Genomic DNA, 72,089 nt, shown 5'->3' on the forward strand with positions numbered 1-72,089 from the left:
GCTGTTCTAAAAGCATGATTGTGGTGATTTTTAAGTGCGACAAATATTAGAAATTCTTGTATTGTACTGTCTACTTTTTCTGCACTAGACTTCCTGACAAATCTAAAAATATAAAGAAAGATTGGGTTAAATAGTTTAAATAATAATAATTCTTTAAAGATAGATACCTATAACATTTCATTGGGTACCTATTTATGTATTACCTAAGGATCTATTATGCCTATGTATATACATATATGTATGTATGGTTTCTTTACATTATGTAACGACAAGAGAAATAAAACCCACCGATCCTTTCAAAGGATATTTTTATTCTCCCAACACAAAATATTTTACCATAGTCACAAAGAATTTATCTGGCCGGCCCCTTTTCTTATCGCACAACAAACAAAGTAGGTAAAAATACCCAAGAAACGAAGAACATGTGGCTCGACCCTTTTCTATGGAAAACTAAATAAACGTATTTACAAGAAATATTTAATATGATACAAGTGGTATGATTATTTTAAATTAGGTAGGTACTTAATTATTAATGTACTAATTAAACTTAAGCTGGAGGATGAATTGTGAAACTTCATCACATTCGGCCATCCTGATAATGCTTTGACGTCCTCGTCTTCTTGTCTCCTCCCTTTCGAACCCAAGACCTATATAAAAAAAACGAAAAACCAAGTAATTGCAATTTAATTGCTAAGATACTTATTGATATTTTATTGATGTTCTTTTTATTTTAATTTACCTATTTCTATGTACACATTATTTGATTATGTATTTTTATTTTTGTTTGTTTTTATTTTATTATTTTTTTTTATTATGTATTACTATTTTATGTGCATATTATTTATATACATATATTTTTTTTATTTTATCTTAAATTAAACTTACAATATAATACACACCCATTTCCATTTTATTTTATGCTCTTTAGAGCTCTTCCATGGTATAGAATATAGGTTTTTATATTATGCTCACAAAGATTTTTTTCTTTTATTTTATTTAATGCTCCAGGGCTTCTTTATTTTAAACTAACTTTCCAATAAATCTAATAGTTCGTCAGTACTATCGATATCACTATCAGATTCATCTTCAGTTATTGCACATGCATAAAACCTTCTCAATTGGTCGACGGGTACCGTAGCGTTATATTTTTTATAACCCTTCATACCTTTTAATGAAGAAATTTCATATCGGTCATTAGCCTTAACTTTAGATATTTTATACGGACCTCCAAATTTAATTGGCGTCTTTTTTGTAACTTCTTTTGTTGACGTGAAGCTACCACTCCACAATACCAAGTCACCAACTGAATAAGAATGTGCAATCTTTCTTTTTTTATCAAATGTTTTTTTCATTTTTTTGGTTTGTTTATCCATGTTTGCTTTTGCTGTTTTATGATCATTCAATCTATTTATTGAGCTACTACCACATTTATTTTCCAAATCGACATGTTTTGGAGATTCAAAACCAAACATAAGTTTGCAGGGAGTAAATCCTGTGCTCACATTTACAGTATTGTTTATACCCCACACTGCATCTGGAAGCACAGAATACCACTCATTCTCCTCATTAATACTAGCATTTATCGCAGATTTCAATGTCAAATTATATCTTTCCACCTGACCGTTGGATCGTGGTGAAGAGATACTATTTAATATATGTTTAAATTGATATTTGAGCGAAAAATCTTTAAAATCTTTACTAGTAAAAGCTTTTCCACGATCCGAAATGATCCTTTTAGGTACTGTAAACATACTAAAAAGATCCTTTAAAATATGAATAGCTTCTCTAGAGTTAGTAGTTTTTGTTGGACGAGCAAATAAAAATTTGGAAAAAGAATCCACTATCATTAATATATAACAAAAACCACCAGAACTTTTAACATACGGACCTAAATGATCGATATGCCATGTATGCAAAGGTTCAGTAGGCTTATCAATGGGATGGAGAAAACCCTGTTTTCTTCCATATTGATCTTTTTTATATTCACAATCTATACAAGAATATATATATTTTTTTATAAAACGGGTCATGCCTTTAAACCAAAATTTACTTTTAATTAAGGACTCACACTTTCGATATCCCATGTGCCCAATTTCATCATGATACTTTCGTAATAAATTAAACCTTGCAAATTTAGGTATTACCAATTTTTCCTTTTTATCCGCTGTTACTCTATATAATCTATTATTTTTAATAGTATATATATTTTTTAATTGCTTATCACAATCTTTTTGAGCTAACTTATTAAATATTGTTTTTAGAGTGTCATCTTGATACTGAATACACATGAACCAATCATCAGAACTAATAACACTAGATATGTTACGACTAAGTGCGTCGACGTGTTTCATTTTATTTCCAGGTCTGTGCTTAATTTCAAAATCAAAGTCCTGAATAGTTAGCCACCAACGTGCCACACGTGGTAGCATGTCACGTTTGGTGAATGTAGAACGAACAGCAGCACAGTCTGTTACAATTGTGAAATGCATTCCTACCAAATAAACTCTAAATCTTTTAATGGATTCCACTATCGCAAGTGTTTCTAATTCATAGAAGTGATAATGCATTTCGTCTTGAGATGTCATTCGACTATAATACATGACAGGTTTAAAATTGTCTGCATGTTTTTGTAATAAAATAGCAGCTATACCCCTACTACTAGCATCCGTATGCAATTCAGTTTCTAAATTTGGGTCATAGATACAAAGAAGAGGTGTTGAGGTGAGTCGAGTTTTAATATCATTAAATGCTTTATCCTCAATAGATGACCACTGCCATTGACTGGATTTTTTTAAAAGATTAGTCAATGGTGCTACAATAAGTGCATGGTTTTTAACAAATTTGCGGAAATATGAACTCAAACCCAGAAACTGTCTTAATTCGTGCAAATTTTTAGGTTTCGGAAAATTTGATACCGCTGAAATTTTATGTGAACCTGGACGTATACCATTTTCGTCTATTTCATATCCAAGATAGTCGATGCTAGTTTCAAAGAAAAAACATTTTTCTATGTTTAGTTTTAAATTTGCAGATTCTAATAATTTCAAAACTGTTTCCAGCATCTTAAGGCCTTCCTCAATCGTTTTGCAGGAAATCAAAATATCATCTAAATACACACTAATATTTCTGTGATACAGTAGGTCAGAAAATAGATTATTCAATAGTCTTTGGAAAGTTGCTGGCGCATTTGACAATCCAAATGGCATACGTAAGAATTCATATTGCCCGTCCTGTGTCACAAAAGCTGTTTTACTTATGGAATTTGATGAAATCGGTATTTGGTAATAACCCTGTGTCATATCTAAACTTATAAAATATTTTTGACCTGCAAGACGACCGATTTGGTCCTCTATATGTGGAAGAGGATACCGATCCTTCACAGTAATAGAATTTAATTTTCTGTAATCAATGCATAATCTATGATCACCATTTTTCTTTTTTACCAAAATGGCTGGACTCGAATAGTTGGACCAAGATTTTCGTACAATTCCATTTTCTAGCATTTCTTTAACTTTTTCACGAATAATATTTTTTTCATTTTCTGAATAGCGATATGGACGATAAAATATGGGTTCTTTTTTTTCTAAATTTATTTCAAATTCTATTAAATGTGTCACACCTAATTCAGAACTGTTTTTAGCAAAACAATCTTGAAATAAACTCAACATTTCATAAAATGTTGTTAAATTTGGTTCTTTTAAGACTTCTAGATTTACTTTGACATCCGATAAATTTAAAGACCACAAAAATTGCATTTTACTTTTAAAAATATCGTTTAAATCTAAAAGTTCAATGTTATTAGCTCTACCTAAAATTTTACCTTTATACAAATTAAGTTTGTTTGTACCTGTATTAGTAACATTAATAAAATTATTTGAATTGTTTATGAAACAGGTAGGAATGGAATAGTGCTCCAAATAAAAATCTTGATTTTTTGCTGAAATAGATAAACATTTAAGGCTATTATGTACATTAACTGGAACTAAAGAGGTACAAAATGGTTCTATAGAAATATCTTTTTCTAAAATGAGTGGATACCTAACATTTAAATTAGGATTTATTTTATTTAAAATAATTTTTTCTCCTTGAATGTTTAACATTACCCCCTTATTATTAATTATAGGTTGACCAATTATTACCTCAATATTACCCATATCAATATCTACAAAATGTAAATCTGAGCTAATAGTAAAAGTACTAAATTTAAATTGCACAGAACTCATCCCCTTTGGAAAAATTATATTATTACCAAACCCTTTAATAAATATTTTAGAAGGTTTTAATTTTATATCCAGTTTTTCTACAAGAGAAAAATTAGCTACGTTTACCTGACTGCCTGTATCTAAATAACCTTGGCAACTAATATTGTTTATGCAAACATTAATATTATAGCTATTATTTGGTACTTGCCTCTGCAAAAGCTGTACTTTGGCTGGATTTAAATGCCAACAATCCTCCTTAATGTGTCCTTTTCTGCCACAGTGCGTACATTCTTTTGGCTTAGATTTAACATTGGTACAACTCGATATTTTGAAATCCTTGTTATTTTTGTTTGACTCGCCACTTTTATGTAATCCCGAGGGTCCTGCATTAGCATCCCGAAAAAAACAGTTTCGCGACAAGTGCCCACTTTTTTTACAAACGAAACATTTGATATCCGTGTGACCGTGTGACCGTATTTCACGTTTTAAAATTGGCGGCGGCGTATTGTCCAATTTGCAAAGAAATCCCGAGTTTTAAAATTGGCCGATTTTGCTGTAGCTTGATGTTCAATAGGAAGCCCATCAATAACACATAAAGTGGCATTTAAATCTGAAATATCGCATTTTCTTGTTAACACACACTTTGAATAAAAATAGTGAAGCATCGTCTCATTCGGTCGTTTTTTTCTTTCAATCATTTTTTTCAAGTTTTAAATTATCCATATAATTTTCGTTTGATGGAAATGCCTTTAATAATTCAGTTTTCCAATCCGCCCATGATTTATCATAATCTCGTAGACCATTATACCATATTTTGGCTATACCTGCTAATTTAGATTGCATAAAAAACGACTTTGTGACGTCATTCCATTGGTATATCTGGCCAAGTTGCTCAATTTTATTTAACCAATTTTGGGAACTCATATCACCAATTTCAGGATCAAAAATCGGAACAATATCACTTTTTGTTAAATTAATATTGTTATTTGATGTTGCGTTACTTAAACCACCAGGATGAGGATAATTTAAAGGTTGCTGCAACGGCTGCATTTGACTCATGATTTTACCCACCTTTGTTGCAATTAATTCTTCAATCCTGCGTTTTTTTGCTTCTTTTCTATTTTGTCGGCTAGATTTAGCATCCTCGCACTCGCTACCCGAAGAACAATCATTTTCTTGGTCACTGTTAGTGTTCCGATTAGCTGACACAGCCCTTTCCAACTGTATGTGGCTAAATCTTTTGCGTCTCCGCGATTGTGACGATGCACTACGATTATCACTCTCGCGTTCATCACTTAAATTTTCGCGGTCACTCATAGTCACTGCTAAATTAGTCTATTATTTATCGCGTGGTAAATAACTGTCTAAAACGACAAAAATAAAAAAAAAAATCCATCCCACTTCTGAATTGTAACGACAAGAGAAATAAAACCCACCGATCCTCTCAAAGGATATTTTTATTCTCCCAACACAAAATATTTTACCATATTTACAAAGAATTTATCTGGCCGGCCCCTTTTCTTATCGCACAACAAACAAAGTAGGTAAAAATACCCAAGAAACGAAGAACATGTGGCTCGACCCTTTTCTAAGGAAAACTAAATAAACGTATTTACAAGAAATATTTAATATAATACAAGTGGTATGATTATTTTAAATTAGGTAGGTACTTAATTATTAATGTACTAATTAAACTTAAGCTGGAGGATGAATTGTGAAACTTCATCACAATTACCTTTGCACAGTTAGAGATAGTTCAGCTGAACAATTTGTGTTCTTGGTGGTTCTTACATGCTTTGCCCTTCTGTCAGTGGAATGTTGACACCTTAGAGCTATTCTGAATATATTGACTTTACCTGAATTGGGATATGTTCTTAAAATACGCCATGAAACATCATTGGCATCTGAAAATTCTTTTAGCCACACCTAAAAATATCAGGTTTTGATTAATTAATGAAATATGTCCAAGCCAATAATCCTAAACTAGACCTACCTCTGCAGAATCTTATCAATAACTTCTTTAATATAAAAAGTAGTAGTATTCATTGTAGTTACTTTTGCCTTATAACTATAACTAGCTGGAAGAATTTCTGCTACATCCATAGTAATTTATTTAAAATCACCCTTTCTTTTTTTTTTAGTGTCTTCAATCTGGTCTGCACAAATAATTATAACTTATTAATAGGTACCTACCTAGGTACCTAACTACTTTATTATTCAGCAACAAAAATTATAAAAAGAATATTTTTTTAATGATTCAAACATAAACACAACAACACAACTCCAACGAAACATATAACCATAGCATATAACACAACAATAACCTCAATTTTCTAGGCCAATGAAATCGCACATTAATGTCCTATGTTGAACTCGGTGGGATTGGTAAATATGCGGCCGGGAATGCCGGGATAAAATACTAAGGGGCCCATTCACTATAGTCGGATTACCGAACAGATGGAGTAAATGATGTGCGCGAAATATAGGCCCGCCCGCGTAATTACTATCTATACTATTGTGCAGAGCCTGTCAGCTCTGTAAAAGAGTAGACTTAGTAATAGCGAAGAACGCAGTTTTAAGGATTTCTAACCATACTAGAGTGCAACGCGAGCCAGCTCTGGGCCATAGTACAGATAGTAAATGTGTAATTGGCATTATGTATTAGTTTCATACTCTTAAATATACTCGACCACAGATCCCGATTATTATTTTCCAATTATTGCAAGGCGACAAGACGTGTACTTACAAGATGAAGATGTGTACTTAAAGACATAATTATAAAAAGTATATGAAAAAATCTAAACATATTATGTATAAAACACTTAAATGTTTTTTATAATAGGTATGTCTTTGTGTGTATGTACTTAATAACAATTCTTAAAACATTTTAAAATCTTTATTTACATTTTTACATCATATGTATAATATATAAGTACAGGGTGTCTCGAAAACATACCGACAAATTTTAAAGGTGACTTTACATTTAACACTTATTGCATGATATTTATGTCAGACACTAGTTCTGAATAATGAAACGGTGTTGGAAGAAATTAAAGCAAACTTTTTTTTAGTAAACATATTAAGTACGTATATCCTTTAACATATTTTAAAGTTTATCGGTATACTTTCGTGACATCCTGTGGCCGCATTTTACATTAAATTACATTTATATTAATGTGATTTTGCATTTTGTCTATTTTCAGATATAGCATCCTTTAATGATCGAAGATGTTTGCATTTTCTTACAGTAATTTCATTTTTAGCAGGCCTCCCAGCTTGTATTCTTCTAGATCCAGATGCCAGTCCTGGTCTTTGAGTCGACGAATATTCTTCATTTTTGAAAATAAAGTCATTACCTCTGCAGGCGCTTTAATCCTCTCCAATGACTTGTTCAAACGTATTATCATATTTGTTGCTTCAGGGGTATTTTCGCTTTTCATTATTTGAACAATATTCAGGAGATTATCACTCAACGTTTGCATAGCAATTTCACGTTTCATATCAATACTCTGAGATTCAATCACTGAAGATGTTTGTAAAGCAATAGCACTTGATGGAAGGTCCTCTATTTCATCATGTAAACTGTTACCTTGAGTGAAACATGATATTTCATTGTCAGTAAAAGAGGTTGCCATCATGTTTTCAAAAAAAGTTGTATCAATATTCTCTCCCATAGCCAATTTAGCAAAGTCTTTCCGGTCATCTGATGATAGTCTTGGAATAATATAGTAACTTAAAACATGAAAAGCTTCTTCCACAGTGCAAATGTGTTGTGTAAATGTGTACAAAATTTTCCGCCTACGCCTGACGGGCAATCACACATCCCAAAACATTCATGAACGCTGACAGTATACAATAATTTATCATCGCAGCTTGAAGAAACTAAATATTGACTATTTGATATGTTTTTGACCAGAAGATCTTTCGCTTTCTGCTTTAATTTGGAGTAAACCAAATCATTTTTATTTTTCCTATAATTTGCAAAAAATAAGAGTCGTTTCCTGTGATTAGTTTCAAAAACTTTTCAAACAAAATCGAGTAATGCGCAAGCGTTAAATGCTTTGCATCTTTGTAATACTAAATCCTTGAAGATCTTTATAGACGCTTCACAATAGTTATTAGTATTATTACTCCTTGTGATTTTATCCGTTCTAAAAGCATATGCCCATTCATGTTTCCTTTTATATAAATCATCTATGTGCTTTTTAAGATTTTCGTATTTTGTCATAAAGTCACTGTTTATGAAACTGTGATAGTCATACTCAAATTCTTCTATACAATTTAAGTAAATAATTTTTTGAAAACATTTCATAATTTCTTTTCTATCATTTTTGTCAATTTTATGATTGCTATCCCAAAGCCAACGCCAGAACGCTTGGCAAAAATGAAAAGTGCAAAGTAGCAGTATGGAATTGGGAAATACAGCGCAAAGAGCATTTCTCTCCGCAGACGAATCATCAGTCATAATTATGACAGGAAAACCTTTTTTACCAAAGCCTGCATTACCCAAATTTTTCTGCAGTAACGAAAAGATCATGGTATAATTTGCTTCGCTTTGTTCTATGTGTATTATGCACGCTAAAGGTATTGCCCCAATTTTATGTGCAGCGAAGACAAAGGTCACGCAGGAATTCATTTGATCGCAAGAACCGCTACTATCAATAAAAACCATTTCACTTGTAAATTCTCTCTCATGAGCTCTGGCCATTATAGGGGTCAGTAACACAATTATCAATGGTTCTTCATTTATATAGACTTTTATTCCCAAATCTTCATAGGCTTTTAATTATTTTTTTTATAATTGTCAATATACTTTGGTTATCTCGTTGACCAAAATTTGTTTTCCTAAAATAAAACATATTAATAAAAAGCAATTGATTATATTATGTATTTTCTTTCACTTTCTGCTTTTTAAATCTCACTTTTTACATGTCTATTATTTACAAACAATTTGAAAAAAGTTGGAGTGGTTTTTAGGCAACGAATTTGTCAGGAGTAGGTTTTTAAAAATTATTTTGGGTAGTAGTCTCATGACTATTAAAAACCCATTTTTTTAAAATTTTTATCTCTACAAAAATAAAAACGTTATAGCCTGTGATGTTAATAATTGTGGGACACCCAGTATACATAATATAGGAAGCAACTTACCGTCATTCTTCATGCAAGTTATAAATTTGCCGTTCATTAGGATTGATTTGAGGGTTTGAAATAACCTTCACAAATTTTTCCTCATTTTCAGTTTCTTGAAGTGTTAATTCATGGTACGATTTTGGACAAGATGGTGTCATGCCTTCGTTGAAATATATCCAGAATATTTGTTTTATTTCATTTGTTAGGCGCAAACTTGTATCTGATGAGTGTGTTTATATTTGATCTGAAATAATAATTAACTCATCTTATTTATCAATAAAATGTTTTCGGAAGCACGGTTTTGGAATTTTTAAGGCTGCAATTTTGTTAAAGAAATATTTGAAAAAAAAATGACATGACGTCACGTCAAAAATTACTATTGAAAATGCCTTGTTCCTATGGCAACAAAGAAAAATATTTTATTCCAGGGCCTATGGTTGTAAATTTATTGTTTAAAATTAGGAAGAAACTTTACTTATTATTTTACTTGTTGTCAAAAATAGGTCAGATTTACGCACTGTATTTAAAAAGGTCAACTTTACGAAATAAAAAGCGTTCGTAAAGTGAATACTTTATGCGCGGTAGAAGAAAAAAAATTAAAAAACACCTACACTTATAACGATATTTAATCCCTTCCTTAGCAAATCGTCATTTTTTATGGTATTTTTGTTAATTTTTTTAAATAAAAATGAAATAGTTGCCTCACAATTCTCAGTTTCTAACTCTGCTCTCACTTCTTTTATTGCACTTCACCTTATTGAAACTGCTATGGTGACATTTAAATACCTTCTTATACTGGTATTTTTGAAGGGTAGGAAATGTATATCTCACAATCCAGTTCGTGCTAGTTATGGTACTAAATTTATTAATCCAGTTATTACACCACTCACTGTCAAGTAATTCCCCTTCATCACTTTTTTTTTTGCTTCTTATAGTTAAGGAATAATTATTTTCATTTTCATAACTGTTATTGAGAACCACATCCTCTCAGTCTATGATTTTTAGAATATTATTTGGATATTTATCCATTTTAATAACTTGATTCATCAACACAAATAAACAAGAGCACTCACAGCTGCACTAGTCGGTATAAAAAAAATTAGATTAATAAGAGATTATGTTTACGTTTATAATACGAAGTAACTAAAGGCACGCTAGCGTGCCGCATTCTAATTTGGTCCAGGTACGCAAACACGTCACTCATTACGTCACGCACATGTTTATGATTTGAAACGCGCTTCGGCAAATGTTATCACAAGTCCGTCTGGCCTAGTGGTAAAGCCCCCTGACAAAAACAAAAATTCCCCGATAAACATGTGTACAATCCTGCCACCAAATATGCACCTAAAGAATAATATAAATCACGCCAAGTCTTCGCGCGTGAAAAAATAAATCGTGATCTGTAGTCGAGTATCCTTAGGGGTACACACACCATGCGTATTATAATTACTACCTATACTACGGCCCAGAGCTGGCTCGTGCTGCACTCTAGTAAGGTTAGAAATACTTAAAACTGCGTTCTTCCCTATTACTAAGTCTACTGTTTTACAGAGCTAACTGGCTCTGCACAATAGTAATACGCTAGATAGTAATTACGCGGCCCGCCCATCGATGCAACCTTGGCAGATTTAGACGAGGATAATTATGCCTCTTTATTTTAAATTATTTTACCGTACAGCTTTGCTTTGAAAGCAGCTTTTTTTAAGATATAATACGGTCGCCTGTAAAATGGGTCCAAACCGATTTGGGGTTGTGCCAGGTAATGATATAATAATCCCTTTTAAGTATTTTGTTATATTAATATATTGGGGTTTACCGAAAAGGGATAGGTAATCATTTTAAGTAATCGTGCCAGGTCAAACATTTAAGGTACGGTCTGTTTTGGGCGAGTAATGGAGGCGATTAAACGATGCGTTTAATCACTTACGTCTAATCGCCTCTGGTGGTCTGTATTCGTTGATAGCGTCAGTATTCGGTTAGTCTCCAATCAATCAGTAGTTTTTTAAAAACCGTCTTAAAATGAGTACACGTGAACTTGTGATGGCAGCACAGTTGCTTATGGAAGAAGAAGCGGATGATGACATTTTGGTATTATCATTATTGCATAAAAGGTGTAGAAAGGTTCATAACATGTTTGTTCAAAGAAGAAAGGAGGGATGTTTTAGTACTCTGATAATGAGACATTTAATTGATGACGAAACCAAATTCAGAGAATACTTTAGGCTTACTAGATATCAGTTTAATGAACTTTTTAACCTTGTATCCGCTGACATAAAAAAATCTCCTACTAAATTTGTTAGAAGACCAATTACAGCTAAAGAAAAGCTTGCTTCGGTGCTAAGGTATTTCATGGTGAGAATCTGTTGTAATAGATTAAACCGAATTTTCTTTTAGGTTCTTGGCTACAGGAGAATCCTATCGTTCCATGGCATTTAATTATAGAATTTCCCATAATTACATTAGTGTTTTGGTACGAGATGTTTTGAAAGTGCTATATAACAAGTTAGTGCCCGTGTTCTTGAAACAGCCCTCGAAAGAAGATTATCTTAGAATAGCTGGGCAGTTTGACGAGAAATGGAATTTCCCAAATTGCTGCGGAGCTATTGACGGAAAACACGTGCGTATTATTTGCCCACAGAACTCGGGCAGCTTGTTTTTTAACTACAAGTCATTCTTTTCTATTGTGTTGCTGGCGATTGTTGACGCTGAATATAAATTTGTATGTATTGATGTTGGTTCATATGGAAAGGAAGGGGACAGTAATATCTTTAATAAGTCGTCTATGTTTCATCTTGTCAATAACGATAAATATATGCCAGAGGACAAACCTTTACCAAATTCAGATATACGATTACCCTATGTTATTCCTGGAGATGAAGCATTTAAACTCTCAAAACATCTTCTTCGTCCATATCCGCGAGATCAGGCTAACATTAATATACAAAAGCGTGTCTTTAATTACGGCCTGTGTCGAGCACGAAGAACTTCAGAAAATGCATTTGGATTACTGTGTCAAACATTCAGGATTTTTTACACGCCAATTGCTGTACAATCTTCCACAGTAGATCTTATAATAACCATTGCATGTTGCTTACACAATATGATAAGAACTTCTAGTCAAAGTTCTATAGAAGATATTGACTATGACATGCCCAAGGACAACATGATTAGATTAAATCCCTCGGGCGGAAGTTCAACTGTTGAAGCATTTCAAATTAGAAATAGGTTTACAGAATTTTTCAATAGTCAAGAAGGCTCGGTGACCTGGCAGCTAAAGCACGTAACGGCAACAGATAATTAGATTTAGTTACTCTACAATCTTGAGTTAAATATCTTGTAATATTTTATTATGAAAATAAACAAATAAAACTATTACCTATCTAGACACACGTTTTTTATAACTCAGTTAAATTATAATTACTAAAAAGATCTGCGCAATCGGTAAATGCTTGAGAGTCCTGGATATCACATGAAGATTCTGTTGTACTATCGTAATTGTAATGAGCTGATGTAAGAGAGGCACGTGAAGTGGAGGGAGTGGGACGGGATCCTGTTTGCGACATTTCCAATTCCATTCGAGAAATCAAGTCCAGTGTTTCTTTCTTTGCTTTGACTTGTAAATGAGGTGGAAAGGTGATAACTGTTTCAGCCATGCTCGCAAAAAAAGTTTTGATTGGATGGTTTTTGCCTGAAGAGGCAAATGATTCTTTTATTTCCTTAAACACGAGCTGTCTCTCGTTTTCTCTCTTGTTTCCAAGTGTTTCCAAAAGCTGCTCATTACCAATATGTTTCTTCTTTCTTTGGGGGCCTTCATTTATCTTTGTATCTATTTTTCCTGCACAATATGTCTCTTCTTTCTTGGTGCACCTTCATTTATACTTGTATCCAAATCTTGTGATTGTGGAGAATTAATTTCTGCCGTTGTATCGTCCTCTGCAATATCTTCCTTTTCTTCACCTGAAAAAACTTCTTGTGATTGTTCGGTTAATGTTTGCTTAGTTTCTGAATCACTTGATGCGCCTGCTTCTTCTTCTACTGACACATTGCATAAAGTTCTAAAAAACCATATATGACATGAGCTATAATAAAGTAGGTAGGTATATAAAAATGCTTTACTTTATATTGGATCTGGTTTGCTCTAAAAAGTTAAGAGCATTCATGTGCACCCATGTAATTGTAGCCTTCGCTGAGGAACCAGTGCTTTGTTTCATATCCTTCTTCTTTTTCCAATAAACATCTTTTAAACTTTTCCACCGAGTCTTGCATTCAGTGACTGGAAATAATGTACGACATGAAAAAGTTCGAATTATATTAGTAGTTAATAGCTTAGTTTACACCAAAAAAAAACTATACTTGGGTTTTAAATTTGTTGTTTCGGAAAAAAAAACACAATTATATATATTGAAAGAAGTGTATAAAAATGATACGCAGTTTAAGATTTTAATAAAATTCCCTAATTGAAATGTAATTTGTTTTGACACAAAAGCATATCCTATATATACAGGCAGTACTTTTGTTGTTTATTAAATTTAGTATTCCGAAGAAAAATGTAATGCCACAAATATGTATGTAAATATTTTATGGGAAAAAAAAGTAAACAAAAGGAAAATAATGTTATACATTAAATAAACTTACCGCTTTTGTCTATGTTTTTTGATATTATTTTCCAAATATTATCCCGTACATTTTGATCCTTATATAATTTATGATTTAAATTATACAATGTTGGATGAGTTGACACTTCGTAAATCAATTTTTCATCTTCCGCTTTGGAGAATCGAAGTCTGTTACCTTTGTTGGAGCTCATTTTGCAGCCACACTCACGAGCGATTTAACAAACGCGCGCGAAATACGAACGTTGAACGACACGGAGACTTTTTAAAAACAATTTATTTCTAAAAGTACAAACTGACAGTATAACATGCAGCAACAGAAACAATGAGATGAAGCGACTTAAAATCTAAGGTTTATATAATGCAAAAAGTACTGATGTAGCCAACCACGCAAGTGGGTAGATTTACAGTGGAGAGTCAGCTCTTCTTAGGCATATAACTCCTCCCTCCTTAAGAGGCAAACATAATGGAGTGTGTTTGCTCTCCTGGCTCTTCAGGGTTGGAAGTGGCAGGTCCAGGTTTTGGCTTCTGGCATCTTGGAAGCAGCTTCTTCTGGGCAACCACTAGTAAAGTTATGATTATAATAATGACAATAATCAGGGTACTGTTGATTATTGTTGAAGTCTGGATCGGTGAAACGTCGTCAATGGGATGTAGCTGGTTCGCTAGGCTCCTAAGTTCATATAAGTCTTGTATGTTGACTTGACTTATATTGGGTAACTTGTAAGGTCTGGATACTTGGGGTTTGTAGTCCTGGATTTCTGGTAGTACCAAAGGTTTCCCTTTTACTAGTTTGATATCGTTGGAATATGTTTTTCCATCAAGCTTTATTCCGCAGTTTGCAGGAACTTGGATAAGGGTAGGTTCTTCCAGAGTTACATATTGGTCCGTCGTACATTTGGTAAGGACTTGTGTGTTTTTGGTTGGGATGATTAAGAATTGTCCTTGAGTAACTTGTTCAGCTAGGGGTTGAACAAGATGGGTTTGCAGGGGTGTGCAACTTGTTGGTGGACGTTTTTCCAACAACTCAATAGTGCAACTATCCTGAGGGTAAAAGTTCTCTAGGCAGTAGAATGTTTTCTCGATTTCTGGGCATAAGCTGTCTTCGAATTGGATGTCGACTTCTTCTTGTGCCAGGTAGGGGTATTTTGGAATAATGACGGAATTGTTTTGTATGATAGGAAGTAGGTGGTGGAAAGTGGCTTGTTTAAGTTTTAATATAGGGACATGAATTGCGAAAATTATTTTATTACTTGAAAAACTTACTTGTGTTCCAAGGAATTGATAGTACGAAAGAATGTTCTTAAAATTTGGCAAAGCTCTAGGATCGTAAATAGTTTCCAAGCATTCCATCATTTCTCTGATTTCGTTTACCGAAATTACAGAATTGTGTACAGCATTAAGCTTTGCGAAGGTGATGGCGTTTTCTAGGTTATCCAAAAAGTTTATTAAGTTTTGGCAATCTAAATTGATTTGAGAAATTACACCTTCGAAAGAAATATAAAGATATGTATTATTTATTTCATTTTCTATATACATTTGTAGCATGTTGATCCCTTTTTCTAACTTAATTTGGTTATTTATAAGACTAGATATTGTGGAGTTATAGTTATCAATAAGTTTCTTTGACAATGACATTTGCGAGTTTACCGTCTTGAAAAAATTGTCTTTATCTTTTTGCAAACTTATTATCGCGTCAGTATAGTATTTTTCATCGTCGGCATCAAGGGTGCCAAATAACCATTTGTTTATTTTCCCTACTATGTTGAGCAGACCTCTTTTAGTCCTGCCTGTGGGTTCAAGATTTAGCAATTTACTTTGAGTAATATTAATTAAATACTCGGTTCTGAGTATTAAGCCATGGGTTAGGCCAATAAAATTTAAGGGATGATTCGATTTTCCTTTAGAGGTTTGAGCCTTTAATTTGTTAAAATATACTTGTATATTATTTAGTTGTTGTTTTAGCAAGTGTGTGTCAATAAAATGGAGAAAGGTGTGTTTAGTGTAAATTATCTTAGATGGTCCTAATGAAATAGGGAGAATGGGGTTTTTGATAGGGGTTAATTTAACGTCGTCGCTGTGTGTCAGTTGAAGTACCTGCGTTATCAGTAGTGTCAGTATTGGAAAGATCTTCAGGTCCATTTCTGTCCTGTAAAGATTGATTTTGTTTAATTTTTGGTCTTCGTGCGAAGTTTTTATGATAAGTTCCCGAGTTAGTTTTTAACTTTATAGAGGACTGATCTTTTATTATAGTTTTCCTGAATTTAGGAAGGGCTTTACTTCGTAACTTAGTTCTAATGTAAGCGGGCTTAGACGCGTCGAATTTAGGGGTTTCTTCACGACTTTCATTTCTTTTAGATATGATCCTTTCTTTAATAGCTTGGTTGTTTTCTGCTATTTTATCGTAAATCTTTTAACATTTTTCTTTATGATTTTGAACATAGTCGGAGACAATTATGTGGTCGTTAAGATCGAAAGGATTAGTATCATTTATGTGACCTTTGATAATTTCGAAAGGAGTAAATTTGGTTACGCTATGAATGGAATTATTGTAACCTAGGATAGCACGTTTCATAAGTTGCTCAGTTGTGAGGCGATTTTGTTCCTCTTTAAGACAACGATAACCTTCGATTATGGAAGAATGGAATCGTTCCACAGGAGAGTTAGAGTTGCTATTTTTAGCAGTAGTGTAATGCAATTCTATTTTATATAATTGACAAAAGTCTTCGAAATCCTTGTTTTTGCATTCGGTTCCACGATCACATGTGATTTTAAGAGGTAAACCATGATGGGGGATGAAGTTTAGGAAACACTCTATGATGCTTGGGCCTGTTAGGCTTTTAAGATGATAAGCTTGTCCATATCTAGAAAAAGCGTCGATTATTGTCAAGAATGATTCATTATTGATTTTGAACGAGTCGATATGAATTTGTTGGAACGGTTTCGAGGTAGAAGGGGTCAGATTGAATTTTATGGCGGGTGGATTCCTGTCATATTTATTCTTTTGACATATCTCGCAAAGATTAACATATTGTTCGATATCTTCAACCATTTTGGACCAATAAAATCTAGCAGTTAGAGCACATTTCATTTCTGAAATTCCTCTATGGCAAGTCTTAGTAGTGTGATAGAGTCTAAGTTTGTCTTGCTGATCGTCCTGAGTTTCGATATCTTCTAGGAATATCGTACTTTGAACAAACTTAAAGGAGGAGTTTACAAAAAGTTCTTGTATGGTTCTTGTAAAGGTTTGAGCTAGAGTTTCCGTTCGAAAATAAAATGCGTATAAACGTTTTGGCTCGATAAATTCTTTCAAGAATCGAATTATATTAGGAATTAGGTTATTTCTAGGGATGACTACTAGAATCCTGGTATTTTGAAATACCTGTGAAATTTGGCATTTGAGTGATTCTATATCACCTTCGGTAAGGAGAACTTGGTTTTTATACCCGTTGAGTATTCTTTCGGTAAGTGGAAAATTAAAAATTGGGTTTTCAAGAGATGTATGTACAGTCTCTAAGTCTGAATTGTCTAATTCGGGATTTGGGGAGAATTGTCGTGATTGGGTCAAATCTTCAATAGTTCCTCTTGGTGAAACTCGAATGTCTTGTAATATTTTTATTTTACTCGACTTTTTAGTGCCAAGGATGGATGCTAGTTCATCGTCGTCAAGTACAGGTAGATCGTTTGATGCTCGTAAAAATCGGTTTATTGTTTCGTCTATATCGCTATGTTCGTTTGCAATAGAGGAGGTATCTAGGGCATTTAAATCTATGGGTTTTTTAGTTTCTGGATTCCTTGAAAGAGCGTCGGCAGCTTGGTTTTGTTTGCCTTTTTGATATTTAATGAAATAATCAAACTCTTCGAGTTTGAGTCGCCATCGAACTAATCGACTATTTGGTTCTTTAAGGGAGTAAACCCACACTAGGGGTTTATGATCACATAGTATGGTGAATTTATGACCGAATAAATATGGTCGAAAGTATTTACAACCAAAGACTATGGCTAAAAGCTCTTTCTCGATGGTGGAATAATTTGTTTCCGCTGGGTTTAAAGTGCGGGAAGCATAACTAATTGGGTGTCCATTTTGAGACAATATGGCACCAATGGCGTAATTCGAAGCATCTGTTGTAAGTTCGAATGGTTTTGTAAAGTCAGGGTAGGCTAATACCGGCTCTGAAATTAAAAGGGATTTGCAAAGTTTGAAACAATCAATAAATTCTTTATTGTGGATTACTTTTTCGTTTTTCTTCAAGCATTGGGTAAGGGGTTTTGTAATTTTTGCAAAGTTTTTAATAAACTTGCGGTAATACCCAAGTAGGCCTAGAAATTGTTTAATTTCTCTTGGAGTTCGAGGGATTGGAAAGTTTTGGATTGCTGAAATCTTTCTGGGGTTAGGTTTAATTCCTTGAGGTGTCACAACATGACCTAGGAATTCAACTTCTTTTTTGAGGAACTCACATTTATCGATTTGGATTTTTAATTTGGCTTCTCTTAATTTAGAAAACACAAGTTTGAGGTTTTGAAGATGCTCTTGGAGGCTTGTACTGAAAATGATGATGTCGTCCATGTATACCATGCATACTTTATTTTGAAGATCTTTTAGAACTTCGTCCATTACACGTTGGAAAGTACTAGGGGCATTTTTAAGGCCGAAGGGCATCCTAAGATATTCATAGTGCCCGTTATCTACAGAAAAAGCGGTTTTTTGGATTGAATTCTGTGCCATTTCAATCTGATGAAACCCGCTGGCTAAATCAAGGGTGGAAAAGTATTGTGAACGTCCTAGTTTGTCAAGTATGTCAGTGATATTAGGGATTGGATAACGGTCGTCTATTGTCTTTTCATTGATTTTACGGTAATCAATGACAACACGCCATTTTTGTTGATTGGATGCGTCTAATTTCTTAGGCACGATCCATATAGGGGAACTCCATGGACTAGTAGAAGGTCGAATTATTCTTTTCTCGAGCATATCATTTATTTGGGATTTTATTTCATCCTTGTGGACATAGGGGTATCTGTATGACTTAGTGTGTACAGGGACCTCATCGCTAGTTTTTATTTCATGCTTTACTTTGGACGTAAAGGAAAGTTCGTCTCCTGGTTTATAAAATATATCTTTGAATTCGGTGCATTAATTAATTATAGCAAGCGATTCTTCAGAGTTCATATGCATTGAACGAATAAGATTTTTTATATCGTTATTACATGGTGAATTTTGAAAATATTTGTTTTTTGAAATTTGCTTAATACATTCGTATGAGAAAAATTCAAAAGTGTCTGATTCAAAAGGTTCGACATTAATTGGTCTGTTTAAAGTTGCATTAATAATCTTATCAGTATTGTTTATTATTTCAAGGGTTGCATGACCATTTTTTGCACAGCTAAGTGTCTGTGGGATAAAGAGCTGATCAAAGTACATGGAAGGTACTAATATTTCGCCTTCGTATACAGAAACAGGTAGACTTTTTAATGTGCGTTCGTGAGGGTTCAAAGATAAGGTGATGTTAACGTCCTCGGGTCGTCGAAACTTAAATGGTATTGTTGTTTCGCTGTTACAAAGTATTTGATTATTAAAGTCAATGTTTAGGTTTGTTTTTAGTAAATCGGTGAGCCCGATTACTCCGTCAAAATAATCATGGAAATCAAAAAGTATAAAATTTATTTTATGGTCGATTCCATATTCTGACAGTAAAGGGATTGTAGCTTGATACTGAGTATTTTTGCTACCTACAGCTGTCTTTATTATGTTTTTAGAGTTATATATACAATTCGGGAAATATTTTTCTGCAATATATGGTTTTAGTATTGATCGACTACTACCAGTGTCGATCAACAATTTTGTTTTGGGGGAACTAACTACAAGATAGGGTAGCGAGTTATAAGAAGAAATATTTATTTCTACTATGTTATTGGGTCTGTTATGGATAGGTTTTGAAAATTTAGAGAGTCAGTATTATAAATTTCATTTGAATGTTGGGGATTTTTCTCTTGTTTGTTTAATTCGAAATTTTGATCAATTTCATCAAAATAGTCTTGAGCATATTCTGTTTCCCAATTATCAGCATAATTGGTGCAGTATGCGCCTTCATAATTATCAGAATATTCTCCAGAGGATTCATCAGGATATTCCTGGTGATTTAATTCCTGGAATGTGAAGTTGGGCTTTACATTTGGATTTTTTTGGAAATAGTTGCGATTTCCATACTGTGGGGGTGGTCTGAAACTTCTCATAGAAGGATTTCTAGAAGTGGTGGACATTGGTTCTGGTTTTGGTAAGTCCCGCGGATTTATTTGACCGGGTTTGAAAACATTCTTTGGTTTTCCAAAAACTTGACTGTTTGTGAAGTATTTTTGGGGTGGTAACTGTCTTGGGGGTGGCATGTTAACAGGGCCAGTTGGAAATTGGGACGTTTGCATTTGTGGAGTGAAAGAGTTATGTTGATTAGCGAACTGTGGTGTTTGATAGTACTGTTGTTGATTGGGTTGTGAATTAAAGGAGTTATTGTAATTTTGCCTATTATATGACTGAGGGTTACTCGGGGGATTACTATTCCTAAAGTTATTATATGCATTATTATTAGCATTGTGAATAGATTTTTGAAACTTATTTGTTTCGAAACTGCCATAAAGGCTTTCGAAATTTTCGAGCTCTTTAATATAGGCCATTGCGTCTTCAAGACTGGCGGGTCTTTTTAATATAGTATTTTTTGTCTGTACAGCCTGCAATAAAAGTGTTTAGGGCAGTTTTTTCATAATGTTTAATGTGGCAAAGTTTTTCATTAGTACTATAGCTAGAATCATTACCTATTTTTTGAGCAATATCGCTTCTTAAAAGTTGAACCCTATTACCAAAACTTAATAAATGTTCATTTTTGTAAGGTCTGGTTCTAACTAACTCTTGAGTTAGACAATCCAGATCTCTACGGTCTGAAAAGCATTGTATTAAAGCATCACGTAAAGTAAACCAATCAGTTATTTCGGCGCGGTTACCGACTAAACTTTCAGCTTTATTAATTAATTTTTCTTGGATACATTCGAATATATGTTTATTTAATTCCTCGTCGTTGAGGTTCCTATACCTATCAATAAAGCTTTCGCACCTACTAATAAATTTATTAAGCTTATTGCAATCACCATCGTAAGGCTTAATATTGCTTAATTTAGATCTGAAAAGATCCCAATTTACTTTGGGGGTAGTGGATGGTGGAGTCATTTCTATAAGTTTTTCTATTAAAGATAAATCACTGAGTGAAGTACTTAGTTCTTCTATATCGTTCATAAAAATGATAAAATGTTCTAAAAACTAAATGCGATCCATGCGCTTGAGATTAAAATTAAATACGATCAATTCGTTGAAACTATCGACTAAAATTGCATTCAATATGCTGGAAATAAAATCTATATGCGTTTAATTCGCGAAAATCCCTAAATATCCCTATAAATTCCTTAAACAGAGGGTTTATAGAGGTGAAAGGAAAAGGCACTTACTGCGTGACTTCTTCTTCCCGTGATCTCTTGAATCTGCCTACAGAGGTGTCAGGTGTCGCTGGTTCTTCTGGATTGCACTATTAGTGTTGGAAAACACTCCTAGAAGTCTTTGTTTTCCGGCACGATTTCCGTACGGTACGAAAATTTTGTAGACCGACTTTCCGGACGACTAGGGCACAATCCTACCGACTGCGCCAAATAAGAACGTTGAACGACACGGAGACTTTTTAAAAACAATTTATTTCTAAAAGTACAAACTGACAGTATAACATGCAGCAACAGAAACAATGAGATGAAGCGACTTAAAATCTAAGGTTTATATAATGCAAAAAGTACTGATGTAGCCAACCACGCAAGTGGGTAGATTTACAGTGGAGAGTCAGCTCTTCTTAGGCATATAACTCGCGTTTACTTTGCCTGACGACCAATTTTGCTTAAAGACGCGTCGTCTTGTGGCGACTTGTTTCGACTTGTCGCCTAAACCAGACCATTTCTATGATATGGCTATTTAACCTAATGACACGATTAAACGTCTCGTCTAATCGCCCCGACTACTCGCTCAAAACCACCGAACATAAACTAGAATAGAAGGATCACTCTAAGCGCCGTCCAAAATGTTGCCTTTCTCACTCGCTTTCTGATGCTACTCTTTTTTGCTGCCCGGTGGCGACTGCGTTATACAGGGGCGTCTTCAATATTAGAACTATAATAGCGTTGTGCGGAAGTTTTGTACTTTAAAAATGCCGGCGATATGTTGCGTAGATGGCTGCAGGAGTAAAAGGGGATATACATTTTTTTTTAAATAAAAATGGATTAGTTTACAGAAAAAAATACACGCTTTTCTTCAGTATTTCTGAAATATCTCGGAAAATTGAGATCCTACAAAAAAATCTAATAAACAAAAGTTGGTTTAAAAACAAAAGATTGGCTTTTGTTTGATTTATCTAGATGCTATAGGCGCTAAGATACAACTGTATAAACATAACCCCTTTTTTTAGATAACAAAATATAATGACAAAAAAATAATAACGTGAAATAATAAAAAAAAAAAACGTTTTTTAGACAAATATCTAGCACATTTTTTCAAGTATGTGCTATCGAAAACTTTAAAAATAAACTTGATTGTAAGTCATTAGCATAAAAATTAAAAAAGTTAGGAATAAAATAAAAATAATTGCAGTTTTAAAAAAATTTATCATAAAAAATTATGTATTTATTTCAAAAATTAAAGGGTAGCCTTCTACAATGGACTATATATAGGTACCAATAATATGTTCAAAAAGTGTCAGCGATTTAGAGTACATATTTTTTTTAAATCGTGATTTTAATCTAAAAAAATGCAAAATTTTTGGTAATTTTCTGTTTGTTTGGTAATATTCTTTTGGTAATTATTAGTGGTGGTTTTTAATAGTGAAAGCTATCCGATTTATTATTAGTTGCATTGCAATCATTTGAATGATATAAATTTTAGCCACTTATACCGTCTAACCATACTTAGAACTGCATTTTTTTCGTCATTTCGTTTTTAAGGGTTTAAGTTTCAAAATATTGATGTGTACTATAATCCCCAATGTAAAACTATATTCATTTTGCATATTTATATGAATTCTAGGTTGTAAAACACCTATTTTCGTTTTATTTGAATTTTAGTGGTTTGTTCTTTCATCCCCTATTTAAAAAGCAAATAATTAGGCATTTAATAAGTTTTTTTTATTTAACTGCCTTTTTATATTTCACTGTTACCGAGTTCCATATGCTGAGTGTTGTTATCACATTATTATGTAAATTTTATTAAATATTTGAAAAATGGGTATATTAACGAAGTTATTATTAATTAAGTGTATGTAATATTAGGTAGGTAGTTTCTTGGTCAGTTAAGAAAAGAGCATGAAAGGAACGTAAAGCTAAGATTTATTTGTGTACATTCTAATAAACTTAATTTTAAAGCTATCTACCAAGTGTTTTTCTTACAGTTATTTCTTCAAAAGAGATACTTAATAATATTTTTTCAATTTCATTTTAACAATAATACAAAGTGCCTTTAATTTCAAAAAATTCCATATATTACACGCTGCCCGCCGCGATGTACGAAAATATTCCTTATTAAAAATGTTTCAAACACCCCCCGTATCGTAAAGGATTGCCGTCGAAACTAAATAATGATTTACGACCGCGTAAAAAAAGTCGGCACTGTTTAGAAGTCCCTACTTCAAACGGCCGCAAGAGAGTGAACCTACTGTCTTGTTCTTTATACTGTGCTCAAAACAGACCGTACCTTTAGGGTGTAATTGGCCAGGTTCATCAGAACCGAGCGCTACCTGAGCGCTGGAAGTTTTGCCTATAATAGTAAGGACCAAAAAAAATTGTCATACCTGAGCAACAATCGAGCGCTCAGGGAGCGCTTTTTTCTGATGACCCGGCCATTATAAAATTTAATTTTATGATCATAATCTGGTTTTGAGAATTACTTAACACATTCACTGCCCAAAAAAATCCTAGCGGTCACATGTGTGCCGCCTATTTTTTTAAAATAATTTTTTAATTTAAGGCTAGTGTTAGGTTTAGGTTAGTGCCCTTAGCTGATATTGGCCATTTTTTTGTAAAAAAAACAAGGCCGCCCTAGGGGCGGGCAAGGCACAGGGCAAGCCAACTACTTAGCTTGTGCCCGATGCCGCCTCTGCGGCGTTCAATTGACATATAATATATCCTTTTTCGAAAAAGTCGAAGTAAATAATAAGACGATACACATACATATTTTAATTTATGATAAATATTAAAGTTAAACAATAAAACACAGAAAATAAAAGAAAAATAAAACAAATATGGCAACAAAAAAACTGAAACTAAACTTTATTCAAATCCAACATAATAAAATTCTATGTTGAAAAATATGAAAACTCAAAAACAAAATACAAAATCACTCTATCAAATAAACGAACATAGTCAAATAGAGACAAACACGAACAAAATTTATTTTGTGGAATGAAATACTCGAAAACATGGAGTCAAGCAAAGCCCAGGTTGGTTAGGACACAAAGGACAATAATAAATTGAATCCTTCCTTTGTTTTTTTTGTTCCCAGCACACAGCGCACCTTCTCCGTTTGACTCTAGTATTCTCTCCATCAGGTTTAGGGCATAATTCAGGAAGATGTGTTATTCTAATTTTTGGCAACGGCTCTGTTGGAAGGGGTCCTAGTAGTTTTTCAATTATAGATAATCTAAAGTCATAGAGGTTTTTCTTATTGTTAGGATGTCCTTGCTTGTAAAGGTAAAATGAAGTGAGCAACATCATTTGAAATATATGTATGGCTAATTTTTTGTACCATATGAGGGTTTTATGCTCACAAGAATAATAAGAAAGCATTTGGTCACAATGGTCCACTCCTGCCATGAATTGATTATACTTATTTATCATTGCAGGTTTTAATTTTTCTTGACCACGCTGAGTTGTCACTTTTTCAAGTTGCCCACCATATTGGCTGGATATAGCCAGAATTTCACGACGGTCCTTCCATTTCACCACGCAAATCCCTTGCGAATTGTGCTGAACAACTAACTCGCCCTTTTTTAGTTTTTTTTTAATTATTTCTTGAGGATTCCCTTTTCTGTTAGACCGGAGTGTTCCAGTTACATATGTTTTTCGGGTAAGCAACTCCTCGGCAAGTTTTACACTATTGTAGAAATTGTCCATATATAGCGAGTGACCGTTGTCCAATTTCTCCGCCATTAAAGCTAACACAACTTTTTCTGTATGCCGTTCACCAGATAACTCTGTATCTGCTGAACCAGCATATACCAGCATCTTCAGTGGGATGCCTTTAGGTTCGCATAAAACATAAAGTTTTATGCCAAATTTATGCCTTTTTCCTTTGACGTATTGGCGAAATTTTAAACGGCCTCGCCACAGCACCATAGATTCATCAATGGACAGTTCGTTAGTTGGGTAATAAATCTCTACCATTTTATTATTATAATAATTTATTAACGGCATAATTTTACCCAATTGCGTTCGAGGTTCGTTGCTGTCTGTGTTTTCAAACTGCAAGCTTCTTAAAATCAGCAAAAATCGATTGCGACTCATAAATGATGAAAAACATGTCAGGTTAAATAAATAGTTTTTCTTCCAGTAGTCATTCATTCTATTAATTTTAATTGTGCCCATATGAAAAAGTAAACCCAAAAATGTTCTCATTTCTTTTGGAGTAACATCAACCCATCTAGTAATTCGCGCTTCATCACCTCTGCCCAGTGAAATTAGGTCGATAGCATGATTATTGGCTCGACTACATAACATGTCAAAAAAAACGTCTGGGGCCATAATGTTGAAATAGTCTATTGGCTCGTTGGAATTAACATTGACTAGTAATCCTGGTGTCTTTGTAAAAGAAAACTTTTGACTAGGAACCTCAGCAAAAGTCCAAAAATCCATAGATTTTCCTTGAATATTTGGTAAAGAGGGTGGAGGAGAATTCACAGGGGCAGGAGGAGGGGGAAGGACTTTTGGAAAAGAAGGAAGATCTTCATCTTCGGACTCACTAACCTCGTTTTCGGTTGAGTAATCAGGGTCCTCGTCGGAGCTATTTTCAAATGGATCGTTTTCACTTTCCGACTCTTCTAAAAGAGCTAACAACTCTTCATCAGTTAGTCTTTCTTCCCTTTTATTATACTTCACCCTCTTTGACGGTCCAGGCTCGTCTGCCATAATAATCTGTAAGAAAATTCATTAAAACTATCATAAATTTGCCTGTGCCCTTGAACGCCTCTCGGGCGGTCATTATTTAATTTTCGTGTTTATATATTCATATATCTAACAAAAAATTACTAGAATAACATGATTTTGGTATTTTTCTATGATTTGCACTAATAAAATAATAAAAAAACTAGAAGAATATTAAAAACCTACCTTTTACAAAAAACTGATAAAAAAAACACACAGAATTAACACTTTCAGAAACCAAAGCCGTCACGTAGTAAAAATAAGGTACACAAAACATCCGATCATAATAGTGAACGAATTCAAACTGACCGTGCTTATTTATCTCCCTATGAATAAGCGTTAGACGAGAACGCCGCTCGGGCGGTCCCGGCATTTTTACGAAGTGCGCATGAACGCCTCTGAGGCGTTGCTGGCAGTGAATGTGTTAAGTAGCTTTTATCTTTTTTTAAATATGTTTTTTAAAGTGAAAGAAGGAATAACAAGTTAGGGGCTGCGCTGGTAGGCCTATGAGATTTAAATTTATAGATCGAATATAAGTATATATTTGTTCCTTATTTAAAAAAGGAACAAATACTACATTTATTTTAATACATTTTTTACACATTATGTTTATAATTATGTAAAAAATTAAAATAATTTCATCATCTTATCCTGGAACACACTGTATATACTTTTATTTTATTAATTGAAACTTCCTTTTTTAAAAACAATTCGTTTAATTAAATAGAAGAATACAATTAAAGCAACTTACAAACTAACATGAAGTTTGCTTAAAGACTACCGTTTAATGACTAATTTGCGCCTGCAAAGCAACTGGTATATATATAAAATAAATGCTGAACAAGCTGGATGAAGCGAAAGAGAATGAATAAAAATATACATAGGCATAAATGGCCATATAACTCCTCCCCTCTTTAGGTCTCAGAAAACCGGGGTTGGTTTTCGAGGGATGTTAATTCTATGTCCATTTTTACATTATTCCTATGTTTCCTACAATAGTAATAATACATACATGCTACAAGAATAATTATAATTATCAATAATGTGATTGATAGTCCTGAATTTACAATATCGAAATCTCTCAGAGGGTGTACAGATAATCGCTGAGCGTTCTCTAAATCTTCTTTTATGTTTTCAAGACTGATTTCTGTAAGTTCCAGAGGTTCAATATTTTGTACTAATTGATCGTTAATAGTTATTGAAGACAATTTAAGTCTTAGACTAATAGTTTCTGGTTCTTGTGAATCATAAACTTGGTCTTTAATTTTTACATTGCATTCCGAAGGAATAATAAGGGATGGTTTACTAAGTGTTTCAATGCTGTGTTGATTTGGACATGTAAAGTAAATGTTTTGTTCTAGAGCTGGAATTACTATGATAGAATTATCACTTAATTGTGTAGCAGATGTATCTGTATACTTAACAGGTATCATAGGGCAATGGCTTGTCAAGTTGATAGTTTGAATAATACAAGGTTCATTCTGGCTCAATAGGTAGTTTTGGCATAAAAACATGTCTTCTATTTTATAACAACTTTCTTTCACGTTGTAAAAATCAATACTTGATCTTACTAGATAGGGGTTGTTAATTTTTACTATTTGTCTATTAATGGGGATTGAATAAATGTGATAAAACATATAGGGATTATTAGATATCAAAGGGATCCCTACATAAAATATGATTAGGTCGTTTTTTATGGTTACATCCGCATGTGCGACTTCATAATATTTGATAATATTATCAAAAGGAATTCTGGTTTTTGGGTCAAGTTTCATAATGATGTCATTTAACTGCTGATATTTAAAAATGCTATGGTGCATGATGTTAATTTCGGCGAAGGTTATCGCGGTTTGTACATTGTTGTACGTCTCATATAATATGCGAATATTATTTTCTACATTGTCGAGTAAGAGAATAAAATAAGATGCTATGGTAGCGGATTGTGTTAACTGTTTGAAATCATTGACCTGGGTCATTAACTTTTGTTGATTGTTTTTAATATTACTCAGCTGTAAGTCTATATCTTTGGTTAAATTTTTAACAATGGTCTGGGTTAAAGAAGTATCATGGTGTAAGATATTTTGATTGTCTTGCAGGGTTTTAATATATTTATTATAACGTTCTGCATCATCATCGTCTAGGGTTCCAAACAAGAACTTTTGAGCTTTACCAATAATATTAAATAATCCTCTTTTAAATCTCGTTTGGGGTGTGGTATAATGTTCAATAAATAATTCAATCGATTTTATTTGATCGAATAAGTTATTTGTTCTGGTTAAGAGTAATTTATATAGGGAATAATAGGGTGATGTTACGCTAATATTGCCAAGGGTCTTATTGATTTGTAATAGGGTGGATTTTGTTATATCTAGGCAATCCTTCATATTAGTTAAATTTACATGATAGTATACATGATGGTAATTGGTAACTATATAACTATTTCCTTGATAGACTGGCAGCAAGGGATTGGTTAATTCTTCTATTTTATATTGAGCGTCTATTCCTATTAGTAGTGGAAGTAATAAGATTATTACAATCCTCATTTCCGTTCCAGAAAAATAATTACGAACGTCGTTTAATATTTTTAGGATGTCTTTGACCTTTGAATTTGGTTATTTTATATTTTGGTTGTAACTTCTGAGGTAATTTCCGCGGAGTACCTACTAATTGATTAATAGCTTCGGGATTTTTTCTGGGTCATTTTCGCGTTTCTTGTTTAGTTTAGATAGAACATTTGCCTTTTTAGCATTTAATTTTGAATTAAGGTTTTCATTTAATTCTTTGAAAATTTCGGCAAGTTCATATACGTAATCAGTTTGCATTTGGTTAATATCTTTTTCGAAATTTAACTGATAGTTCAAGTTTCCTTTAAGAATTTGAAACGGAGTATATTCGTGTGAAGAGTGGATGCTATTATTATAATTTAATATTGCTATATCTACTAATTCTTGTATAGTTTTACTTCTATGATCATTTCTAAGAGCAATAAGGCTTTCCTGAAGGGTTGAGTGGAATCTTTCAACAGGTGAATTCGAGTTGGGGTTATAAGGGGTGGTGAAATGTAGTTCAATTCAATAAGTTTTACATAAATCTTGAATTAGATTACTCTTAAAAGATGTTCCGTTATCTGTTGTTATTTTACAGGGCGTTCCGTGATGTGAAAAGTATTTTATTAAACTTTGATATATCTCTATAGAGGTTTCGTTTATAGGATATGCTGTTGCGAATTTAGAGAAATTATCGATTAGGGTTAAATATTTTTGTCCAGATATGGAATCTGGTCTTAATAAAACATTAGAGATTATATTTATTTTCTTTCTTTTTCTTCGGTCTTTCAAATAAGTTTTCTTGTGTATCAAAGAAATGTTTTATCTTATCGTGCCATGTATATTGGTCGTAATCTTCGTTATCTTCACAAGTTGCTGACATATGCGTGGGTGATGGTTTTCTTATTTCCATAGAATGAATTTCTCTTGGTGGTCTAGAAAGTGCATCGGCATTGACGTTGTGTTTTCCTATTTTATATTGAATGGTATATTCGTATTCTTGGAGTTTTAATCGCCATCTTACCAATTTTGAATTTGGTTCCTTAATCGAAAATAGCCACTGCAGTGGTTTATGATCTGTCACGATGGTAAATTTTCGACCAAATAAATATGGACGGAAGTATTTGGTTGCCCATACAATTGCCAATAATTCTTTCTCTATTGTGCTATAATTACATTCTGCTGTGTTTAGCGTTCTACTTGCATAAGAGATAGGTAAATCTGATCCGATGGATCCTTGAGATAAAATTGCTCCTATTGCATATTCTGATGCATCGGTTGTCAAGATGAAGGGTTTACTGAAATCTGGGTACTGCAATATTGGATCGTTTGTTAAAATGTTTTTGCATAATTAAAAAGATGTACGAAATGCCTTATCGTGGACTATTTTTAGCAGGTGCATTACTTAATCCAAATGGCATGCGTGTGTACTCATAATGTCCATGTTCGCCATTGAATGCAGTTTTTGGGATGCTTTTAGGGTCCATTTCTATTTGATGGAAGCCGCTAGCAAGGTCTAATGTGGTAAAGTAGTTGCATTTTCCTAATTTGTCCAAGATATCAGTGTTGTTAGGTATTGGATATCTGTCACTGATCGTCTTCTCATTCACTTTTCTATAGTCAATCACCATTCTCCATTTCTTTTGTCCGGTTGCATCTAACTTCTTCAGTACTATCCATACTGGTGAACTCCATGGCGAATTAGATGGTTGAATTATTCCGCTGTCTAACATTTGTTCTATTTATTTGTTTATTTCCTCTTTATGAATATAGGGATACCTGTAATTTTTTGTATATACTGGAATTTCATCTTTGGTATTTATAACGTATTTAACTTGACTAGAGAATTTTAGTATGTCTCCAGGTTTATGTAAAATACTATTATATTTATTAATTAATTTAAAGAGTTGTTCTCGTTCCTCTTTATTTAGGTGTTCATGACGTAACAAGGTTTTTAAATCTAATGGTTCTGTACATTTAGATTGACTAGAATTTTCGCCTATTTGTATATTAAAGATTTCAAAGTTGTTAAGTTCGATTGGTTCAATTGGAAATCCATTATCTAAATTTCCTTCTAAAGCTATGTACCTGTTCGAACGATTATAAATATCTACAATATAGGAACTTTCTTTAATTGTAACAAGAGTGGGTTGAATTTCAATTTCACCGTCAAAGTAATATGGAACAAACCATGTTGTATCTTCGGGTAAATTTGTCTTAATCGGGGTTTTTTGTATAGTCTCTGGTGGTATTTCGACAATAAATTTTTCAAAATCCTGTCTATACTTAAATGGAATAGTTAAATAATCATTGTATAGGGTTTGATTTTGTAGATCGATATTTAGATTTAATTTACGAAGATCTTTTATACCTAAAATTTCATCAAAGTAATCATGAAAAGAGTATAGAATAAATTCGATGGGTTCTGAAATAGCAAAGCTTGCGAATAAGGGTATAAGAGCTTTATATTTAGCTTTTTGCGAACCTGGTGCTAATATAAGGTCTTATGGTTTCTGGGAAAAACATTTCTACTATGGAGGGTCTAAGTAATGAAGCATGTGAGCCTGTATCTATTAATAAACGAATCTTAAAATCAGGGCTCTTGATTTCTATAAAGGGTAGTTTATTTACCTGAAAGCTATTTAATGTTAAGCATGGTTTTGTTTCTCCGAGGCTTGGATATGAAAATTTTCGAATTGATCTGTTAAATCTTCTTCATAAGATTGTAATTGATTATTATCGAGGTTTCCATATTCTTGCTCATAGTCACAAAAATCAGAAAAATTAGGGTTATCATGATTAATAGAGTAATCATCTTGAGGGTAATGGAAGTTTAAATCAGTATTTTCAAGATGAGCTAAATCGTGTCTCATTTGAGGTTGAGGGATTTTTCTTGGTTGAACACTCACTCCGGACATAGGTTTTGGAAATTGAGATTTAGCTGAGGTATATTGTATATCTGACATTGGTTGTGGAAATTGATTTTTATTTTGTTGAGGGTTTCTTTGAGAGAAATCTTGATTTTATGGACCTTGGGGTCTGACAAAGTTTTGATTCTGTTGTCTATAATTGGGATTAAATGGTCTATAACTACTATATTGATTCTGAGGTTTTGGAATCTGACTCGGGTAATGTTTATTTTGATTGTGATTGTTTTGTGTTCTTTGCATATTATTTTGAGGTTGATTTAAAGGTTTTTGTGTATTTTGTTTGTGTGGGTTGTGATTTTGTAAATAGTTATTTTTAAAATGGTTCTGACTGCTTAATATTTCATAATTAGTAATTATGTCAATTGCCTGATCTAGAGTTTGAGGGTTTTGCACTATCAATAATGTTCTCAATTCACTAGAGATATTAGCAAGAAGATTTTGAGTTGCTGTTAGCTCGTTTTGATTTATAAGTATAGTTCTGGCTTCTATATTATTTATTTCTGAACAAATTTTATTATTAATTTGATTTACTAAAGCTTTTAATCTTTGAATGTAGTCATTTGTTGACTCATTCTTTCTAGTAAGGAAAATCAATTGTTGTTGTAGATTTGCTCTAGTTATAGGGTCACTGAATTTTTGCTGTAAGGCTAATTTAATTTCATTCCATGAATTCAAATCGCTTCTGGTAAGTAAAAAGTCTTCCGCTTCTCCTATAATTTTACTCTTAATGGCTAAAATAACATATTCCTGTTGCGATGGATCTGCATTGTAATATCTTGTATGAAATAAGTTAATTTGGTTAATGAAAGTATCTAACCGTGATGGCGTACCGTCAAACGTTTTCAAAAGGGTTACAGTGGATCGCAAAGCATCAGCCATATTGTTATTATCTGATTTCGAATTAAAATCTAAATTATTTACAGTGGAACTTTCTGCAAAATTTTCGTTATTTACAAGACCTAGGGTTACTAAGCTATTCGCAGAAATTTCAGCGTATTGTTGTTCTAGACCTAAGTTGCTAGAATCGTTTTCAAAAATTGTAGTTTCAGTACTACGACGACGTTTCAGTACTCTTGGATAAGTTATATCACTTAACCGATCATTACATTTTTTCATTTATAGAATATGTGTTTCAATCTTAATTAACAAGATGTACAACTATAAGAAACAATTCTGTAAACACTTACAATTGAAAGTTTCTCAGTTTCGTTCTTGTATCAACTATCTGCCGCTACTGCCGTAGATGGTTGTAGTGGACACTAGCATACGCCAAATTGTCCTACTGGCCTCTCACAATGGCGAACCAATAATTGAGATGATCTGCCAGGAGCCAAAAAATGTAGTCTTGTTGCCTGAGATGTTCTAAATCCTTCTTTAACTGTTGAAACAGATGAGCGTTGAACTCAATCGATTGGATGCTATCACATACACTAAGTATCTAGTACTACTGACTATAAGATACAGGTAAGCACTGATAACTATCACTTAGCACTGACACTAGCACTCACGTACTCACTGAGTATTCGCGTACTCAATTTTCGTGTTACTCAAAATGGATCAACTTTTCGCTCTTAAAGGATCCTACCGACTGCGCCACTTTTATTTTATTAATTGAAACTTCCTTTTTTAAAAACAATTCGTTTAATTAAAAAGAAGAATACAATTAAAGCAACTTACAAACTAACATGAAGTTTGCTTAAAGACTACCGTTTAATGACTAATTTGCGCCTGCAAAGCAACTGGTATATATATAAAATAAATGCTGAACAAGCTGGATGAAGCGAAAGAGAATGAATAAAAATATACATAGGCATAAATGGCCATATAACTATATTAAAAATATTTATTACCTGCTTCTTCTGCTGTAAACTAGACTTTTGCACTTTGTTGTATGCTGGATGCTCGTTATCACATGTTTTATATATGTTCATAATCACTTTCTTTTCAGCAATGGTTAAATGTTTTCGTACTCTTTTCTTGGGGGGTGACAATGGGGTTGTACGTGGAGCGTCAGCCATTATTTGTTAACAAACAAATTAACAAATTAACAAAAAAATAAACACAATTCCAACTTTTCAATATTGCGAAGATTCAAATATTCGAATAGCAGAAAATTCAACCAAAACGATCTAAGGTTAAGTTATTAAGCCGCTCGACTAATAAAATTAAATAAAACCCCAAGTCATGAACCCTATCGAGGCTCTAGGTCACACCACAAGGATCTACGGAACCTACTAAATTTTCGATGCAAAGGCTTCGGACTTGCGCGTGACAGGGATACAATAAGAAGTTATGCAACGCATAACATAGCATAATGCATAGCATAAATAAGTTATTAGCGATATTTTAACAACGTAGAATCGTTGTAGAATGTTTTTTTTTACTTTTAATAAATCTTGTAGGTATATATTATGGTCCAAATCTGAAATAATTTTATTATAAGCAGTGGCCGGCTAATTCTATAGTAATTATTAACCAAACTTGCATTTGTCCAAAAGTAGAAAAAAATAGCAGAGTTACAGGGTGTTAAACGTAGGTATACGTTGAGGTACATATTTTTGCCTAGGTATAACTTTATAAATATAAATTGTATGTTTTATTATTTCAATTAATAGGTAAAAGTCGCATATCAACTTTTATTAAAATCTGACAAGTCATTAAAAAGTTGTAAGCAAAAAAGAGTACTTCGACGAGCACATTAAACACCGTGTATCTCTGCTATCTAGTATCTAGCAATTTTTAGACTAAAGCAAGTGATACCTCCGTTAAATTAATTTATTTTGTACTATATCAGATCAAGTGTAAACACCTGTATAGTATGTAGGTATAGTGAAACATTTTTGGTGCTGTAGGAGTTATAAATTAATATAATAAGGATGGATTTTCACAAACTCCTATTTTAAGAGGTTGGAAGTTGAAACAGCAAGAGAATGAAAGTAAATTATATTATAATATCTAAAGTACTCTATCTAATATCTCCCGTACACTGGCAACTACAATAAATTGTATCCTAAGTAATAATGTTTTATTTATGCAATTAAAAAGTTGTTTGGAAATAGTTTGCCAGTTTACAGGAGGCTTTAACGTTAAATAACGGTTTTCCTTGTTCAACGTTTTGACCTAAACTTACTACATTATAATACGTAGATATAGGTCTATTATTTTTAATCTACCTATTTAAAATTTATAATGATTCTTTCAAGATCTTTGATTGACATAAAGTAAAGAATTTCGAAGAATTTGAGCAAGAATACCTAAAATATAAATAGGCTTTAACGTAAAAAAAACATAAACTTAAAAGCTTTAGGCAAAAATTGTGCTATTTATAATATGTTATCTAGTCAGATATTAGCTGAAATGATAATAATTAATGATTTAATATTGGCAGCAAATAAAAAACGAACTTTCTTAAATGATTTGCTGACTTTATTTTACAAACTAATCAACTCTGCTTAGTCACCAAGCTATTCTGCTCGCCATACATTGATACATTATAAGTCTTAAAAAAATGCCCTCTAACAAACAAAAATTACTGACTATTATTATTATATAACATTTGTAATGCTAAAGTATCTGACTCTTCAGACAATGGCTTTGTTAATTCATGCTTTTTCTTGGCAACTTTTTTTTTTTGTTGAGAACAGGCGTCTTTGTGCAACAATTTTTTTATTAGCAGGAAAATTTTTTTGCCGTGTGAACCACTAGGAGCCGGAGTAATTGTCTCAGAAAACTGCTTGCTTTTCATGGCTTCTAGGGTAGGTATTATTGGATTAGTTAACTTCCTCGTTGCTTCTAGCTCCTCAAATGTGCAAATCTTTTCATTTAACTGGCTCAATAATTGTTCCAAATATTTCTTTTTTCTTCTTCAAAGTTTTTTTGTTCTTGCCTTTGTGAAGTGATTGTACTTACAAGGACTGACGATTCGTTCTCGGTATCGATATACAGGTCTTCTACAAAATAATATATTTTTCGTTTTTTATACTTTCTTGAAAACTCTGTATATTTAATAATATATTGTGCAGAAACTATAGGTCAAACCCTACAAGTTTTAAATTTACCATTTTCTTCTACAGGGTGGCCCAAAAAAATTAAAGGGAGAGGAAAAATATAAATAAAATAATCACCTTTTATAAAGCACCATTCACCAAGTTCATGTAATAAACCAAACCCAAAAATATTGTGTAATTAGTATTACCTTCATTAAAACGCTATAATTTGACAGCATATTTTCTGTTATAAAATAAAAATGTTTATTTAAATATGTAGATATTTAAAAAAATGTTCTACCATACTAACCTACTGGTGGTGCTTCCATTCGTGTTGATATAGATTGCGGTTGTTCTTTCAAATACCTGCATACCAAGTGTATATGTTTACACATGTTCCATTTGATAGTTGAATCAAGGCAGGTGCAGGAATACTGATGCAAGCAGCTGGAACACTCACTGCATGTTAATTTGCATGAACAGTCCGATTTTAATTTCACAATAAAATAGATTTCATTTGATGAAGACCATGGGATCATCCATCATCCTTCACTTGGTTTCACATTATTTTGGTCTAGTGATTCACTATTTTTGTGCTCAGATCATTTAATTTTGTAGAGACTTTACCTTTGTGAATGATAATTAAACGCTCAAAGATTTTGTCTCTTACAAATTTCATGACAGCTCTTATTGCTTTATCTAATCTTTTAACAAATTTTCCATTTAAATAAATGTGTTTTATTGTACTGTGCATCCGCTCTAAGTCCTGAATTAATTCTGTAACAATATGCCCACTGTTCCACTTTTGGGAGATAATGTAACTCAAAATATTTTGCAAATTCTAAAATACCTAGATACTTTTTGCAATATGTCAGAAAGTCATTTACTAATTTAGTAAATGCATTGACATCCCGTTCTTGTAGCAATACCCGTAGCATTTGATAAACTTAAACCTGAGAAATAAAATATTTGTATATTATTTTTTTCAAGATAAATTACACATCTACCTACTTTTTTCTCTTTGCCATTTACTTTTTCTATGTGCTTCCTCCAGGCGCTGTCAACATGCCATGTGCAATATAATCTAAAACAAAAGTATAATTATATATAACATTATAGGCTCTTCCTAAGGACTTACCTATATTGAGCTGGCAGCATTACTCGTACCCAAGCAGTATAATAGCTTTCTGCCATATCGGACATGAATGTTTTTGGTTTCAGTTTTTTAAAAATCCTCTCTCCCACACATGAAAAAAATACTTGCATAACCTCTGAATCACTGCGATTCGAAATTAAAAAAGCACATGGGTACCCTTCTCGCAAGTCATCAATGACAAGGGTAGTATGTAATTCAAAACCATATCCGTTCATTCCATAAGTGCCATCAATACAGATACAATCTTCACGAAATCTTAACAACAGTTCCTTTTGACCCTCAGTCATTATGATTAACATGAAGTCCTCCTTCTTTAGTATGGGGCATTCATTACACAAAGTTTCCTGGGGCCGTATTTTTGAAACCATTCGACTTCGATTCGCATACGAAATTAGAGGATTTCGCACGAAAAATCGATATTCGTATTTTCCACCGCTACGTATTCGAACTTTTTCGCATGCAGTGTCTCGAATGGGTATATACCATTCGAATATCAAAGTTCGTGTGCGATTTTTAAGTTGATTCTGCCACTTCTTTTAATGTAAACTAGCCTTGTTTTTTTTTTAATTTGTGTGAGTTGGTTAAGTATTTTCGTAGTGTTTTTTTTGTTGTTATTTAAAAAAAATAACAATAATCAAATGGCTATTACTAAAGATTAAACAATCTTGTGCAAAGAAAGGTTGTCGATGCACACGAAGAGACTGAAACTCAAGCAGATAGAAGGAATAGGATGTACCATTCATTTCTTGACACATTTGAATTGTATTCAGATGCTCAATTTAATAAATTATATAGATTAAGCAAGCCCATTACGATGAAATTGATATGCTCTTTATGTGTTTCGGAGACTGTGTAATCTGTCCTCTCTCAAAATCCACAAGGCTTGTGCAGTTTTAGCTGAAAAATCTTGGGTGAATTTGCCCGACTGCTTTTCCATAAATGAAATTAGTTCTTTCTTTTGCTCACTCGACACAAAACTGCAATATTTTTTATTTTTTAAATCCATCTTAAAAAAATCAATTCGAAAAACCCAAGAAACGCCATGAAAAAAACCTTAAAATTTCCTGATGTTTTTCAACCTAAATTTTCGGTTAGGTTAAAAAATCTTTATCGTCTTCATTCCGTTTGACATGGCGTCCAATAGCACTCGACTTTGCTACGTTGCCACTACATTTCATGTTCGTATGCGAATGAAATTTCGAATGCCGTTCAAAAATGCACTTTTTAATTCGTGTGCGAATTTTGCCACTCGACTTTGTTCGCATTCGAAGATATTCGCATGGTTTCGAAAATACGACTCCTGGGGTTTATAAAATAAAACAGTATTGGTATCCTCCATTTCTTTTACCCATGCTTCAACACTGATAGCATCATTTGTATGTCGGACTGCTGAACTGTTCAGGTTAAAACATTGTTCTATGTTAAACAAGTGTTTTTTTGTTAGTAAATGAAGCCTTTCTAGATGAGAATCAGTGACTGAATCCCTTACATCATCCAAAATAGTTTGGAAAGGGATTTTTGCAGCAATCTTGGTAGCTATGTTTTGCCTTTGACACTCAGACAAAAAAGATACCCTAAATCTTGACCATGCCCAATGTGAGTTTTGCAGTATCGTACAACACATCCATTATTTTTTAAAACTGTGCTTATCAAAGCAGGACAGTAGCCTCCTATTTTATTGCTGCCTTGTATTTTTAACTTTCGACTCTTTGTTCCTCTTGACCTAAATTCTCCTTTTCTATGGCACTTGTAAATTATTTTTGTTTTAGTCACTCCATATCTCTTGATAAAAGAAGAACATGTACTTTTTTCAATCTCATATTTCCATGACTGAAAATCAGCCATTGATTAAAAGTTCAAAATTTCACACTCAATATGTATAAAATGTTGGGTTCTATAGTGTCCAATAATATTTTGCCTTTGTGGGCCTGTGTAATCACATAAAACACATTTCAATTTATTAGCAGTTTTGTGTTTTTTTTTTTATGCGTGATAACATTTTTTAATGTTTCAAACTCCTCTGGGCAATATGGACATTTATATTTTTGTTTTCTTAAAGGTGCCAATGTATTTAATATATCTGTAAAAAATATAGAACTTATTCGGAAGCTCAAATTATTTTTTTTAAAAGTGTTTTGTTTTCATTACCAAAGGTTACCAAAGTTGGTAAAGTTTTTATTGCAGGCGGAGGATTGCACCACAGATTTATTCTGTTTTACTTTAGGAGCCAGTTCCTCTAGTTTATATAAAATACGAGAACATCTGGTTATTATTTCTATCTTAATTATTATTTTGTTTCCAAAATTTTCAGAACATTTAAAAAAGTCATTACCTGGATGTTTCTTCTTTACATGCACACGTAAGTTCGAAGTCTTCGAAAACTGAAGATTAGTCTCCACAAAACACTACCGTTTTAGTTAAAGTTAGCTAAATAATCTTCAAAGTATTTTTAGTCTTTTATAAGTATAAATAAGCACAAAGCAAAGGATGGATCAATATAAAACATAAAACACACCAAAACTTAGAGACAGGAGTCAGAAAAAAGAAGAAACTACGAACTACGAAGCACGATTGCAAAGCAAAATGCAATGTAATGTAATATAGGCAACTTTATAAACACAAAAGTAATCTACGACGTACGTGCACAAGTTCACAGCTTTTGCATCGAAACTTGGTAGGTGCCCTAGATCCTTTTGGTCACACCTCCGGCGCAGAACGATCACGTGACCACTCCATCTGTTCGGTAACTCAAGTAGGCATTCACTAGCGAGCGCTGTTGGACAATGAGGTTGGCCTGACGTTGGCGATTATAGCGACTCACTGGCGATCCACGCTGTTTGAGGTTTTGCACGAATTTGTGGTTATCTGTCATTGTTCGTATACACAGTGAAATAAAAAGTTTTGTATCATCATCGATTTTTTTATTGAATAAAGTTCTTTTTGCAAATCATGCCACTAACAAAAAAGCAATTACTAGCTGTCGTGTTAATTATGGAAAATGATGGTAATACTGTGAAAAAAAAAGTTTGGGTGAAAGAATAGTTAAAAAACAGAGACCAATGTTCAGATTTGAATTTATTAAGAGAGCTAAAAACATAAAACCTTGATGACTACCGGAATTTTCTGAGAATGGATGAAAATCTTTTCATCAAGTTGCTGGAAATGGTAAGACCGTTCATAACAAAGCAATATACAAAACTTCGTCAGGCTGTATCAGCCGAGTAAAGGTTAATTGCTACTTTAAGGTAAAATAACAATATTATCATTGTATGTAGTATACAAGTAGGTAGTGAATTAAAATTTTAAGTTCGGAAAATTAGGTTTGGCATTTTTTCTAAACAAATTTCTTTTCTCTCAGATTTCTGGCGACTGGTCGATCCTTTGAATGTTTAAGGTTCTCAATGAGAATTTCTCCGCAATTATTAGGTAGAACTATTCCAGAAACATCTATACAAAAATATATGAAGGTAAGATTTTTTGTTTATAATATTTTTAATACACATTATATTCAGTAACATAAATAGAAATTCTTATAATCTGTTCATAAGTCAAACTTAAATTATCTTCTATATTATTATATATTGTCACAAACTACAACTTAAAAAAAACGAAATTGCTTTTAGCACATAGATTTGGTATTTGGTAACGAAAGTAAACAGGACCTCTGGTAAAAGGCTTAAAAAATTCACAAAACAATTAGAACTTTTAGAATAACAAAAAGAAAATTCCGTTCACTTCATTTTATGGAATTCGTTAAATATTGTGTAACATTATGGAAAGTTTGGGATTGGAAATTCTCACAGTTTGAAGAATGAGATGAATTATAGTTCGGAGATGGTCGAGAGTCGTTCATTCGGAGTCCGAAGATCTATAATTTGGGGATTCAGAAACAGGAAGATAATAGCTTTTGGGTTGACGAAGGTTATTATTTGGAGATTGGATACCATCATCACGTTGCGATTGTGGAGAATGATTATTTTGCTGGTGAGAAGAGTAATAGATATTGGATTGTGGATTTTGGGTTCTGGATTGTAAAGAACCATAACTTTGGTTTTGAGCAGAGGTAAAATTTTAAAATTTAGAAGGGTTAGGGTTTTGCGGTTGATTAGAATTTTTTTTTTGAGATTGAGAGGAGTCATAAAGTTGCAGTCGTAAAGGGTTTCCATAGTCAGAATGACGTGATGTGGGGCGATTTAGGGTTTGAGGCACGTCACAGTTTGTATCCTGGTTTTGGGTTTGAGGCCCGTTATAGTTTTGGGGGGATGGTAAAGGTATCAAAGCAATAAAAGATTTTGGATATCAGCCGGCTATGCAATCGGCTATGCAAAACTGAATTGACACATTAAATCGACGACGTTACGACAGAAAGGCATAAGCGACACTCACGCTTTTTTTCAGGAGACGAAAAAAACGTTTACAGTCGTAAAATATTTATATCTTATATATATATATATATATATATATATATATATATATATATATATATATATATATATATATATATATATATATATTTAAATTTTGATGTTCCTGATATAAAAGATTTTGTTTTGAAATGTTTTTATTGAATAAAACTTACACAAACATGTGATATTTAATATTTTGGCGCTTACGTCTTTTTCAAAATATTCTGTGGCGTAAAAGCCTTTTCAGGAGGTGGTTAGAATTTTGAGCCGAAAAATAAGTTGTCAGAAAATGTCGGTTAGCATCTTTTACGCCTTTTGATTTTATAGATTAAAACAATAAATGGTGAATAAGCCTTTATTGCTTTTAAGGTAACATTTTAGGAATATACAAAATACAAATATACAAAAAAATGTTCTCGTCTATTGTTAGCCATTCAGAAGGTGTATAGGCTGAATCAATGTTACCAACAACTGTATCAAACACTGTCCGGATGGCGGCTGGCTTGTCAGTCTGTTTTCGTTCATCTCTAGTTGCCAAATCATCAAAACGTAAATGATCTAGCAGAAATCGAAATCGACATTGGGACATCGTTAGTCGAAAAAGCTCGACGCCAGTACCATTCTGTGTCCATATTTCCTCAATATTAAGTCGATTAGATTTCAATACCCCAGATAAATAAAGCAATCCAATCAGTGCTTGTATTTCTAATATGTCCGTGTCTTTTGCATGTCTTTCACGTTATTAATTGCCTCTACTCATGGCAATATGTCTGTTTGTATTTTCGACTATCGAATTCAGTACTTCATCTGTAAAAAAAAACTTCCAAATGTCAATTTCTCTTTTTAGGTCTTTCGCAGGTGTTTTTACCCCTGGAAAATGCTTTATCAAGTTCTCCGCCCTGGTTTTCACATTTCTTTTCGTCATATGTTTGGCCCACTCAGTTCCATCTTTGCCAATAACACAGGGTAATTTCCCCTAGCGACTTCATCAGTGGCTTCCGTCTCCGAAGTTTCTTGTTCGGTATCACTATCCAAATCTTGCCTTTCTAAATTGTCTTCTTCTCTATCATCTTCTTGGTCCTCAAAATCACTCTTTGGCTCCTCATCATCTTCTTCCAAACATTCTTGCATGAGCTTTTGCAAACGAGCCTCCTCTCAACTCCAGGAGCACGCCATCTATAAAAGTGTACAAATAATAATAATCTATCTTAAATTTTAATAATAAACACTCACCATTGCACAAGTTTAACAAAAAAAAACGCATAAAAATATTTAAATTGAACGCTGCGCGCGGACTCTTACATACAAACTCACAGTCCGCAGTGGCTATAATTTGGCAATAAACGCACACACTAACGCACAAATGAGCACTGACTGCAGTGTTGTTACAAGGAGCTACATTAGATGTACTGCAAGGATCGATCTAATTGTACTTTTTTGGATGACATTGTACTTTTTTCACAAATCCATATTCAAAGAGGAGGGGATAAGGCAGGGGGAATTTTTAGTGGGAATTGGGAATCAAATTATATAGGTATTAGATAAATATGGTAAAATGTTAAATTGTTTTAACGTTTTTATATAATTCTGTAGGCCGGAGGTATACAACACTATGTCACGATATGATAAGTTGTGGTAATTAACAAAACAATAAAAAAATTATACATTATTAGAGGTAGAATAGCACTTAATATTTTAATTATATTCTTTTTTATTATCATTGATGCTTTTATTGAATACATACATTTACAATAAAAAATATAAAAAAAATATTAATAGGATTTTGATGGACATGGTTTTATATGCCTCTAAAAAAAAATATGAAAGTAAGAAAGGAGTTAACACCATAATGTTGAATGTTGTGAAAAGTAAGTGATAAAATTCACAAATTAGCAAAGAAAAAAGCTGTTAAATTGTAACTTATTTTTTATTAAGTTATTTGTTATAAAAAAATAATACATTAAGTATTTCTTAGTCACATTCATCACTCTCAGGGTAATCATGATTACTGCTGCCATGTCTCAGGTTTGTATAGAAATCGTGACAATAGGAACTTGTATATGGCAGTAGTGCTAATAAGTCTTGATACTTCTGCTCGGTGATTGGTTTTCCTGTCTTGCTAAGCACATTAAGTTTATCTAGCAGAGTAATGTTTGGACTCCTTACATATCTCTTCAGGTTGACCATTTTAAAATTTCCATCAAATTCTGTTTTAAAATACAACATTCCAATCTCTTCCTGTCTTACCTGTAGTTGAACAGCATTTGAAATTAGTACAGGCTGTTTTTCACTGTCGACTTTTCGACAAATAATAGAGATGTTTTCGGATTTTCGTATAGCTCCTTAAAGTTTAGGAAGTCTTGTATTTCCATGTTATGTACAACATACTTACTATGAACCTGCCTTATAAATTGTTGCCAATCCCAAGGAGTCATAATTTCTAAGCATGTTAAGTGTTTCCTTTTTCTTTCAATCAAAGCGTGGACGGTATCTGCTTCCATGTGTGTATGGCCTTTTAAGAGAAATTTTTGATTTATAACCTTGAGTTGAGGGTATTTGACTAAAATCCAGAACAGAGCAGCAATAATTGCCATATTTTTGTTTTGTCCGTAACAGTTATCTGACCAAATAGTCAGTTCTTCAATATTATTGTCCTTAATATCAAAAGATACCCACTTAATCAAAGCTGATGCAATCTCATTTCCCCCTCGACCAGCTTTGCTTCTCCCGTCGTTGCGTCATAAATAGTAAAATTTAAGGTCCAAAGCTTTCTTTTATAAAAGCTGGTACCACAGGTTAATAGTGGCGTCCGTAAGCACTTTTGTAAGTCAACGGTTAAAACTTTGTTTTGTTAACAAAAAAAAGTGTTGGGTTATTTCTTGAGATTTCGATATCCTCATGTTTAAGCGCATATTAGGTAGTTGATTCTTTTTAATGATTATCAAACTGTATTTTCAAAATATCTGCTTTATAAGTCTGATGTTGTGGACTTGATTTTTGCAACGAATTGGTCGCAAGTATCACACGTATCTACTTCTGGTGCCTTAAATGACAAATTAAAATCTTTATTGAAAATATCATAGTAGACCCATTTCTTTGCAACTAGTCCCTTTTCAAGACCTTTATCCTCACACTATTCCAAATAGTTTTTATACAATTTTTCTATGTTCAGGGCCTAAATATAACTTAACCTAACACCAAGTGGACTTGGCGTTGTTTGCCCCGAAGTAAAATATGCACTTCTGGATATTAAGTTTGAGGCATACAAAATTATTTCTTTTGGTGTTCTTTACCTCGTATCAAAAAGTCACATGGTGTTAAAAGTGGAATTGGGTTAATATAAAAAATAAACGATAGTGTCTTATTCCTCTAAATAAAGTACAAAAAATGCCATAAAACTATGTGCTTAACTCAATTTTGGCTAAAATTGGACATAGTGTTGTATACCTCCAGCCTACAGAATTATATAGTAATATAATATGTACATAATAATAATAATTGATTCATATTTTTATGTGTACATAGGTACATTGTTTTATAATTGAGAATTTTCATTTTTTATTTTTCGTAGTACCTAAAAATACTTTATAGAGAATTTAAAGAATTATTAAAAAATCGACTAAACTTATTAACTGTAGTTTTATTAATAAAACATATCATACAAACTGAAAACACAAACACAAAAAATATTCTTTAAATAAAACAAAACATAAAAATAGAAACAGAAAAAAGGAACTACGCCTATTATTGCACTAGAAGTGAAAACAAAATTAAAATTTTATTACAAGTGAATGTCATAAAATTTTAAATAGCAACTTAAGAACCTAAAGTTGCTACGTCTAGTAAATATCTCGGCATATTATATAATTCCAAAAATTTAGGCGTATTATAATATATATTATAGGTACCTATATTATATAATATATTACGTAATATATGACCTTGTTGAAAGTGTAATCGTATAACAGTGCTATTCAATTTCTACGATTACACTTTCTACAAAGGTGGTCGTATAATTAAATAGTGTTTTATCAGGCTTCCAATTTAGAGCCCCATTATTAGTGTATTTCATCTTATCTTTAATGTAAACTAAAGCAGCACAAGTTGATATTAATAACCTATTTCTAAGAGTCGTTTTTATTAAAGTTAATTGAGAAAAAACTCTCTCGGCGGTAGCGGATGAATGTGGAAGGGCTAATATAATTTTAACGATTGTCATTAGGTTTGGAAACATTAAATCACCCTGTACATTTTTTTGTTCTGATACTAGTCGCCAAAATAAATTGATGTCATTGTTATGTGCAATATTTTCTCTTAAGTCAACTAATAACTGCCATTCCATATTAGCCGTCTCTATATCAACAGAAATGTGAGGAAATAAATTTACAAATTGAGCAATTGACATCACTTCACCTGATAAAGCTACAGTGGGTGTAAAATTTGATGCATATTTTAAAATAGGATCATCAAATTGGAAACGATTTTTAATTTGTTTACACATTTCTATATAAAAATCTAAGACCCTCACCCTAAAATTTTGAACACCCTCTTTACTACATAAAATATTTGAAGATGTCAACAGTCCATCCACTTTTGCCCCAGCAAATAATTGGTCAAGAGGCACATAGTTTGCAGGATCGTTTATGTTTATGGTTTGGATGGAAGTTTTATCTAAGATATTTTTTTTAATAAAACATTTTACAAGAGTTCTATACAATGCTGAAATTCTATTTAATAAAATTGGAAGCTTTGGACTTTCCGACTGTAGTTCTATGTTTACCTTGTTAATTAATTCTAAAACATAAGCCAAAAACAGTAGATATAATTTGTACTCTATATTTTGCAGAACATTTAAAATGGATCTTGCACTGGGAAGATTATCCTCTAAAGATGTTCTTTGAAAAAATAAGATTAAAAAATTCCAATGCTCCAAAATTCTGTCCACAACATTCTGAAAAGAAAGTTAAAAATTAAAAACTACATTATTTATTTTATTAAAAAAGTAGGTACCTTTAAAGATTGGCTTGTCTGACTAGGATGTAACATCTTATGTGGCTTTTCATTAGCAAAAATCTGACATTCCTTTAGCTCAGAAATCCTCTTGCTGCTATGGGCAAAGTATGCATAAATATCCCTTGTAAACTGCTCGACATTTTTTGGCAGTTTTTTTGCTGCAGCTGAAGAGCAGAGGTGAAGGGAATGGCAAGTGCAACCTTGCACATAAATGTGAGACAAAATTTCCTTAAATCGAGCCTGGACACCTTTTACAACTCCCATCATGGTACTGGCGTTGTTAGAAGCAAAACCAATGACATTGTCAAATGGGATTCCATTTTCCACTAAAATGTTTTTTATTATGTTGAATTTTATTAGAATTTAATTGTTATTAGGGCTTCACTAGTCGCTTCTTCGACCTCAACCAAATCCAAAAACCGGTCTTAGATGAAATTGCCTCCAATATCTGGTTACAATTACTAATGACTTTTTAACACTTAAATCTGTTGTCTCATCAATAATTATAGAAAATTTGACATTTTTTAGATCATTAATAATTTCAGTCTTAAAAGCTGGTCCCAATACGCCAGTAATTAGTAGCTTTTAACCGTTTCATATTTATATTTTTGGCAATATTTGAATCAGGGTACAGTTCTTTATTTAATAAAGGAAGGGTATCCATTAAAAGCATAGGCAATTTAATTTAATTAATTTAATCTGGCAATATTTGCAAAATCGGAAATCTTTAGTAAGATGCTGATAGGGAGGTCAGGGGGGCTTCACTTTGAATTTCAACATCATCTTCATCAACTTTTGTTTCCAATGTTGTCGATTCTGTAGATGTAGTCAGTTGAGTTGAGGAGGTCTCGGCTGAGGTGCTTGCTAGGCTTGGACTTTTTGGGGGAGTTTTTCTTTTTTTTATAATAAATCTAAAATAAATGCAATATTTTTCAAAATAATTTTCATTTACTTTTTTGCATTTGACCTACCTATCCATTTAAAAAAAATATAGGTACTGAAAATACAAAACAAGGCAATCACCAACAAGCAATAAAATACAACTTCTCTAATTCAGCTATCAAATCAGCTAACCACCATCACCCACGCAAATACCTTCATTTTATTTTTAATAAAATTTTAAATTTTAACTTCAAAAATATAAATATAAAAAACAAACAAAGTTAGGTTAGGTCTAAGTCTAGTTCATACGCTTGCGATTAGCGGAAAATGCTCCCATTGGTAAGTTCTGACGTATTTTAATGTACCGAATAACCGAATTATGCGGCGTCGCGTCGTCGTAGTGGATTTTCCGTTTCAGTGCGAAAAAATCAAACAGCAATTAAGGTTTGTCATTTGTACTTTTTTAAGATGAATTGTACTCTTGTTCTTCATCCCCATGGATTGTATTGCTTTTGGCACAATTGTACCGTCTGTAACAACCCTGAAGGACGCTACTGACTATTCGTACGACGCCGTGCGCTGCGAAACCAACCGTCTCATCTCAAATTTAGGTGGGGATCATCTTTTGTATAGATATGAGTCAGCGGTGTAGCCGCGGCGCTGGCCGTAGCCGATCGAGAGTTCTAGCCGTGACACTGGTTTCGTGGCGTCAAAATTGAAGCCGAGATTTGGTGGCGCACGCCGTACAGTGGAACAACTAAGTGGAGATACCGCGGGACCTAATATTTTACATTTTACAAGATAATATATTTTTTTTTATTATTACGTATTTTTAGGTATATGATAAATGTTTTAAATATTTTTAATTATTTATTTTATTGGAAAAATATACATAAACGGTGTTTCAAATTCGTCTACCCTTAAAATACGAAAATGGATAATTTACCCCAAAGTTGCACATTATTTACTTGTAAAAGAATATGCCATATAAAAAAAATATATATTATATTTTATGTAGTTTTGAAGATTATTGAAAAAAAAAACAAATTTTCAAAAACTTATTCTTGACACTTTTGTGGGTTATCTTGGTTGCTATGGGAAAGTTTTTGCATTGCTGTATTACTTTTTCGTAAAAATGTTAATGCCGAAAACAAAATTAGGTAGGTACCTACGCCAAATTTTTGTTGCTTATTTAAAAAATCGAAAATTTGAATGATTCCGAAGATAATAAAAAAAAACAAAAAAAAATTTTAAATCCATTTTAATTTTTTCTGAGCTTAAACAGGAATGCAGCAAGAAGTAGGCATTATCCTAAATAAAATTAAGATTGTAAAATGTAAGTTAAAAATAAAATTGTAAATTTACCCACCTAATTTAAATACCGAATTTTTATTCTTTTTAAAACTCAAAGCGAGTATCAAAATAGTTTGGTAGTTTAAAATTTTAAATGCGTAATCTTACTATAAACTACAATAATAACTGCAGTAAAATATTATTTCAAATCATCGCAAAATATGGGCCCAGCGCGGAATTTTTGCCATCGCGATGCGGTCGTCGCCTCGCATGATTTCGGCTTCTGTTGTGATGTATCGATGGAAGGGGGGGGGGTAAGTGTCCAGGCTAGAACTATCGATCGGCTACGCGCTTTCTCATGCCGCGTATTGAGTGCATCTTCAGTGGCATGGAAATGGAAGACGACCTTTGTTGTATGTACTTTACAAGTGGAAGATTATTATTTGTATCTTTCAAACTATAAAAATAAGCATCACACTTAGTTTCACTTGAGAGGCTATGATTTTTTTTCTCATTTTTTTGAGCGTATTCATAGAGACTCGGTGAAAAACGTAGTTTGTTGTGGAATTCAGATGAAAGACGATATTTTGTACGCATTTTAAGTTCAAAATAATGAGTAGAGCCAGTTTCGTGCAAGAGGCTATGAGTTTTTTTTATTAATTTTCGGCGGGTATCGCAACCCTCCTGCAACCCCATATTGTACAACTGAAATGGAAGACGATGATTTTATTATTGGATATCATTTGAATATTTTATGCTCAAAAAATAAAATGAGAGGTAATGGTGTAGTGAAATCTGTCGCTCCTTCCGGACTATAGTATGACGCGTCGATTTTTTAAAACAGGCTTTATTAAATTACTGAACTTAATTGTTGAGGTAATCTAATAATATTGGTTGTTGCGAATTTGGAAAATTGCAATTTAAAAGACATACCAAGTTCGTATAAACTATACATGGAAATCTATTGTGGGTTTTCCTTTGGTTATTTATTTTTATAAAGAGTGAATGTAATAATTAATTCTAAAAATACCATCATGTAGATATTAATGGATGTGAATTGGATGCAACTTATTTCCTACAACAACGTATAAAGATTTTTAGCATTGTACCTAGCACTGCACAATATTTATGTATGCCACAAAGAATGGACAAATTCAAAAAAAGCAACTGTTGCTGTTGGAAAATAAATAAGAGCATTAGAGTTATTTTGAAATATAAAAAAATACATGGTTTCATGCCCAAAGGTTTCTAAAAAAATAAATCTGACTTTGCATGGTTAATATGTGTAGATCAAGATCTTATATCAAACCTTACCTTCAAGGCTGCCTGAAAAAATGGCATCTCGTGCTGATGCAAAAGGTAAAAGCTGAGAAAAAAGGACTAATTCAAGAAAACTAACTAAATGTTTAAACACAGTTAATTAATTAGGGAAAATAGGCCATTTTCTACTGTACTAATTCAAAAACAATTGAACCGTAAGAGTCCAAAAATCAAATAGTACGTGGGAAGTCCCATTTAAAAAAAACTAGTTATAGCAGCATAGTAATACACTGTCACACAAAAATATAGAAGCAGAATTACGGACTTACTATACTGTAAAAAAAAGTATATGAAAAATGTTTTAAAGAAGTCACATACTTAATTTATAGATAATAGAAATATTTTCTTTAGATTTACAGATGTGCCATCTTTTTAATTTTCTTTTTAAATGGTCTTTTGTCCTTCTTTAACACTTTGACCCCTGCACCCGGTTTCACAAAAATTATGTACCCGAACTAAAAAATTTTTTCATAAATTTGTTTTGAGAATTACTTGTCAAGACAATAATGATACATTAACAGTATTTTTTTTTTTAAAGTAGTGATTTTAGAATGCGTGTATATTTTTGATTTGAGTTCACAGAAGCTGACATTTACTTATTACGGTTATATATTAACCTGCATGTATGAAAACCAATACACAATTTTTGTATAATAAGTTTATTCAAAAAGTAGAAAAACTTACATTGTACTAAAAATTACATTTTTTTGGATACATTATGTGTTTTGAAAAAGCAATTTAAACATAAAATTTTTTTGTCTGTACATCCTGAACATCTAGTGTTACATTGATTCGAATTTTTGGATGCATGCGCTCTTACGTATCTTTCTGAGTAATAGTTATAATAAACCACGCATCCTCTCTTTGCTTGTTCTTCCAATCGACGAGTTAATGCTGGCAGGAGAGGAACATCTTCATTGTCCTTGCACAAACTCTCAACAAGGCTCTCCCTAAAAGTCGTAATATCCATTTTTTTATCTAAAGCTTTATTACACAGTTTTAGTGCATTGACAACGCTAGTACTTGCTTTGACTTTTATCTCCACTTTCCGATACCATTTCAAAGAACGCCTCACGGGATTACTATAGGAAGATATTTGGTCCGAGACATCAATGTAGGACTTACAGCGTTATATTCGATTATGGTAGATGGCTTATTTTTTATACCAGTTCTTGTCTGGATTTCAGTCATTACTGGAGGCGATTTAGTTGTCAAAAAAGCAATATCTCATTTGTCTATCCATTTGCCAACAACAACTTTCGTGTTGCTCGCTTGACACAGCATTTCTCCGCGATTTAATTTTTGCTCAAAGACACGTTTAGGGTTGTATTTTCTATTTTTTCGCAGTATTCCAATTAAATGAGTCTCATTGTCATTCAGTAGGTGAGCTAAACTAACACTGGTGTAATAGTTGTCGGTAACTAAGGTCCTACCGCTGTTCAAAATATGTTGCATTAACTCCATTACTACTTGAAATGCTACTGGTTGATCCGTGGCTCGGACTTCCTTGCCAGCATAAACTTTTAAGTTGTACGTGTAACCACCTTGAGCACACAGTTTAAAAATGTTTATGCCATACTTATGCCTTTTTCCAGGTATATATTGCAAAAATGATAGCCTTCCTCGAAAAGGAACCATAAATTCACCTATACAAACGGAGTTTCCTGGCACCAAAAAAAAATGCTGCCTGGAAATTTTTGATGGATATTCCTAAAAGTGTTTCCAGTTTGAATAATCTGTTTCCCTCTGGACATAACTCATTATCCGAAAAATGTAAACAAGACAGCAAAGCTTCAAATCGACATCCTGATATCTGTGTAACTTTATATATATTAGTTTTATAAATAAAACTAGTGCTCCAAAAATCTTTTAGACGAGGTTTTGGGCTCCATCCATATAAGGATTCCAATAAATTTTAACAATTTTGATTGTGACAACAAAATGTGATTTGTGTCACTCCAGTTGGCGAGAATTGACTTTTTTGAGATACTTGAGATTTGGGACCAACTAAATTTATATCTTGATCTTCGTCATCACTACTGGTACCCTAAAAATAGACATAATTTTCATTATTGAGGGTATAATATAAAAATACAAATATTACCTGTTGTGGCTGGTCTTGGTTTTTCGGTACTTGAGGTTGCTGTTGATATTTAAATTTTTTATATTTCTGATTATTATTTTCGGCAGATTCCTCGCTATCATGTTCCAAACTCTCAGCGTACCATGGATCTACATCTGAATCATCAAATGGTTCGTTAATATCGCTAAGATCGCTTAAACTTTCAGCTAAATTGGCAAGTTCTAACTCCGAAAGAGCACGTTTTTTTCTACCCGGCATATTTGCGCGCGAAAATCGTCACTAGCAAGACGTACAAACACTCGATCACCGAACTGTAAACAAACACTGATCCTAAAAATAATATTTGCCGGTATTTAGGTTAAACGAGATTTTTGCCATGTTGCCGAACAATTTTTAACAACCTAGGAAAAAAAACTAGTTACCAGAACCTAAAGGTATTAAAAAGCCCATACAAATACGTGGTAACTGTGTTCGGATGAAATACACAGCACGTTGAAATGTTGAATACGCCAAATATCCGTGTATCAAAAAATATACACACAGGCTAATTTACAAATTCTTTTACACCACCAAGGAATGCCTATTTTGGTAACTGATCATAATAATCGTATAGATATAAAATCTTTATTGAGTTTCACACGTAAAACAACTGAGACCAACTTTACTTTTTAAAACATTTTGAGCAACCAGACATATTTGAGGGAAAAAGGCAAATTCATCTAAAAATGATTCTAGTGCTGTCCCACAACAACATTGTATTTATGGAAGGATAAGTACGATTTTCCTTATTTGCCCATTCTCTATTCGAAACATAAATATTATGCAAATCAAAACTATCAGAAATCAATTCTGATTTACATAAAATGCAATCAAGATTTTTTTAAATCCCTTTAATAATAAACCCCGTTACATAACTAACCGAAAAAACATTAATATTTCCAGTAACCACATCTACTGAAATATTAGAGGAGATCCGTTCAATATTTTGTTGTTGAGGGTTTACCAATACTGGATCACTGCCTTTCTTACTTATTTCCTCCTCCTCTACATGCAAAAAGCTTTTCAACTGCGAAAGCACGATGTTGTCATCTTCTTCACAGTTGGTCTTTGATGATTTGTGGTTTTTACCATTATTATTAGACCATTTATTATTTGGGTTTTGAGGCTAGCAACAAACTGTATGCACGTGGGATTGTCACTACACCCACAACAAGATCGGATTCCTCCAAACAAATTTTCAAGGGGATCTTAGTTCAGGGACCTTGGCCGTAAACTGGCAAATCCCTTATTTTTTAATCCATCCCATATCCTATTAATAGATAGAAGCCATCCTATTTGTGATGATGGTTTAGTCAGTATTATTTTCTTAGTTTTTTTTGATAATCTTTTATATCTCCAATTCTTCACACTCTCAAATGCCTTTGGCCAATAGGTCAGGTGCGGAGCATTATCTTTCTTTATCATGCACCGTAATTCCTTACCCTCAGGAGAGGCAACAGAACTACCAATAAAACTATCGAAAAGAGTGCCCACTTCTTTCACAAAACTGGCTGTAGATATTGCTCTTTATTCCAGAGCTACTTTATTTATTATTTTAAAATATTACCCCCACTTATCAAGGAATATAAAAAAAGCAGCAACAGTGTGACTCATTGTTTGAGCAGCTATACTCACTTTCATTGAGTACTGCATGGTGGGCTGCAAATGACTATCCCTCAATTTATGTAAATTTCGGAACACATATGGATTTTTCTTATCAATATCATACACCAAGCGAGTATCTCCAAACCTTGCTTCCAACTGCTCCTTAGTATCACCTATTAATGAATTAATAAAAACATTATGTTTCCTAAAAAAGGAATATGTGCATTTCAAGAGGTGAGGTGGATCATACATTGCATAGATTTTCTCTCCTTCATAAAAAAATAAGATTTTTCTATGAAAACTCCTAATTCCTTGTAGCATTTTACATTATGGACTCCCATGTCACAAATTAATGGTAGCTACAACATTAACTTTGGCAATATTTTTAGCTGCACTCAGAACTTCAAATATATATTTTTTTAACATATCTGATTTGCAGCCATTGTTGTTAACCCTCTAAAGGGCCAATTTTTATTTTATGAAAAAAAATCATAGGCGGGTAAATTCATAACATAAAAATGAATTCGAGGCTTAAAAAAAGTTTATCATAAACCTTTAAAGCTTTGGAGATGAAAAAACCTCCCCCAGTCTTAAGGCAGACCTGCCGACTAAAGGGACAAAAATAGTCAGGGTAAAAAAAGCGAAATTAAACTTGAAATGTATATTTTGTGCCTCAATGCAAAAAAATAAGATTAGTGTAATGCTTTATTGTGTATGAAACTCTTGAAAACACTTTTTAGTTGAGGAAAGGCACAAATTTAAATTGCATTTAGTGCAAAAGAACTGTGTTTCAGCTTTACATCCTTTATTTTTACACATCCTTTTACCGGATCTATCCAAAAGGTCGGGCATGTGGTTCAAACCATCAAATCGGATATCTGGCTCGGGGATATATGTGTTAGATTTTTTTGCAAGTTGCATTTCTTCCTGCTTCGAAGCAAATGAAGGCCTGCCAGGACGTTTTCTGACAGCTTCGTTAACGCATAGTATGGCAGCTACTTGTGCTCGAAACACTGGTAAAGGCGGTGATTCTTTATAAATCCGTTTGTGTAGCAGATATGCGTTGACCATAGCCATGTCAATAAAATGATAAAATAGACGCAATGTCCACTTGCTAGTCTTTAGGCGAATATGGTACTTTCCAAGTAATCCATCCATTAGATGCACGTACTTTTTTGCAGACCGATCATATCTTGTTGCCTTTGATGGTTGTTTATCTTGGAGAGCACTTTTAAAGGGTAGTACCCTGACGTATGTAGAAGCCAAACGCACATTTTTGTTGTCCTTCCACAATACAGTTGTCAAATCTACACCATGCGCATTTCCCACATACTCAACAGAAAATCCCTTATCTGCTGTAGCAAGCTGTTTATCTTTTTCACTAGGCAATTTACAATTAGGAATACGACCAGAACGAATTGTCCCCAATGAATAAATGCCTCGGCTTCTAAGATAAATAAGTAGTGGCATTGTCATATAAAAATTGTCAAAATATAAAATATGATTGACAAAGTCAGGTATTGTTTGAGATAGCCGGACGACAACATTTGCTGCTGCTCCCAGATTAGGCGTGTTAGGCAAAATAACATTGCTCCCTGCGCCAGTAAAGATTTCGAAGGCGTAAGAATAACCATTGCTGTCACATAGAACAAATAGTTTGAACCCCCATTTATGGGGCTTTGCCGGCATGTATTGTCGCAAGGAACTGCGTTTCATTTTAGTCGCGCACATTTGCTCAGCTACGCATAAATGAGGTAATTTTGGAACTGTTTGAAATCGTTCATTTAAATGTTTCACTGTCGGTTGGACTTTATATAATGGATCAAATCCAGGTTGATCCCGTTTTTTTTCATTTGATTTATCGTTGAAGTGATGATACTTTCGAATCATAAAGAGTCGTTTGGATGTCATTGCCGTACGAACTGGTTCAAATGAATAACGACCCCAGTATTCTGTCACATTTGGATAACGATATATCGACATAAATATCAAGATGCCAATGTACTTCCGGATCTCAGCAGCATTGATAACAAATATTGTCTTGATGTCGTACTGTCGAGCATATAAATTTGTTTGTTCTAAAATATTTTCAAGAAACTCTTGTGTAAAAAAATAGGCGAAGCATTGATATGGAGTTTTTAAATCCTGAAAGTGTAGTGGAAGCTCTGTGCTTCCACGGAATACCAATTCATTTTTATGCAGCTGCAAATGCTGTTTACGCCAAATTATTTCTTTGCATTCTTTTGACTGTGCTAAAAGTGCACTTGGGTTTCCCATAAACCCACCTGTGTTAGGCTCGGAAACATCAGCCCCATCTTCAAATTCTGGCAGAGGAGAACGTGGTCGTTTTTGCTGTCGTTGAAATGAAGTAGATGGTTCACCTGAAGTCAACGGGGATAAAATTCTTGCAACAACAGAAATTTTTTGTGATTCAGTTGAATAATTCCCTGATGTCGATGGCTGTGAGGTATCAGGTGTTTCAATATCTAATGTCAACAATTGGTCGTCAGGCGTAGAAGATTCAAAAGTTAAATCGTTGCATTGATTTATTTCATCTTCAAGACAAAAATCTGGGTCAGCAAGACTATCATCATCGTCAAAATCGTCTTCCAGCCCATCTTCAATATCGGTGTCAGGTCCTATATCTACATTGTCCAAAAGTTCAAACATTTCGTCCGAAGTCACTTGAGATCAGTCATATAATTCAGGCTCTCGGGGATCCTTCCCGGGCTGTCCTTTCTTGTTTGATGTCATATCTGACCACAAAAAAAAAAATAGTAAGAAAATAAATATTTCGTATGAATGAGATAATTTTCACACAAACCGGTCGATCCGCCTTTAGGCAGGTTGAGGTTATGAGTGATTTATAGCAAAAACACATGAACTACTTTTTTTTTCAACGCATAACCAAGAAATATAACATACATAAACTCACCTGTACATTTTTTGGCTTGAACAGATCGCTACATGTATTTATTTTATAGCACAGAAAATTTCATTTATAGCGAAATAATTACTCTGTAAATTTACTAAGGCAGCACATACGCGACTGACTCTACTGAAAAAACACGGGAACCAATAGCCGTTCTAAGTACGTCAGACACGAAACAAATTCCACCCCAAAGGCGGGATTGCCGCTATGTGGCCAAAAAGTTTAAAATGCATCTCTAAATGAGATTTTGATAAAGCCTGCCTTAAGGACCCGCCTGCTGGCTAGAGGGTTAAAGTAGAATGCAACGGGTTGCTTCCTCTTTTTGGAAGGTAAAAGTCCTACCAACATACTAACGCCTTATTAGCTGGTAAATCACTATGTCCATCTTGGGAGTGGGCAAATCCAATTATTTGGTCATGTTCAGCATCATATTTAATATTTTCCTTTATGTCTATTTCGTCAAAAATTAACACGTTGACTGCCTATAAGTATTTTGTGCCCTTGTTCAGAAGCCGTCGGGACTATTTGCAAAAAGTAGTTCGAAAATAGGATTTTTAATACTTCGTATGATTAATATTGTGTTTTTTTTTGCTTTTTGGGCCTAAATCTACTTTGACTCAATAGCTGAGTCACCGGCCCCTGAGGTATATTTCTCCTAGAATATGCCGGTGACTCAACATTTGAGTCAAATTTTAAAGTCAGAATTAAAATAAAAAACAAAGAACTTTTAACAGGTATATTTTATATTATGTATTGCACGTGTAATTCTTATCACTAAAACTTTGCAAACACATAACGTAGCGAAAAAAAACACAAATAATTAATTTTTCTTAGGAGTAAATCACAAAAAATAATAACAAAATTAACATTTTTTAAAGAACAAATGAAAAAAAGACCTATTTTTCATCGTGGTAGATTCGAAAGCAATTTCCGAGGCAAAGACCTGGCTTATCTGGACAAACCGGGCAGAAAAATGGCGTGTTCTTGCGCATTTTCTGTGTATAACAAACCCTGCATCTCTTTCTCATTTGACGACCTTTATTATCCATTTCACATTCTTCAGGCAAATGACTAGGCTGGTTTTGTTTGACTTAAGGAGGCTCAGGTGGTTTTTCTTTGGCTTCAGACAACAAATTCTTTATAATATTATGCCTATAATCATAGTAGCTTAACTTTTGCTGAGTAGAATATTTGTTATAAAGGTGATAACTATTCAGCAGCATCATTGATATCAGATGAATAGCAAGCTTCTTATACCATCTGATGGTTTTTCTTTCGCTGGCATAATAAGCAAGCATCTGATCTTGCCTGTCGATTCCTGACATGTTTTTATTATAATTAATGATAGCATTTGGCTTTTCTTTTTCCTCGTTTCGTCTATTTGGTTGCTTGATCAGTTCCCACTAAACTCTGTAGATATAAATAAAACCTCCCTTTTGTCACGCCATTTACCCACTGCAATGCCTTTAGAGTACTTTGTAATAGATTCACCTTTTTTAAGTTTTTTAGAACTCACTTCGGGAGGATTTCCTTTCCTGTTCAGCCTTAAGGTTCCAGTAGCATAGGTTTTTTTTTAAAATTAGCTCTTTACATAGTGCAATCGAGTTATAGTAATTATCCATGTATAAGGAATGGCCCTTATCAAGATAATTCTTTGTCAAACTTAAAACAACGTTTGCTGCATGCCCTAATTCTCCCTTCATATCTTTTTCGTCTCCAGTATATATCCTAGCTTTTAACACAAGCCCATCAGGTTCTGACAAAATATACAGTTTCACCCCAAACTTGTGCTTTTTATTTTTAATATACTGGCGAAAAACCAGTCTTCCTCTCCATAGCACCATGGACTCATCTAGTGATAGCTCCTTGTTTGGGTAATAGATCTTGTCAATTCTGTCATTGAAGAAATTTTGAAGCCATCTTATCCTGCACAAACGGTCACCATAATCTGGGTCACCTCTTTCGGGATTTTTAGAAAAATGTAAACATCTTAGAATGACTAGAAATCGATTTCGACTCATGTTATTTCTAAAACAAGACAGATTATACAATTCATCGGTCTTCCAGTAGTCCTGCAAACGGTTTAGCTGAATATTGCCCATGTGAAGCCACAGACCCAAAAAAGTTTTCAGTGTTGGCACTGTCAACGGCTTCCATTCAGTGATTCTTGATTTCTCTTTTGTTTCTTTACTTAAAAAGAGTTGTTCGGCATAGTTGTTAGTTTCGGTAGCAATATGTTCCAGAAAATCGTCTGTGATAAACAATTGAAAAAAATCGATGGGGTTGTCCGAGGTTAAATTTACTCTAAGTCCAGGCACACCCGAAAATAAAAAGTCATTTTGATTAGGCACATCAGTCCAGGTCGGAATATCACTGTTACTGTTTTGAACGCTAATCGTCTCATTATTCTCAATGTCGGTAAGGCTTGCATCCTCTAAAGCGGCAACATCGGGCAATTCGTCTTCGTCGCTTGAACTCTCATGATCAGTAGGCTCGTATTCACTGCCACTGTCGACGAACGGGTCCTCCTCACTTTCTGATAAATACAAAAGTTCTTCTTGTTCAGATAATGTCAGGGGTCTCATCATTTTGAAATCTGTATGCCTTCGTTTAGGCCGAGAAGGACCTGGATTTTCTTCATCCATGTCAGGAAAACTACTTATCACCAACAAAAACCGATTTCGAAAAAACACGTGTTTATAAGTACACTTGCGACCGGTGAAACGAGACGTATCCCCTGCGGAAGCCGAAACAATACTAAACTCATATACTAAAGCCATGCACATGACTCAACAGTTGAGCCACTGGCCATAGGAGGGGTACCGCCGTGACTCATATGTTGAGTCATTGGCAGTGAACGTGTTAAAGTACAATATCTCTCCAAACCAGGAGAAAGATTATTGTCACTTAATAATGTTAAGAGCGACTTTTCTTAATAATGTTAAGAGCGTTCTCTTGCTAGGAAGAGTCACAAAACAACGTAATAACTTGTAACATTTAGGACTTCTTTTAAATGTAAAGAGTGCAAGCACTTTTTCATCTAATGTGTTACGCCTTCTTTTTGATTTTTTTTTTAAAACATCTTATCTTAGAAATCATAAAATCTGCTGTTACAGAAGGCATATCCTTAAATAAATTTCTAACTACTGTCGAATCAGCAAGATTTGATAATGATCTTATGTCATGTCCTCTTTTCTTGCACATCTCTTTGATTTTTCTTAGGTGATCTTCTTTTTGATAAATTATTTTCACCAATCTAAGTTTTCTAGGTGTTGAATTTTTTAAACTTAATGAGTCCATTTTCCTAAAAATTCTTTCTTTTTTGCAAGGAGTTCGAGGTTAAGGTTAAGTTAACTTGTGATTTTGGGCTATTGGCTTTGTTGCAGGTGTTTTAGGTCTTTCAGATTGACGAATAAGACTTGAGGTGGACGGTTGAAGGTGGGTTATTTCTTGCCTGGAACTTGTCCTCTTCTTCTGCACAAAAAAGGAAATTTTATATTAGTTAAATATAGCCACAATAGAGGAATAATTCATATAATGAAGAGCAATTACAGGCAATAAATATTAATCCCAACATACATTTTTTGTTTTTTCATGTATTTTAAAATTTTATATTATACTTTAAAACTGCTATGCTTCTGCTTTAACTTTAAAAAGAAGGCATAAAAGTTATAACACCGATGGCAGCATATGCTACATAAGAAAAAAAGCCCTGGCCCAACCCTGACGATATTCCCGTATATTTCTTTTTAATAACTGATAAATTTTGATTTCAAAATATATTATCACGATGAGCAGTGAAGCTAGTATTTAATTTGGGTAATTATATTTTACTTACCTTAAAACTTTAAAATTAAAATACATTAATGCAATTAAACTTAAAATACAAATTACTAATATAGCTGCTTTTCCTAACCTTTGGCAAATTGGTCCGCCAAGCTCGGTCAATGTGCCAGGTGCAGAATAGTCTGAAAAGAGATTATTGTGTTATTTATTTTCAGATTTAAAATAGTTGAATGATTTTTTTTATTTTTGAATATTCCTGAAAAACATATTACACAGGGTGATTCAAAACTCTACTTGATGACATTAAACTGCTAAGGAATATTCAGTGCCAGGAAATATTTAAACTTCAAAATCACAATTTTAAATTTGCTTCATTAAACAAATTATTTTCATATATGCTCTGGTAATCTGTGATGAACCAAACTTAATTTTTTCTACCCAGATTTTTAAAGCGCTCTATGCATACATGTAGGCACAAAACCATTTTCAGAATGTAATAAATTCTAAACAAAAGTTGAGATGTCGCAGGAATGGACAGAAAAAATTTGACCTAACTTTATCAAATTTATCAATGCTTTATCCCTGTTTATCAATAATAATTAATAAACCTAACATACCTTTTCCCAGGATAACCCATCACTTGTAACCAGGCATTAAAATAACTTAGAGCTAGATCTGACATGAAAATCTGTGTTATAAATCCAGTTTTAATTTTTATCTGATTGAAAAATAATGTAAATACATATGTATCTGATCTATTTGACAACATAAAGGCACATGGAAACCTTTCTCTCATATCATCAATGATCATCAAAGTGTGAAGTTCAAAATTATAATTATTGAGCCCATGTGTACTGTCAATGCATATGGAGGCCGAGCCAAACGTTTTTAAAATTTGACATTGTGCTGGTGTCATTATAATTAATATGAAGTCTTCGTCTTACAATTGAGGAATCTCCCTGTGAACTTCATCTTAAATGTCGTCAAAAGGAATCTTAGCTGCAATTTTTGAGTTGTAAGTAACCTATGTCAGTTAAATGCCCAACATGACATTCAAGATACTGCACTGATATTTTATTACCACCCATTTCCATTAATATATTTGCAGGACAAAAGCTTCCGATTTTATTGCTCCCTTGCGTCTTAATATGTTTTTTCCCTTTTCCTTCTGACACATAATTGCCAGAACGATGACATACATAGTTTGTTGTTACATGGGATTTAAATCTGTTTTAGATTTTATTCTGTTCTTACTTTAATATATTTTGAATTTGTATCTATTATGTATATATTATGTATTTGTAAGATATTTTACTTAATATGTATAATTATGCTTATGATTAATTACTGCTTGATCAAAAAAGTCCTTATCTTTCAGCAATTGATCATGTAGTTCTAATAAGGCTTCACAACTTTCTGCAGACTTTTTAAAAAGCAAGGGCTTTTCTTGAGGAAAAGTCAAACTGGTTTAATGGTTCACTTGGGATATCATTCACTCTTCTCTTCACAAAAATTATTTGTTTTAATATTTCGTTCATGTAATGAACTAAAAGTATTAATTAATATAGTGAGCAATATAGCAGTGTGTCCGGAAAAAGGAGGCCAATCCGCCGGCCACATCTAGTGTGAACCAAAAGAATGCGACTTTCGTTATGCCATTTTTTAATTGGGTGCTCGGTATTCAACATACAGGGCGTCAAATGAGAAATATAAAATCGTTTTTTAAGTAAGTTGAGTGTTTCATAAGATATTAAATTAAAATTTGGTGTGAGGGGGCTTTTTGGAACGAGAAATTGAAATCCATTCACGGATTCGCTATACCTTGCAGAGGGCGCCACCTGCGTTATGTTGCATGTGTTAAAAATACCAAAACTTTTTTGTACCCCTGTATAATAAAGTTTTAGTAAAAAATTCTAATTATCCAATCTTTTCTTGTAAAAAAAGTATTCTTAGTAATAGTCGGCCTGAGAATCCGTTTATTAGGGTAGAGTTGGGACAGATGACGCACTTTTTTTTGTTGCGTGATAAAGTTTATAGTTCTAACATTGGGAGACAGTAAATAAAAACCACATTTAAATGTTTAAGTTTATATGTGAAAAATGTGTTATTCTGAAAATGTTTTCCTGTCAATAACATTTTTTTTCCTTATTATGTATTTGGCAATCTCACCCAACCTATATGGGTGTGTTGACGCCGACCGGGTGGGTGATATTGCTTATGAGCTTTATACATAATTAAAAAAAAAGTGAAAAATGTGTAAGAAAAATTTAAGTATTAAGCTCACATTAAATATAGGTAGCAGCTTAAATAAAATAAAAAAGTAACAGAAAGAATTCTAGATAATATGAATTAAATATTAACATGGCTATTTTTTAAATACTAGTTTAGCACATAACATGCAATGTTGTTCATATGAGGTGCAGGAAAAAGCATGAACCCATCTCTCACATTTAATACATTTTATTCAGTCTACAGTGGTTGTTTGGTCGTACTTTTCTAAGCAACCAACACATTCATTCTCATAAAAAATCTCGTCATCGGTGGAATCATTAATTGAAAAATCATCATCATTATCTGATGATGACGACTGACTTTCAACTAATTTGCGTTTGGCAGAATTAAGAGCACTCACGCGAGAGTGAAAAAAGTGAGAGTGCTTTTTCTTTTTGTTGGTTTTGCTTCTGTTTTTCTAATTTTTTGGCTTCAAGCTCTAGTTTTTTGAGTCTCTTCTCTTTTTTTCCAAAATGTTGATAGGGCTAGTTAGGTCTTGGGCAGACTGTTTTCTTCTTTTTGGATTCTTTGAAGCCACGATCTTGGGAACAGGAGAAAGATCTTCTAAAATCTTTGAAGGCGTCCAATCTGATGTAAAAGCGACAGGCACTGCAGAATGATTATCCAATATCTTAAGAGGGGAAGAGTTTGAACTTTTCAATGCTACATTGGGTGTTAATGTGGATTGAGGAGGACCAGATTCTGAGCGTTCACTTGATAAATGTTGAGAAGGTAGTTCATTTTCCTTGGCAGAAATAAAAACATGATCTGGGATAGCAGATGGTTTCAAGGGGTAAATTCCTGTAGCACGAAATCCTGATATTCCAATCTCAGTTGTTGCTGCACGTATCCAAAAATCAGCAAGAAGTTTCCCAAAATGTCTACGTTCAATATGTTTGCCTGGAATTGCCCTTATAAATTCATCACATGCACGTTTAAAGTAACTTTTCAGTGGCTTAAAAAAAGAGCGATCAAGGGGTTGTAAAAAATGGGTAGTACGGCTGGGCAGGCACAATAATAAAATGTCATTTTCCAGGGCAGTTTCTAGCATTTCATAGGAGTTCATATGAGTACCATGACCATCTAAAGTCAGGAGACACTTTCCAGCTGGCTTCCTAGGTATGAAGTGATTTGTTGGCCAATCCATGAACAGCTCTTCAGAAATATAAGCAGACTTTTTTCTTATTTTAATTATGGCTCCGAGCGGCATATTTTCTTCCCAAACTTGTTGCTTGTTCACCCCCTTAAAAATACAATATGGTGGTAAAAATGACCCTTCTGCATTACAGCAAGCCACAAGAGTTATAGTCTCTTCTCTTTCTTGACCTTAACATGAATATCTTTACTTCCTTTTGCAGCGATAACTTTTCCAGGATCATTGTTAAGCTGCAAGCCACTTTCATCCATATTAAAAATATTCAAGGGCTTATTTAGCAAATCATTATCTGTTAACATTTTTGATAATAATTGAAAATAATTATTAACCTCTTTCTTATTTAGCCCTTGAGCTCTTGCTAAAGAGACGCCCTCTGCTTTTCTTATAGAAAGGTTCTTATTTCGGTTTAAAAAAAGTTTCAACCAATCTTTTCCGGCCATATGGGCTTGTGTATTGAACCTACTTTCGATACCCAACGATTTTGCTAAATTGTAGGCTAAAATTCTAAAATCTTGTTGGTGCAAATCCAGAATTTTGAAGCTTTTTAATATGCTCACCAAGCTTTTTTTCAACATCCTCCCCCAAAAGTGATTTTCCACCCATTCCACCCTTCCTAAAATCGTTTTTGTACATTCTAAATCTTAGCGTTCTTTCAGGAATATTATTTTCTCTTGCAGCCTGTCTTATTGAAACGTTTATGACTCTTACAGCTTCTACAGCTTTTAGCAGTTCTTCTTCTGTCCATTTGCCCCTTGAACTTTTTCTAGGACCGTAAAATGTTGGCATTTTGAAGGATCTGAAAATAAACATTGGCTTAAAAAAGTAAACAAATTTTTATAAATTATGCGTCATCTATCCCAGATGTGTGGGAGAGATGACGCACCTATATTATTCTATATGTTATGAAGTAAACGCACTCGCCTTAATATAAGCACGTTACTAACATAACCTAGTTTTTCCTACGTCAAGTATTCTTTTGGTTATTTACGAACTTTGGTTAAAATAAAATATTTTTTAACATGTTGTTCCGAAACTTCGTGGTACTTACCAATTATACTGCACCTATATTTTAACGCCTTTTTATATGAAAAAACAAGAGAAACCGAAAACAGTACCAGCTCTACCACATGGCGTGCACGACTAATAAATTGGGTATGGTTACATCGTAATTTTGGCTCTGCGTCATCTGTCCCGGCGCGTCATCTCTCCCGACTTTACCCTAGATATTTTAATTTTAAAATCTAGATACATTTTAACAAATTAACAAAATAAACGTAAATAATTTTTTATAAATAAATGCTAAATTACTTATTATAATAAAAATCAAAGAATAATGACCCTAAATTATTTGTTCCACGTGACCTCCATTCATTTTTATTCACATACGAGCCCTCCTTATTAAAGAAAATCTAAGGCTTTAAAAAATATTTGGTTTCAACCTGAAATGCTCTCCAGCTGCAATGATTCTTTCTCTTAAATGATCCTCGTTTAAAATTTCTATTATTCATTTCACTAACCATTTACAAAAAGCAAGTCTTGCCTCGGGGTCGTCGGATAAAAGACCTTGTACTTTTTGAAGATGAAATGGGTTGTTGACTCCATAAAATATTATGTGTCTTGGTTTTCCCAATATTTCTCACCCGTTCAGCCAAAACCCTAGTACTGATGTTTGGTGATTCTTCGACAACTCTTAAAATTTCTTCCTCTTGCCCTGGTTGAACCGCACCAGGTCGGCCGCAATTACCCTTCCGGCTTTCTCTGAAACTTCCAGTCTCCCCTAGGCGGTTAATCAAATTTAGAAAATATTTTCTTTTGGGATGAAATCGGTTTGGAAATGTTGGTTGGGAATGAATAAAAAACTAGCATTTGAGTCACATTTTCCTAGATGAGAATTGACAGGTATTTACTGTTTACAATAATATTTAAAACTTACCAAACATTAAAACCATATCCGCCATTTCGGAAAAGGGTACATTTATTGGTCTATGAACCAAGATGGCGGCCTCTGCAAGGTATAGGAATCCGTGAACGGATTTCAATTTCTCCTTCCAAAAAACCCCCTCACACCAAATTTAAATTTAATATCTTATGAAACACTCGACTTACTTCAAAAAAACGATATCTTATTTTGATGCCCTGTATATTGAATACCGAGCGCCCAATTAAAAAATGGCATAACGAAAGTCGCATTATTTTGGTCCACCCTATATGTAGCCGGCGAATTAGTCCCTTTTTACGGACACCCTGTATAAAATTATATACCTGTTCAAAATTAAAATTTATTATGATTGTAAACCATCACACACCACTAAAATTATTCGTGTTTTATTAAAATAAAACTGAACCTTTTCTTTTCTAATTTCTAAAGTTTCTTACCATGAATGGGACAACAAGTACAAGTATTTTTCGTAGTTTTTGTTTTTTTGCTCATTTTTTTTCACAACCATCTCTAATGAAGAATTTAAATTAATTTGTTGCAAAGGGTCATCATTTTCATCATCGCTAGCCATGGTTTTATCTAAAAAAAGAACAAACCTTAAATTTATTTTACACATAACAAATAATTTTATTTTTGATTATAATCTCAACTATTTAGCTGAGACACCCTATATAACCTTTAATTAGGGCTGCCGGGAAAGACGCGTAATAAACTCATAATAAATCTCTCCAATCAAGTTTAAGCTTACCTTTTGATGAACTTTTTCGCATATTTAATAACTTTGCCTTCTTATGTTCAACACTTTCTACCAATTTTCCAAATTTATTGTTGCTTGTTTAACTACAAATTTATTAACATGAAAAAAGATCAATACAGAAGAATTTATTAACTTGAAAGAAGACTAAACATTTGCTGCAGAAAATAATAAAAACTACTAAAGAAATGAAGTAGTATGTCTTATAATACATTTTTAAGAAGTAGGTACAGGGCGAGTATTTATTATGTTCAACCACTATAAATTTGATAATAGTACTAAAATACAAAACTAAAGTACAAAATACAACAAAAATAAAATTTACAGTACCAAAATAGAAAAATCCTAAGTTCATACTAAATAATATCTTTAAGTGTTTTTGAACAAAAAATACAGAAAAACACATTTTGCTAAGAATTTATCTAAGAAAAGACATTTTGTTTTTTCATATATTCGTTCCAGTTTTTTGACCAAATGAAATTTTGGTTCTTGGTTATTGTATTAAAACATTTTTTGGAGATGTCCCGAGTACTAGACCTTTGATAAGACACCTTTTTTGTGATTTGATTTATGCAAATGCGCTCCATTGTACTTTGAAGGTGATGTTATTTGTATTAAAACATCCGTCTGATCTTGATCTGATGAAGAACTGAAGGTCAATTCGTTTTCATTTTTTAGTATCTGTCTCCGTATTTAAGTCACTGGTATCTTTCGCTATGAAAGCAACCCTTGTGGCTGCCTGGTAATTATCTACAAAATATATTAAACTTTTATTTTTGCCAATCTATTTTATTTTTTTTTAATGAGAACTAGGTACAAAATATATTTGATTATTGTCATATATATAAAAAAATGCCGTATTGTCATATATATAAAATAACTACATTAAAAATATATTTCAACATATACAGAATTGATTATTATTGGATTGGTGGACTGTTATGCTTGAACTAGTCTAGATAAATCACTTGGTTCTTGTATAAAATAAATAACTTTATTATTCAAAATTGACAAATTAAAATGAAATTATTGTACCGACCCGCGCACACGTAGTCGTCGTTCTAGTTTAGCTTGATGCTCTCTTCCTACTTGGAAGCTTGGCTCGAGCGAGTTGTTAGGAATCGTTGCTAATAGCAACGGACGGAAAACCGGTGCGACGCGTTGGTTGCAATGTTGTCGAACTTAACACAAAATAATATGATTCATAGTGTTCATTCACTGGCGTAAACATGCCCCCGGCCTTAAAAGGGATGCACTTTCAACTCTCTAAAGGAAGAGGACAAATCTTCTGAAAATTCCTCTTGATACATCCATTGCTTGTGAAAATGGAAGCAATGCGGGAAACTCCATCACCACCAGGATGAAGTTGGAGGATTCGACCAAGTTTCCATTCTGTAGGAAGTGCTTGATCATCTTTGATTAGAACTAGAGTGCCCACAGATAACTCGCCTCGGCAAAATTCGGATATGTAGTCTTGTTGCCAACGTCGCCAAAAATGTTGACAAATCTTTTGGACTAATTAAAATCTTGATAAACGGTTGACCTTGATGTATTCCAAATTCTCCTTTGGAGCAGCTGTGAGGGGTCTTCCAATGAGGAAGTGAGCAGGGGTCAACGAGATTAGGTCATTGGGTTCAGATGAGAGAGGACAAAGAGGGCGAGAGTTCAAGATAGCTTCGATTTGAGATAAAGTAGTAGCGAACTCCCCAAAAGTAAGATGCGCATTTGCAAGGACACGTTTTAAATGATACTTGACGCTTTTTACGCCGCTCTTCCACAAACCCCCCATATGTGGAGAATATGGACAAATAAACTGCCAGTCGATTCCTTCTCTAGTTGCAGTTTCCTTTAAATCATTTCGACATGATTTCAAAAATGCTTTTAGCTCACGGTGTGCTCCCACAAATGTTCTGCCGGTATCACTTACAATTTTAGAAGGCTTTCCTCTTCTTGAAATGAGACGCCTTAAAGCTAATAGAAAAGAATTGGTAGTTAAACTCGACACAAGTTCAAGGTGCAATGCCTTAGTGGAGAAACACACGAATAGTGACACGTAACATTTTTCTAGCTTACAAGCACGAGACTTACTCAATCCCTATCTCGCCAAAAACGGACCTGCATCATCAAGACCACTGATATGAAAAGGCGGAGAGGGAACAGTGCGGTCGCGCGATAAATTTGCCATGATTGGCTCTACAAAGTCAGGTTTAAATCTGAAGCATCTAATACATTTTTTGACTGTACTTCTAGCTAAATTACGTCCCGAAACTGGCCAAAATTCGTCTCTTATTGAGGACAACAATGCTTGAGGTCCAACGTGGAATCATCTAATATGTTCATAAGTAAAGAGCAATTTAGTGAACGGATGATTTGAATGTAAAAGTATTAGATGTTTTTTTGTCTGGTGAAAAATCAGAAAAAACCTAATCTGCCTCCAACACGAATAAGTTTATCCGAATCTAGGAATGGCGTTAACTGGAGCATTTTACTCTTATCGCTTATAGAACGTTTTTCGAGTAAGCACAAAAATTCGTCTGGAAAAGATTGTCTCTGTGCGGCTTTGATTAGACATTTCTTGGTAAGATTTAATTATTGAATACTAAGCGGACCTTTATCTCTATCAGAAATAACCTTAAGGCAATTATTTTTAAATCGCAAGATATATGCCGTAACGTGAATTAAACGAGAAAATTGTGAAAACCTTTGGAAAGGAAATGGGTCGGTTTTAGTTATTGGTATAGCAGTGATGGAAAATGGTTTTAACTCTGGTACAGTATCCACCTTGGTTAACGAAGTCGGCCATTCATCAGGAGGCGCCTTTAAAAACTTGGATCCATGCCACCACACATCTGTTTCTAGAATTTGTTGTGGATATAATCCTCGTGATACGTGGTCGGCTGGATTTGCTTGAGTCGGTACATGCCTCCAATATTGATTATTAGCTAGATTCTGAATTACTGCTACTCGGGTTCCTACAAAGGTCCTTAACAAATTTGGACTAGTTTTGATCCCAGAACTATCGATGAATCGGACCATTAAAAAGAATTTTGAAGTTTTATGGTTAAAGCCATCTTGACCTTATTTACTAGATGTGCAAGTAGTAAGGCTGCACACAATTCTAACTTGGGTATGCTTAGAGTTTTGATAGATGAAACCTTGGATTTTGAACATGAAAGTTTTACGTGTACTTGATTATTTTTATCTAGACTGCGCACATACAATATGCTCGTATGCTCATATTGTAATTAAAATTATGCTTAAAATCTAGCTTAACTTGAACAGTAACTTAATAGCAATGTAATTATGTTCTTAATGACAAGGCAATACATATATTTATAGTGTTGGTTTGCTTAGTAATCAAATAAGTAAATCAATAGGTAATTGGTTAGCTGAATAGGCAGATTGGTAGCGTGTAACTCCTCCCTTCGTAGAGGTGAGCCTGGGGATGCAGGGGAACTTAGATGATGATTTGAGGCTGACTGGTTGTGGCTTCGGGTGAAGGAGAGCGGTTGGCATCTTCTAGAAGTTTGGGTAGCATCTTGAAGTATTTCGCGTAGACTTGGTACCCAATGAAGCTGAGAATAATAATATATATTAACAGGGTCCAAATGCTGATGGCTGTATGTGAAGAGGTCCGTCAAAGAGTAGGGCTTCCTTCAGTTGTTCCTTTTCTTGGGCAATGATACTGGGTATATTTTCAATGTCCTCAAGGTTTAGTTTATCCATTTTGAAGGGCGGGATTTCTATATAATTAGGATTCAGGTTGGCTTCAAAGATGAGCTTAGGCAGCTGAATGTTCTGGAATTTTGTTTGTTCTTTCAGGTGGTTCCTAAGGAGGTGGTCTTCTATTTGGATGGTACAGTTAGGCGGGAATTCTAATACATAGGTTCCTTTTAAAGGTATGTTTTCTTTGTTAGTCCACATTGTTGGTTTGCGATTGTTTCGTTAGGTGTTATCAACATCCATTGTTCTTCTTCTAACTTTTGGATTTTTAGGTTATTAATTTTTGTCTCTACAATTTGGGAATTTATGGTTTTTTTGCATACGATAGTAGGTTTACTTCGCATGGAGAATTAGTTCCTATGCTCATAGGGCTGCTTTCTTTGCATATAAAGTGTTGTGGCGTTATTTCTTGGCACTTTGTTTCAAATGCAATATAGCTAACTTCATTTAAAAGGAGGTATTTGTTAGGTGGAATGATGATTTGAAAGGTATTTTTAAAGGAAACTGGGAGGGGATATAGACGATACAATACATAGTTTTTTATTGCGACTATAGGTACTTGTATGATGAATGTAATTTTGTTTTCTTTTATGTAACTTTTAATTTTAATAATTTTTTCAAAAAGCAATAAATTTTCCAATGTGGCAGTGAAAGGAAGTTTATTGTATGTTAAGTGTGGTGTTATAGACATGATTTCATTTAAAAGGTCATTAGGGTTTACTATGGAAGGATGAAATATATTTAATTTTGAAAATGTGATGGCTATACCGATATTTTCTAGAATATCGTAGATGTTTTGAAAAGCATTGATTACTTGAGATAAAATTATTTGGCTTGTAAAGTAACCATAAGAAATTGTGTTATTGTTTTGAATTTGTTTAATAATCGTGTCTATCTGCCTAATATGTTTTTCTAAAATTTGTTGGTTGTATGTTAAATCCTTGCTAATATTTATAAAATTTATTGATGATTTTTCTATGATAGTAATTTGCTCTTTGAGAAGTGTTTTAACTTTATTCTCATTATTTGTTATAGTATTAATAGCGTTGTCATATCTTTCAGCATCGTTTTGATCTAAGTCTCCAGTCCAGGATTTGACTATAGATCTTAAACCGTTAATGAGACCTCTCTTGGTACGTGAAAATGAATGGAAAGGGTTGATTTGTGTTATCTGTATATTGATTTTGTTTTTTAGAGACGCGATCAAATTAAAAGAGTTTAGAAAACGATTATAATTAGTGGATGTGTTTTTTATAGAAGATTGTAATTGGAAATAATGATTTTCGAGGGACTTAAATTCTTTAATGATGTCACTTACGTCTAATAGTTCAACAAAGGACCAATAGTCAGCTATGTTTTGAGCATTACCAATTTTTAGGGGAAGGAGTCCTGGATTTTGATTAATTTTATGGAAGTTAGGGGTTGCTAGTTCTGCACCTGCGAGCTGGAAGATTCTGTAACAACAAGGGGTAATTTCAATTCTTTTGTGTGAATTGTTATAACCTTGTTTTTAATAGGGTTTTTAATCTTAACTTTATTTCTGTTAACGAGCTCTTCAATCTGATAGGGGCCTTTAAATTTGTTATCTTTTTTATTTCTAGAATTATTAACTTTGTAAATTTTATCTCCTTTTTTGAATTGAGTTTGATTGGGACCTAGTTTATTGTCTTTTCCTATGACTTTTTATTTTTTATCTAATAAATTTTGTGTTATATTTTCGTAAAGATGTTTAACTCTATCTTTATGATTTATAACATACTCGTTATAAAATATCGATTCTAAAAGATTACTTGGATCTCTAGAATTTGTATGGCCAAAAGTTGATTCGAACGGGGTAAATTTAGTGGAAGAGTGTATGGAATTGTTGTATGCTATTATGGCATAATTAATAAGGGAGATGGTACTATCTGACGGATGTTTCTGTCGAAGGATTCTTAGATGTTCGATAAGGGTTGAATGTAGCCTTTCGACGAGTGAGTTTGATTCGTGGTGGAGTGGAGTGGTAAAATGTACATTAATTTTATGAGCACGCAAAAGCTCTTTAACAGTATCGTTTTTAAATTATGTGCCATTGTCCATGGTAATTTTGTTAGGAATACCATAAAAGAAAAAGT

The 72,089-nt window shown here is 33.3% G+C and overlaps 1 pseudogene; it reads right to left on the minus strand.

Annotated features, from left to right (window-relative positions):
* Window positions 1–19,849: 19,849 nt before the first annotated feature.
* Window positions 19,850–52,028, minus strand: LOC126738791 (uncharacterized; annotated as a pseudogene).
* Between the last annotated feature and the right edge of the window lie 20,061 nt (window positions 52,029–72,089).

This window comes from Anthonomus grandis, chromosome 7 (genome assembly GCF_022605725.1).
Source record: "Anthonomus grandis grandis chromosome 7, icAntGran1.3, whole genome shotgun sequence".
Classification (NCBI taxonomy): Eukaryota; Metazoa; Arthropoda; class Insecta; order Coleoptera; family Curculionidae; genus Anthonomus; species Anthonomus grandis.